The 72089-nt window shown below is 41.8% G+C and overlaps 1 protein-coding gene across 1 annotated transcript; it reads left to right on the forward strand.

Moving 5' to 3' along the window:
- The first annotated feature begins 13468 nt into the window (after window positions 1–13468).
- DYNLRB2 (dynein light chain roadblock-type 2) lies at window positions 13469–19607 on the forward strand. The gene is made up of 3 exons (XM_054199309.1): window positions 13469–13697; window positions 17454–17621; window positions 19564–19607. The coding sequence occupies exons 1-3, from the start codon at window positions 13469–13471 to the stop codon at window positions 19605–19607; spliced, it is 441 nt and encodes a 146-aa protein (XP_054055284.1).
- The last annotated feature ends 52482 nt before the right edge of the window (window positions 19608–72089 follow it).

Below are 72089 nucleotides of genomic sequence, written 5' to 3' on the forward strand. Positions count from 1 at the left end.
CTTTTCTGTAAGAATTACAAACAGCGGTATTCAAACAATACTTGTGGATCAGTATGCCAGCAGCCCTGAAGCTAAAACTGCATTGCATAAACCAGGCATTGAATAATTTGGAATAATGAACAAATTCATAAAGAGTCAGTGGCTGTTTGTCAGTAATCTGTGAACAGACAAAGTGGTAAATTCATTGAATAAAAAACTCCTGGCTGTGAATAGTTCACCCAACTTTACTGCTTTGCCTTTAAGGGACTGCCTAAAGGGCTTATAACTCCACAGCATTCTTGCCAGGTAATTTGCGCAGCATTTTTTAGCAACAGTTAAATTAAAAAGCCCTTATGGGAAAACTCAATGAATTTAATAGAGATGAAATCAATATGGTTCTGCAGAAATTACTCTAAAACCTTCAGTTAGATCCTCTCCCCCAGTCTCAGCCCCTTTGCAGTGCATAGTACGGTCAAAGCAGCATAAGAGAATCCTAAAGTGGTGATTACAGCTGCAGGGAAAATCTCCAGGGAAAGCACTTCTGAGACCCCACCAGAGCTTGTTTTGCACCTGGAAGAAGAGGACAGCATAAAACTGAGGAGTGAGGCAGTTCTTAGAACAACCCAAGGATGTTGATGCAGCTTAGCTAGGAACTAAATTATGCCAAGAACCTCTCCAGTAGCTTAGCACAAGGAAAGCTTAGATGCTTTTCAATTCAGCATTTGAGACGGTGTCCTTTCTCTGCAACAGTCAAGTAGCCCATAGACTTAATATGGGAATTCCATCTCAACTAGGGGAGATTTTTTACTCTTCAGTGAAATACTTTTTGCCACTCCCTTATGCCTACACCTTCTTCACTTAATAGGATGCTAAATACGGAGAAGTCAATAATATGGAAAGCAGGACAAAGCCAACTCTTTCCCAGATGAATAAACATGTCCTGAAAACCCCACATGATGGCCATGCAATGAAAGTTACCACAGGGGGTGCAGCCGCCATTGATGGAGCCTCATTAATACAGGGAGATCCTAACAGAATTCCCTGTAGGAAACAAAAGTCTCAAAATAAAGGTGTCTGGGGTGGTGAGAACAACATTAGTTGTAAATTTTACAGTACTTTTCACTGTTATTATTTCAGTTTACATGACAGTATACACCCACCACCACCCCCCATATTCAGTTTCCACAGGGCTGAAAGAAGGAGACAATTAGCCTAACAGATGGAAAGATGGTTCTGTATGTAAGAACTCCTGATTTTAGCTGTAACTCTGCTTTCCTCTCTTCCTGGGACACCATGTGGAAAAATACATTCAAGCCTGCAAGATATACTGGTTAGCACGGAAAGTATAGCAGCACCCTAGACACAGGGGTGGCAGACAAGATCAGAAGGCTCCATCCACAACAGTTATTTAACTTCAAGAGAAAGTATTTAATTGTTGTCCCTTTACTTTTACGCTTTCTCCTGATTAGCTCTCTAACACTTAGTTTTAGTGTCCAGGTTCACCTAAGAGGATGACCAAGGGAATAAAGCATAGCTGAAATCAACATGCTCTTAGAGCTGTTTAGATTTTGTAGCTTTGTTTAGTACTGAATACATTCATTAAAGTGCAGTTACCACAATAATAAAAGTAGATATCACTAATTACAATACTAGATTTTAAATGCAACTTGAGTGTCTGCAGTGGCTTTTAAAGTGGTGTAATACCACAGCCAATTCAAATTTAATTAAAACTATCAGTTTAATTTAGTTTACATTTACAGATAAAAAAACATTTAGAAATCCAAACTTTACAGCCATTCTACAACTCTATTCCAAATATTCATATTAGGTACAGGGAAAGTCTGAATATTTCTTTTGATAAGTAACTTTATTTATCTTTTTGCCCATCTATGCTTACATGTCTTCTTATTCTTTACTTAGCTCAGAGTGGAAAAATGCACACACTTCCCTTTCCTTTACTTAAGGGATGTACGTGCATTTTTTCCACTCAGTGCTTAAAGAATTGGACAAATAAATCCCACTGGTAATTACAACACGTAATCTTATCTGAGGTTCAATCTGTTGCACTAAAAATCTCCCTTGTGACATCTAAAAGGGTAGACAGATATAATGGAAGATTTCTGGAGTCTGTTCTGCTGTCCTACATCACTGAAGCCAACAGCAACAGGACTGGGCTCAGTAAATTGCCTTAAGCCTCTGAGCATAAAACTTTGACTTTTAAAGGAGTCCATGAAAACTGACTCGTTCTTCTGCCCTTTTGAAATTCCCAGCTCGCATCCCTATTTGTGAGAAGGATTATTTTTTACTTTTATACAGTGGTAGTATTTAGAGGCCCCAACAGAGATCAGGGCCCCATTGTACTAGACACTGAGCAAGCACGCAGCAGAGCCTGTGCTCTGGAAAACTGACAGAAGAGAGCAAGAGGGGAAGCAGAGGCACAAGGAAGTAGTTTGCTCAAGATCACACAACACATCGTTAACAGGCCAAGACCTTCTGGTTCTCTATGAGGTTAAGGAACTAAAGATCTCCAACATGAGGTGAACTCTTAGCACAGAAAAAATGATACTGTCTTTTTAACATTTATGTAGCAAAGTCTCCCTTTTTGCTACATATGCGCAAATATGTACATATACATATTTTGCTACAGATGCGTCCCCATTAAAATTATAGCGCTGCCATTGATTTGAGTGGAAAGAGAACCGAGACACTGGAAAGAAAGGAAGCTAGGATTTCAGCCCCCCGATACTATATGGCTTGACCGCCTCCAATGGCTATCCTCCTTTGCTCAGTATGGCATCAAAACCCAAAGAAAGCACAAAATTTGTTTTAAAGTAGAAGCAGGCTGAGGAGCTCCAAAGAAATGCTGTTCTCTAAAATTTGAGCAGGAAAAAAACCTGCAAGTGGCAGCAGTTGTACTTAATAATCTGCCAAGTTAATTATTACAGCTTTCCCTAAGAGATTTTGAGGTTCCAAACAATGTAGCAGTGGAGGATCTGCGCCAGATTGGCTCCAATCTGTAGCCTTGGTTGTCTTTTTGTTAAAGATCATTCAGTCCCAGCTGAGATTTAAAAACCTGCACAGGAAAGCCCAGATTGGCTTCAAAGCTCTTACCTTTACCAAAGAGTGGTCAACTAAGTAACATTTATGAATAGTTTACAATTCTAGTTCTTAAGTATGCTTTGTAGAAAACCTAGCATGTGGTTAAAGTTAAGATATTTATGCCTTAATGCAGTGTTTGTTCTAGCACAGAACTAGGCCAGAAATAGAGCTACATCATTGTGGCACAACTGGCTGATTAAATCCAACCTAAAAGGTACTTTTGACCAAAGATGAACATTAATCAAGTGTGTCATTCACGAAGTAGCAAGCATCCTAGAAGGTTCCCTTTCTAATACCCAACTGCAAGAACCACTGCCTGACTTAGTTCTTTCCCAGAAACCATAAAATTTCCAGTAAGAAGTGTTCAGGACGTTCTTAAGAGTAATGATTTTTCTCAGAACTATGTATCTGTTCTACCTTCATCATGTTATCAGTCAAGGAGTCAAGTGCACTGAAGGCATGAGAGGTGTGGTGGTAGTTGTGTCACAGAAAATCTACCAGGACTAAGTGTTACCCAGATGAGAGGGGTAAGGTACAAACTGACTTTAGAAATTACGCAGGAGGAAAAAAAATTTGATGAAGAGGGCAGAGTGCATGTACGTGCACACAAAGGGATCATAACAAGGAACTGACTGCTGGCACACACCCAGCACTGGGGGGCCAAACTACAACCTCACCTGCTTGCTTACCTTCTTTAGGTATGGAATTCAGGCTCACCTTCTCATGGCTCCACGTTATGTCAGTCTTCCTTGACCAATAAGTGCTATTTAAATATCATCACAAATGCATCAATGCCACAACTCAGCAGTTAAGGGGACATGCCATTGTCACACTTCTTAGTAATACGCTGCCATGGACAATGATTGCTGCATCACCATAAGCAGAGAAAGGAAAAGCCTCACAAGAAGACTCACAGTCAACGTACAGCATCAAACTTTTTAAACAACCCGAGTTACACAGATTTCAGCTGCCACTGGGCAGCCAAACAAGCACATGCCAGGATCAGTACCTGAGATGGTATTCCAGCATTCTCCTGGCAGCCCTTGAAGCCAATTCCCATCCCCCACCCACTCAAAGTTAGTGACGTCAGCACAGTTGAAACATCGTAAGACCAGCAATTGAAAAGAAAATAAAAGTTCTCTGGATTAAGACATAGGAGCAGATCAGAATAAGCATTAGAATAGCAGCTTGTCAGCTCAAAGAGTTAAAAGCTGACTTTCTAAAGTAAATTAAATCCATCCAATACAACTTAAAAACAAAACTATATTTGATTTTTTTTTTGTAAATTTCTATTTTTTAAAAACTATGCTAGTGGTGACTAACAGCTACATCCTACTTGCCTGAACTGCACGCCACCTGCACAGTGAGCATGCTGAAACCAAAATTTCACTTATGTCCAGCAAGCTTAGTCTGGTATCAGAAAAAAAATTTTATTGGAATTTGGATGTGAAAGAAAGACCTCTCAGGTATACTTTTAACATTTATTTGGCAACTATCACTGGCATTTTTTAAAGGGATGTTAAGTCTAGAACCCAGGCTGTTTATTATATTGACATGAGAATCTCCAAGCAGAGTTTATTCAGTATAAACCCTTGGGCTGCACAAGCTGAAAAGGCTTACATTCACTTGTCAGAGACGAGGAAGAAGACGCTATGACAATCGCTGTCAAACAACAGACTCATACCACAGCAGAGATTGTTTCTTTGATCAAGAGAATTGCAGCCTGAAAACCTGTAAATACCAGCACTCTGCACTGTCACTTACAAATTGCGATAACAGTTTAACACTGAATTGCTACTGAACTTATTTTCTTATAATAACTGCTGTACATAAGGAACCTGGCAAGTTCTGAGTTTTCATTCATGTGCAGTTTCAGTGGATGAGATGAGAAAACTTTTCTAAAAAAATACTTAAATATTTAATGGGTCAAAGTAAAACAGCAGCAAAAGCAGAGACTGGGAAAAAGCCACACAAAACATAGGGTGCAATACAAGTTTAAAACAACTGCTTGGAATACAGGAAACCTGCCTCAAATATAGAGAGGAGTTGAACCTGGATATTGCATAAAATCCAGGGAAGATACTAGGATGTTAGGAGAAAAGGAAGGACGTCACATTCTGGAGGTGCAGTTTCCCATTTCACTTTTTGCCCCTGAGCTCAAGGGGATATTGGGATATACTATCCCTGCCTGTGATCTATTCAGGCACTCCAATAATTGGCACCTTCCAAAAGCCCAATTTCTAATGGAGATGAGATCTTCCTAAAATAAACAAAATAACCCCCCCCCTACTCAGTAAGCTGTTGTGAACACTTACATTCAAGAAATGGGGCACTATTTTGAGAAAACATTAATAAGACATACAAAGGAGGGGCAAAGGAGCTGGATTAGACTGAAGAGTGCCTTCAACATTTGGCACTTGGCAGCAGGTCCTGCCCTCACATCACGGATCCCTGCTATTAATGATGCACTGAAGTGCCCACTTGAAAGAGAACACAGAATCCCACGAATCATGATTGATGGTGTAATGTAAGTTGTGTTTAGAGAGCATGTACCCATGTTTATATGTTGGTTACTTGGAAACCATGTGCCAATAGCTATTTTTTAATTTACGTGTACAACCTAACAGAAACATTTCCACCACATTAAAGATAGCGTACAGTATTTCACTGTGGCTTCTGGTTCCACTCTAATGATGTCAAAGTCATATACTTGCATTTACTTGAGAGCCTGCCAGTTCCAGGAGCACTACAAAAATTTGTCACAGGATGCTGCTTTGACGCCACTCCAGTGTACCTTTAAAACTATCGTTCTGTTGACTTTTTTCTAAGCTTTCTAGCTGTAGAAACACTGAACTGAATAATGCATTTTGCTGGTTAGCTGACGTGGAGCTAAAGAAGGCGACTAAAGGATTTAAAGGTTCACTAAGTTACAGTGACACACACAAGAAGAACGCAACTGGTGAGGGTGCAATGCCGGGTTATAAAACAACTCCATCTAGAACAAATTCTTACTCCTTCCAAAAAGCTTTAGAATGGCCACATACCACCTCTAAAAACTTTCTGGTTTCCTACTGAATTTATTTCTGGTTTTGGACCCAGATATGCAGTCTTGAGATGCCTACAAAGAAGGGCTAAAAACAATACAAGATTAACATCAATACCTAAAGAACAAGTTTCTAGTTGCGTTAATTCTGATTATTATAATAACTACAGAAACCCGTTTTCACACTGGACAGGAAGTTTACAGCAACTTGTGTTCTGTCAGACAAGTAATGGATGTGAATCTCAAAACAAGTGTATCTACCAAGAGCTCCCCTTCTCTTGGCTTTCAGGTAATCCAGTCTAGGAGGTTTTGGTAACAGCATTCTCCTGCCATGCACAAGGGGCAGCATTCAGGGAAAGAGACAGTGTCATCTACAAACATAGATGTTTTTCAAATAGATCAGTGATGTAAAATAAATTCTATAATTCCATGCGCTTTTCTTTAAAACCAGGAATTGTAATCTTTCCACAATAACTACAAATGCAAATTAAAATTGAATCTGCCTCATACTCCCTTCTGTTATAACTGCTTTCCTCATCATTTTATATGAGCAATGGTCCCAGTAACTCTGATAATTAACTTTGCAAACTTTCCTTATATTTACAAAAGCCTTTAGGAGAAACTCCTAATAGCAAAATTGCTCCAAGCAGTCTTACCCTAGTAAGTGAGCTGGTATCATTAGTGATGGAGAAGTCTCATGATATCTAATTATGCATGCATGGTTGCTGTGGCATTTTCAGATTTCTTTGGTTTACAAACATTGACTGTTTATAATATTTTGGAACTCTTACTTCTGCACCAAACTGAGATGAAGAAATAATAAATGAGAATATTGCATCATCAAACTACAGGTTGCATTTTTGGACAGTAGTTTAATTGGGACTTTCATCAAAGATCACCCAGAACACTCAAGTAATGGGAAACATAGCTCTTTTCTTGCCCAAAAAAAGTCAATAATAAATGTCACCCTACTTCTCTACTAGTTTCCCATCCTTTGGCAGTTATAGTCCAGGCTTTTGATGATTATATATAAAGACACAAATTACCAGGAGCCCAGTTGTATCCATTCTTTCGCCCAGCATGGCAACTGCAGCTAGCCAGGACAGTATAATACCATATCTCACATTTGAACACCACAGAGTGGGAAAAAGGCTGTTGTTGTTTAAGAGCCCCAAGCCCACCTTTTACTAGCACCTACAGCCTGCTGTGTCCCAAGGTTAGCCACTACACTGCAGACATGCAAGGTATTAAAATAGGCACCTTAACTGGTGGTTGGCAGGGAACCATCTAGTTCTGGTTATCTTTGTTGATCTTTTGAAAGTGCATATGCACACTTAGTACCCAAAACAGGTCACAGAAGGTTGCAGCTCTTGCAAACCAAAACATCTCAGCAGTATGAGAAATACACACACAGACTCTACAGATGCTACAATCATTCACTTATCTTCTGGAGCAAAGGACAGCTGCACTTTAAAGAGGGCAAATAACACTAAATAGACATCTCAGGAAGTAAAAATACTGACCTTTAGCTGCTGTCACTATTCACCTCAGAATCAGTATTGCAACATTTAATAGAAACCATAGCATAGCCGAACTTTAGAGAGACTCCTGCTACCCAAAATGAAATCTGGCCAGTAAGGAAACTCTCTACTCTATGAAGACTATTATAGATGTTTTAATAGTGTTTTAAGTGCAGAGGACACCACTATTTCATGTCATAAAACAGAAGTACAAAAAAGCACCTTAAATTATTTATTTGGAAAATGCTGACCAAATGTTGTCCAGCCTCGCAAAGAATCTAAAATGCAAGGTGTCAACTTACACCAGAAAGGATGCAATTATCCGAGTGAAATGAAGTTTTAAAACACTGTTCCATGGCTTGGGCTACTCCTTTGTTATTGTCAGAAAACACCTTTTACAGACAGATGTCTTGCAAAGATGGTCAATTTCTTTCTTATTCATGCAAAAGACACAGCCTATACCCTTGACCTGAACATAAGGCTCAGCTATAACAGAAACTGGACAGTTGGTCACCTTCTTGGGTTATGCCCCTCTGTTTTCACACTTCTATAGCCCAGTGTTTCCATACAAGTTAATCACAAACTCAACCCTCACTGTCAGCAACAGTACTAACCTCAATATAATTCAGCCATCAGTAGTCATTCTCTAAACTCTTACTGCATCAGCGGGTATTTCCTATCAAGACAGAACTGTGGAACATTAGCATATACAGCACAGCACCCTCTTCTGTGATGCACAACTCTCTTTACCGTATATTCACAGCAGGTCACACAAAGCATCATATTAGGTCAGTAAAAGCTCACAAATACTGCTGATAAGTTGATGTACCTGTTCTGACTAAATTTTACGCACTAAAACAACCAGGGTAGCAGAGGAGTGGCTACCTTAAGAACAGAGGTGATAAGGCAAATTTACTAGAGCAAATCCACACACCAGCCTGAAAGCCTCTGAGTGGATGGTTTAAAAGCCCAAGTAGCCATGTGCTCACAATTCAGATTTTGCTTAACTACTTCAGTACAAGAAAAGTTAGCAGAATATAAAAAATTAATTTTGATGATGTTCTACGTAAGCTTTCTGCAATTACCAAATAAAGTGCCTCTACAGCTTCTGCCTTACAACTGAACCAAGGTTATTATCAATTTCCTCTTAATATAAGAAAGTGATTTTCATGTACTTATTTCTGCTCTCAGAAGGAAGAGAAAATGGTTCATGAAGTTCCCATTAGCATACAAAAGCACCAACATCTGCTGGGAGTTTTAAAAGGCTTATTGCTGTCACTTAATCAGCAACGCCGGCTACAGTGGGCCACCTCCACCTTCACCAGCACTCAAGGTATGGCTTCAAGAGATGAGGGGATAATTTGACCACACAACAGTTCCTGCAAAACTTCTGTATCTATAAAAAAAAAACCCAACAACACTCTACTCTTGTGTGCTGAGAACAGGGAATCCATCTATGCTGATTTTTCCTTGCATAAACCTGTAAAGAGTATCGTAGCTGAAGTTATTAATCCTTTCATACGATACGTATCTTAAGTGAAGCAGCATTTTAACAAGACACAAAACCTAACGGTGAGTTCACTTCCATGTGCTGTAGCTGTAGCACCATCTAGAGGATTTGAGCTAGAAATTCCTCACACAACAGACAAAAAAACCTGGGAAACTGCTCTCAAAACCTGTGGGAAAAATACGCACACAAAAAATATTTTGAGCAAGTTTTCACACTAACATTTATCTACAGAGTAACTTTAAAATTGTTACACACATTCCTAAATAACATACGTTTTTTCTTAAAATACTGTCTTGGCTTATATTTGGATTCATGGAGGTAACAGAAGATTAGAACAAATCAAACTTTATCAACAGTCAGACTGGGAAAGATCTTGATCTCATCCACTCTAGGTCACACACTTGCTACAAGACCTTTTTCAGGCGGAGAAAGGCAGGACCTTCCCTACAGTTTTGTTCATAACCTTGCGAGGATGACTAATTTTACTCTGTTTTCCTTAATTTTCACCTTTTCAAAGGAAGTCTCTTAATAAAACCAAAGCCAAATTTCAGTCAAGGAAAGGGAAGAGGTTTTTAATTGAATAATAGAGATTATGTATTTTATTATATTTTACACATAGAAGGAGGTGCTGGCAACAACTGATTGTTCCTTGCAAAACTCTTAGAAGAGGAGGAGATAATCAGTAGGGCTCCAGGGTGGTACCTGTCTATTTTTTCCATCCACAGACACCCCAAACCTCTCTGACTATTTGCAGCTTGGCACCCTCTCCCCCATAACTTAACTCTGCTGCCACCAAAGGAACATTTTCGCTCTTGAAGCCTTCTTGGGATAGCAAAGTTCTATCCTTTTGTTACTCTACAAAACTTAGAGCCAGCTCCTCAGAGATTGACAGACCAAAAATTAATTGAGAATATTCACAATGTGATTGCTCCAAAGAGTTTGTGGGCAATAAATCCAAACCGTAGCTTCCATTCATTGGCTGATGTGTGACTGCCCAGCAGCAGGATTTATAGTACCACATCTGCATTAAAAATGCAAACTTTTGCACACCTGAGGGCAATTTGTATTTCTCTTTCTCTCAGTATTGTGTCAAAATAATCATGAAACACCAAACAACCAGCCATTTATTTTAGATATCTGTCAGGGCTGTTTGTTAAGAATGAACTCTAAGCTTTCACCTACTATGCCACGTTATCTGCTTCTACCAAATTCGCTTGGAGACTATTTGGCTAGCAATAAAAGCAGAGGAAAAAATGGAAAGAACTAACTGTATGGTCATCAACAGCACTGCTATTGCTCAACAGCTGGTCATGCATGAATTCATTCCACTTCATAAGCCAACAAAACTTCTGGAGATATCCTACAGCATGGGCAAGAGAGCTATCATAATAGCTGGCAGACCTTTACAGTTACTTGTAATCAACATTATTGGTTATAAAAAGTGAAGTTATTCCTGAATTTAATTGATTTATGCTATTTCATAATGGCTGGCAGCAAATCAAGATTGTTTACAGCACTTCAGTATAGCTCAAGTCCCTCACTGTCCCTCTAAACAACATGGCATTTCACTCCCTCCCTACCTCTTCCTGGGTCTCCAGGTTCAAGCAGCAAGGAAGGAATGAAATTCTTATGTACTTACCAGCAAAATCCTCTTCCTTCTTTCCATGTGGAGAATTACATCTTCTGTCATAGCTTAGAAAAAAAAAAAAAGAGAATAGTTTTAAGTTTTTTCCATCTTTCAGTTGACTGTTTTTTCCCCTTCAATCTTAACTATAAATGCAAAAATTAGTTCAAACACCAGACTACAGGTGCAAGCTTCCTGAAGTTTAAGCTTCCCACTTGCTACTTTTACCAGCAAACATTTAAACTTATTTACACAGTTAAGCACTTGCAAGATTCCATTCCTAGATTATTAGGAGTTTCTCAAGCAGTATCAGTCTGTTCCTAATACTGCATCCACTGCTGTACATCAAAAGAATAATTATTTTGCTTGGAATCTGAATTCTCAGTTAAATTTCAAGTAACCAAGAAAATATTTTCATTTGTTGTTATGTGTCTAAGTCTGAGACAAAGCCTATCTGAGTGTCTGTAAAAGTCTGCACGTAAAAGTCTCTCATGCTGGGCATAAATAATGCTTCCAAGAATAATCCTGCATCATGCTGGCTGTCATTTTGGCTCCAGTTCAGTATTTTTTTTGCAAAGCTGAGCTGATATTTTTATTGGTTTTAAAAAGACACATAGGCGTCTTGCATCCATGAAGGAAAACACTGGTCTTGAAAGAAGCCTCAAATATTAAAAAATAGCAACAGAGCAGCAGAGTAAGTAGAAAAACTCCTCCTTCTCATTTTTCTAAATTCCTGGAATTGCCAGTCCAGTTACTAGGGGTAGGATCATCACTGTCCCTTACAACATGTTATCCTACAGTGTGCCGACTTTAATTGGACGGTAATAGCAAGGATCACTCCTGTGACCAAGGCCAACAGTAGGACCAGGTTATATTGTATAATCTGTAAGTTTTCATTTAAAAGCATCTACTGGCTGCATTAAGACAAAATTGCCCAGCAGATGTTCCAGTCAGATTCAATAATCATGCACCAGTGCTTCCAATTGTTCAAAAAAATGAAAAAATATCTGTAAGGATACCTCATTTCCAAAAATTCAGAACACCATTCTTTTTATTGTAACAAAACCACACAGGTGCATCAATGCAAATTTCACTGCTGGCTAAACTGTTCACAGGTGAAGCAATTCACACAGCTGACGCAATCACTCATACCAACCAGTATCAGCTACAGGCACAGCTTTCTTGATTGCCTTCCATACCACATCATAGGATGTTGGGTTAACTCCTAAAATGTTAGCTTTTGAAATAAATATACTGGTGTTTCTGATGATTTCTCCCTTCCCTCATAAGCCAGATTTTTGATTCATCTGTACACTTATCTGAACATACAGTAACTTCAACACTTCTGATTTATGCCGGTCCCTGCCAGTCTGAAACTTAATAAATGCCTAGAATAATATTGTTGCAATAGATAAGGCAATCCCACACACTGAATTTATTTTCTCTCCAACACAGGGCCATAAACTGCGTTAAATTATGTGCTGATATACTGTTGCAGGTTTCAAATACAATTGGGTCCTTAAAGAGCTGAAGATTAATAACTAGCCTGTTAATTTGTTCTTAAGACCCGTTTAAAAAAAGAGGCTGCACACTTCCCAAAACACCAGACTTTGTAAACTTGCTAACTCTTTAGAGCAGGGCAGCTAGAAGTCACTCTAATGACAAGAGCCCACAAAGCTTCGTAAACAAGACAGAAGACTCAGTGAGACCACCCTTAAAAAGAGATGCGAGAGCCTTTTGAACATTCCAACACTATTTACTGCGTGCATGGAGAAAGATGGCTCTTCAAAGGTCTTGTGCATGAAGTTTGCTCCCTTACTATTTTGTTAAAGAAGAATAGAAACATAGATAACTTTTGCACTACAGCATTGTAAAAGTGGCCTACACCACTTTGAAAGGCGTAGTAAATTGCAGCAGCACACAACATTTGTTGTGAAGGTGATTTATTTATCTACACACAGCAATCATAGCACAGCTAGACTGGAAAGCTTCTGGTGAAAGCTATGCTCTGCACACCCACACAAGGTGTCGTATTTGTGGGAAAAGAGAGCAGACAAGGCAACACTTACACACAGGGAGAAGAAAAATACATATTTATAAGAACAGCAACTTAACTGATATCTTTGGGATTTGGTCAGTTTCAGCCTCAGCTTTAAAATAAACTACCACAAAACACCCTACATTACAATAACTAAAGCAACTTGAGTTCATTTCACCTCACCTCCCAGCCAGAGTGCACCAACAGAGCTCAGCCACACACCTATCCAAAGGAGAAGCAATACTAATGGCCGTAGGTGCTCTGAAAGCTCTAATAAGCCCTCACTGCCCTGACTAGCCCCACCTGGGGCTTGCCCTCACCTCCTGGGGCCTCCCCTGACGTCCTCTGGGCTCCATTTAAGCCCGGGTTTGGGCCCTTGCTGCCCCTAAGACAGGTACCCTTGTCCTTAGCCCTCTCACGGCGGCTGTCCTGGCCCCCCCTCAGGTGTGGGCTGTGTCGCAGGACAGAGGTGGCCCCGGCCCGCGGGGCTCAGCCAGGCGGCACCGATACCTTCTCCTCAGGGGCCGCGCTCGGCCCGCGCTGCCGCCCCCGGCGTCACTTCCGCCGCTCCATAGCAACGGCGGCAGCCAGGCCATGGTAATGGCGCTGCTCCCGCCCGGCGACGGGAGCGGAACGCGGCGGCCGGGGAGCCGCCATGGGTGGCGGGGGGCCGCGAGGGGACGGGGGCAGAGCTCCGGGGCCGCTTTGGGGCACGGCGGCCCCGCGGGCTCCTCAGAGGGGCCGGCGCTCGCCGTCGGGCCGAGGTGTGGTGGGTGCGGGGGTGCTGTGGTGTCCTCTCTCCTCACAGGCCGAAGTGGAGGAAACCCTCAAGAGGATCCAAGCCCACAAAGGGGTTATTGCAACTATGGTTATAAACGCCGAAGGTAAAACGCCCTTTGCTTTCTCCAAGAAACAATGGTAGCCGCAATGAGTGTAGTAACTCTTAAGCACAAAATTGCAAATCATGAGGTGTTAATGCAGTCTGCTTGTGATATCTTACCAAGGTGTCCCGACTCTCATTAACAAGCGTTTCATCTGAAGGCATAAGCATTTGGTTTGTGGCCATTTCTTGAACCTGTCCATATGATGTAGTTTTTCATTCAAGTTAATGGAAAGAAGAAAAATAGAAAGTGGAGCCTTGACATAAGTCTTCTCTGAACAAATAACCTAATTTAACTTAAGGAGTCCCATGTTGTTACCTATCCCCCTTGTTTAACTAACCTATATTTTTCAGAATCAAATCTTGAGTGTCTCTTGGTACGTTACAGAAAGGGAGAATGCATGGCACTAAGCTGTTGCTTTTGCAGGCATTTTTTAGTCTAGTCCAAAATTCTTCATATACGCAAGGAAATTCACTAGCATTTCACTCTTCCCCCTTCCTTTGAATAGTTACAATAGAACAAAAACTTCATGAGAAAAGCATCTGCTAAACAAAGTTGGTCTTCTATTGTGGGAGCCATTCCTTAGACCTGCTAAATATTCACAAGTTCTTTAAATTGTGTTATATGGTGTGTTGTCATGGGAGGAAGAGCAAGTTTCATGTCAGGCCAGCTTTGGCTGTGATCTTGAAGATTGCAAGCCCAAAGTTAAACTGGTCATAGAAATCACTTTCCAGAAGTTAGGCTTCTCAGGTTAATCTGTTTTAATCCTTCCTTTACAAAAAAGACAACTCACTCAATTTACCTTGCCCATAATTTAGCTGACTTCCTTTGCTTTCACAATCCCCCAAAAAATCTATTGCACTAGCAGCAGTTTAGCAAAAGGAGAAAAGAACACTACAAAGGAAGCCTAAATGTTATTCAGCCTTTAGAAAATATGGACAATTTAATTTGTGTGCCTGGACATGTTAAGTAAAGTGTGCATTTGTTCACAGAATAGGTGATACAGGTCAAGAGAAGTGCACAGCCTGGCAAATAGAAACTGAAAAACTGCTTTGCACCTGCACGCACTCATGTCTAGATATGGCAGGTCACTAAGCTGAAATGCAGCCTGGTTTGAGCACGTACTGTTTCAGGCATTCTATATTCTGTTCCAGTAAATAAAATGTGACTTGATCCAATAAGCACTTAGACTAAGCTGCAGATGAGAAGTGAAAAAAATCAAACGGATAACACAAATGATCCTTTTTGAGCTTACAGACTGTTACGTTTCTCAAGGCAAAAACACCAATGTAATCTAATAGAAATATATGTTCTGTTACTTGGAACAGTTGACTTCTTGGCACAATGTTGGTCAGGTATGATTTCCCACTCAGGTGTCCACCTCTACCTGTGGTTGTTTTACGGTATTGAGGGGCAGCTCAGCTATAGATGTGCAGTTAGGGCAAGAGCATGCTTTTTAAAAGGCTGGCTTGGATTCCAAAATCAAAATTCTGGCTGATGCCGGGCACCCTGGGTGGTGATGCACACGCGTGTGGATGTGTGGATTCCTTCGCTATCAATTTTGATTTGCAAAGGAGGAAGAACATTCCACTTCCTTTTTGCACATTAGCCTATTCACAGCAAGGTATAAAGTCCCCCTGTGTCCTCTTCAAACTTCCTCATCCTCACAAACCTGTAGAACACGTGGCCATTCTGAAGCTGATGGACAAGACTAGTGCAGGAATTTTGATAGTTTATCAATTAGAAATGTTTTGACGCCAGATGTGAATGCAAGAGAGTCTTGCTCTGTGAAGATGTGTTCAAGGTACCAAGAAGTTAGATACCACAAACTGAACCTCAAAGTAGGTGTGCAGTTGTGAGATTTTGTAACATATCCAAATATCCATAATTGGCACTGGACAATCTAATTACTTCAAGTCTTTCAGCAGAAAATTAAATTTAATTTCCCTCTATCCTGAAACATTTAAAACAAGTGCACAACTTAAATTAATCACAGCAAAAATATTTGAACCAGTGGTGCAGTAGTGAGGTTCCTTAGGCTTTTCAGGTTCCCTAAAAAGATTAAACCCTCTGTTTTCAGTAACATAAACCATTGTCTTTTACTAAGATTTTTGTAATAGTGTAGGTATGCTTAGGTGTAATAGTATGTAGGTGAAATAACCAATTAAAGATTCCCGATACAAACCTTGCCTGTCATTTATTTTAATGCTGAGAGTTGATTTGTTCATTGAAGCACTATGCTAAGCGTACATTGTTTATCTGGAAAATCTCATAAACTGTTGCTAGCCTTCACAGTTGAGAAGGATAACACTGCAGCATTTCTAATGAAGGATTTATTTGCCTTTCTCTAATTTGGGTGGCAGAGGCAAAGAGAATTTGTCCTAAAGTAAGCATAGCTCAGCTTTAATCTAAGGATGCCACTAGTGTCAACTCATTTTCATGTTATTATTAGACCTTGGAGGATCATTTAACATTTACCATTTTCATTACAAGTACTGTATTTGTTGAAGGAATCATTTAAATGCAAGGTCATATAAACTTGACACTAATTCATTGCTGCTTTTAAGTGACTTACTATTTAATGCTGTGATTATATAGATATTATCATGCTAATGCAGTGCTTGGGAACACCTGTTTGTTTCCATTAAAACATCAGTTTCAATCTCTGTGTAATAAACATTCGACACGAAGGATGTACTGGGTCATGCTGTACGCTTCCCTACGCTACACATCCTGGCAATGCAGAACTATTTCTTAAGTGACGACACAGACTTCAAGTGATTCACATAACGCTTTCCTAGGAAAATTATGGAATAGCTAATATCTGAGGTGGTTCTATTATTTCTTTTACTCCTTTGCCTCTAATTATTTACCTGACATTCACTATTTTTGCATGTTAATTCCTTCATAATCAAACTCTTAACTTAAGGCATATTACTCTGGTTTTGTATTCCTGTCCTGTCCGTCTGGAAGATGCAATACAAATGTATCCAAAGAGAAAACTGCCTTGCCAGCTTGTAATCTATTGTCTTTGTTAGTAGGTCAAATAAATTTTTTATTAGTGAAACAAGCTTATTAAAGCCTAACAGTTTTATACTTGCATGATTACGGTGAACCCTGGTTTTAGTTTCACCTGGTAGCCTATTAATATAAAAAGCATGATTTGACGAATCATTGATAAACAATGATTCGTTAAATCATCAAAAATTAATCTTGACTTCTGTAGTCATATTTTTAATAGTCGGGATCGATACACTGTGTACTACCAATCACCAATATTTTGCTGCTAATTGGAAGGGATTGTTCCAAGGGTGGTTTTGCTTGCCAAATGCAGCCATGCCGCTTCTGCCCTTTGATTGCTCTTGGTATTTCACTGGGAATGAGTAATTTCTCCCACTGCACATGCCAAATGCTGCAGTTCAAGTGTGGTCTAGATTCTTGCAGGCAAGATGCAAACTCAATGATGCTGTTTAAACTGATGAAGCACCAAAACTAGTTAAGTACTACAGAATGGTATTTAAGAGCCTTAAAAGGCAATTAGGCTCTTTCAAAAGTTTCATAAGGCAACTCAATGTTTAATTGACACTGATTAATATAAATTATACTTTTAAAAGTGTATAGATACCTGAAATCAACAGGACTCCTTTCTGCTACAAAACAGAAAAAACTATTAAATCCTTGTTTTTTCTCTTATGATCTGCTGTATATGAAGAATATGCAATTTAACTGAATGATTATTAGAAAATTATTTGTTTCCAGGAATTCCAATAAGAACAACTCTTGATAACTCTACAACAGTGCAGTATGCAGGTCTTCTTCATCAGCTCACCGTGAAAGCTAGGAGCACAGTGAGAGATATTGATCCTCAGAATGATCTAACCTTTCTTAGGATCAGATCAAAGAAACATGAAATTATGATAGCTCCAGGTAATCTTTCTATTAAAATAACAACAGAATTGTATGTCCTTTTAAGTTTCATTTAATTCTTCACAAATAAGGCTACTGTAGAAAATGCATTTTAAAAGTAAGTATATGAAAATATAACCATATATTCACCACGTAACCAGATGTGTTCGGATTTTAATGTACGGAGTTTATGGCACTTACAAACTTGCAGACAACCAAACAAGCCTAGATCTGATTAATGCCCTGGTTTCTGTGGGTTTTCACAAAGGAAAACTGGACAAATATATATATCAAGTAGCGCACGCACGCGTGTGTGTATGTATAGAATTAAAGGCAGCAAATACATTTTAGCTGCAAAAAGATGCAAACAATCTTTTTTTTCTAAAAATTATTTTTTACTTGGTATGTTATCATGATTTCCTAACCATAGGTGGGATTTGTGTCACGGACAGCACCACCAACATAGTAACTGTGATATAATTATTTTCCTTAAAATAACCAGGGGGATAGAGCAACCTGTTTCTCACATTAAATACAAATATATGTTAATTTGTTAGGTGTGTCTCTAAAACAGATAACAAGGCCAGACGAGCTGTGGTGAAGCTGTGGTCAATTACCAGTACAAGGTGAATCAGGCAAAGTGGAAGCCATTGGTTAGGGCTGAGATCCTAATGTGTGCACCAGCTAATTAGGAGACTAATGGTGTCCAGGATTTGACAGAAATCTCCAGTGAAGGCATGCAGAACAGAAGGGAAGCTTCTGGGATCTCCTCAGCATAGCCATGGGGAGGATGCGGGCTCTGAGCCCGTAGCGATGGACAGCCTTCACTGGGGTAGTCCTCTGGTGCCGATTTCATAGCAAATGCGGAGCAAAGGTACTGCACCAGGTATGCGTTACCTCGCCTCGCTGGCATTATTTATAATGCTGCTATGAAACCAGTACGTGTGAAAGAAATCTGGCACTGTCATTAAGTGTTAACATTAGTCATCAGCTGATACTAAGATTAAAATTTTAGTTTAGTTTCTATTTTGGAGTATAAACCTAATGCACTTTTTAAATCATGGGGTTTGCTCATTGATTTAAACTGATGCACTTGATTCTTATTTTGCATTTGCCCTTCACTTATTTTTTTAGAGGTGACTTTTTGACTAGTAACCATTAAAGCATGTTGACCTGAAAATAAGCGGTATAAAATGTGAAGCTTTTTTGCTAACAGGGAGATTAGTAGTTCAAAGGCTTCATTGTATTTTACTATAATAGAAGGTGGCAAATGAACCACCTGTGATTTATATTCAGTTGCTTTTTGGATGAAAGTGACAATGCAGGAGTGCAGCTTCTTAACTCTCCAAAGCAGATATGACCCTACTAAATTCACTGGACACTTTCAAAAATGTTTCATTTAAAATAGGTAATGTTAAATAGCTATCCAACTGAATTGTTTCCAAAACTTCCCCGGGCTTTTAGAATTAGTAGGCGAAGTCTGGCATGCTTAGAATTTATTCATAGTAGAAGTCTATTCAAATCTTTTCTGCTTTTTCTGTCTAAATGGGGTTCTCAATCTTGAATAAACTAGTTAGTGAACTGAAAGAAGTTCTCTGCACCTGCAGAAGAGGCTGCAGATGTCAAAAGTTTTTTATTATAACAAGTGCTAGCTTCCAGGTGCTTATCTTGTGACTTTTTTCATATTGTTTAAATATCTTTACAGCTTCTTGAAGGCAAATCTACTGCTTATTAAATGGTTTTAATATGGTATAGTTAAGCTTTATGACACAGATTCTTTTTTAGCTGTAATCTCAGATTTTTGAACAAAGTGCTTGCCTTTTTCTAAATGTTTTTTTATAAATGCCATTGCTTTTACTTATGTATTATAAACAAAAAGCTGGAGAGGACTAGATGAATAAAGAGTATTTATCAGGAAATAAGATAAAATATTTTAACTAAACATTTTTATATCTTTTTGCAGATAAGGAGTATCTCCTGATCGTTATTCAGAACCCATGTGAATAGTCCTACTATGGCAATACTTTCAGAGACAGTGATGTAGTTCTACTTGTTAACCTATATATTATTTGTTGATATTTAATAGCAAACATAGCACTAAGTAATTTTGCATAAAGTGTAACTGTCACGACTAAACTGTTGCCAATTTGAAGTTCTCAGTTTTAGCTGTATCAATTTGTGTTTCAGCAACTCATAATGCATATATCAAAATACTGTATGTTTATTTTGATACTCAGAAGAGCAATAATAAAGCAAAATGCTTAAAACTCTCTTTAATGGCTGTTCAAGCTATTCTTGCAATTAAATCATTCTCTTTACACTTCTAACATTATGTTGGAGGAGAAATCATACCTCGTGGGAAGTTGTAGATCATGCGTACACACACATCTATAAATCATACAATCACAGAATGGTTTGGGTTGGAAGGGACCTTAAAGATCATCCAGTTCCAACCCCCCTGGCCCTGGGCAGGGACACCTCCCACCAGACCAGGTTGCTCCAAGCCCCGTCCAGCCTGGCCTTGAACACCTCCAGGGATGGGGCATCCACAGCTTCTCTGGGCAGCCTGGGCCAGTGTCTCACCACCCTCACAGTAGAGAATCTCTTCCTAATATCTCATCTAAATCCACCCTCTTTCAGTTTAAAACCATTACCCCTCATTCTGCTGCTCCACTCCCTGATCAAGAGTCCCTCCACAGCTTTCCTGTAGCCCCTTTAGGTGCCGGAAGGGGCTCTAAGGTCTCCCTGGAGCCTCCTCTTCTCCAGGCTGAACAACCCGAACTCTCAGCCTGGCCTCACAGGAGAGGTGCTCCATCAGCTGCCCTGATAAAAGACCACTGTCAGGTTACGCTATGTACAGATCCATTCGCTTCGGAAGACATGTCAGTGCCTTGGGATGAGTCTGGTGGCTGATGTGACCGTCCGGCTGGGGGAGGGCAGGACAGAACTGGGTGCAGCCCCCCGGTTCTGCCCACACGGCGTGCCTTGGGTGTGGATAAGCACAGCTACAACCTTTCCTCCCTCGTGATCCCAAAGTCGTGCTGAGCTCTGCACTTGTGTATATGCCGAGACAGTGTGTGAGCGGAGTTTGAGCTGACCCTGTGCTTGAAAAAATACCCAGTCATACTTGTACCACAGATCATCTCAGGTTATGTAGTTTATATATAAATTTTATCAATTAATTATTTAAACTTTAAAACTTCAGATAGTCTTCAGTTGATCACAAGAAGGTTTTTTTCTAGAAACAGGAAGGAAGAGCAACAAATATGTGGGGTGGCTATGAGCATGAAAGGAAAAATGAATCTGTTGAATACTGCTTAGGGATTTTTGTAGTACATCACATGAATTGTGGTCGAGGTTATGAAACTGATAAATCACTGAATGTCTCGGTGGATATGGAGTCAGCAATTTGCTATTAGGGCTGTGTTCTGTATCATTCGAAACTTACACAAAGCCTAGTGGTATTTTTTTTCAAATCTGAGTGTTTGCTCTGACTTTGCTGAATAATAGACTGTATTTCACTGAAAAATCTGGGAGGGCTGGTGCTGCTCCTGCGAGCAGAAGGTATCTGCGCGTTGAGATCTCAAAGGCCAGCAAAGAGATTCCGCACCCGAGCAGTGGGGACCACGGGAGTTTCAGCGCCACTGCCTGTTGAGAGGAAGCGAACCCAAAGGCGCAGAGACCCCCAGCGTGATGGAAATTAAACACAGCAATCCAGCTGGGCAGGGCTACTCAAAATGTTAAGGATACGTAAATCAACTGGACACTATTGGTGGCACTTACTGTAGGCAGTGCCGTGCCAGAAGAATTTCCTTACCGCTGGAGGGTTTTTGAATTGTGCACTGGAAAACAACCATTTTAAGTTGTTTGTAATGAACAACAATTGACATGTGGCAATGCTTTACAAAAACTAAGTTTTTATTTGTTATCTTCCCTGCTTCTGTTGTGATAATTTTAAAAATCCAACCTATTTATTGCTATGCAATAGTGAACATTATTCTACCAACACCCTGGCATGTCAAACGCCTACCAATTCAAAGCCCATATTTTTAATTACAGCACATACCCAAAACTATTGCTGAATTCCAACTACTATTAATGTGTATTTGGTGCTAATAGTTTTGTTTCCGTAGTTTTCTCTAACAGCATTAAATTCTGTGGAGGTTTCACTGTGTAAGTCCAGAAAACTGCCAGAATTACAGTCCCTGAAACACTTTTCTATTGTCAAAAATAATATTGGTGTTGCAACTTCCAGCATCATTGAAGAATGTCCTTCAGCCCAAAGACAGTAGCACACTGAGAAGAGAAAAGCTGAGCGTCTGGCAACGTTCTTTCATTTTGTCTTTCTGATACATGCGTTAGTTCCCTTTACAGACTTTAATCCAATATTTATTAAGCAGCTGATGATTGCTGTAGCTTGATAAAGCACTCAAAGACACTTAAGCCAAATCATTAAAATTAAACACATGCTAAATCATTTTGCTGAAAAGTGTTTTTATGTGGAAAAATGGCTTTAAGCAGATGCGCATAGTTCTCCAAGGGTCAAATACTGCTCGCAAATTGGTTTCTTCCCCTGTTCCTGTGAGAGGCGTAGATGCAGATAAGAGGGCAAAGTTTGGTCCATTTATAACGATGCGCGTGGTAGCAAAGGCTGTGCAAACACACGGGCTGGGCTGGGCTGGGCTTCTGCCAGCTGCTCCTGGGGCAGCCTCTCATCGGGCTTCCTTGGGCTATTACACAATTTTGTCAACATCTTCACTGGGGAGCATAAACTGAAATACTCCATTTCACTCCCTAGTAATTTGTTTCTATTTTCCATTAGCAAAAGCGAGCTGAACGCGTGTAAACTTTTCATTTGGGTCCTTCAGTAGGAAACAGAAGTGACAATAGTCAAGTCTCCAACAGTCCGAGTGGAAAAGCCTCGTCAGCACATTGATCTGAACAAAGGTGGGCCATGGAAAAGGAATGGAATCGTCCAGACAAAATACAGGAAAATAAACGTTTAAGTTATTTGAGCACCACAAAAGCGTTACACCAAGTCACTTAAGCTGTTATTTATGTGAACCACCAGAGCTTTTACTAGTTAACAATTAACTGGGGGAGACTGAGGAAGAAGGAGCATGAAAGAGATTAATTTCATAGATGATCGTTTTGTCAAGGGAATGTTGAGAATGTCACGAATGGCTGTTGTTCATTCAAAGGCAGGGCTTGGGTCGAATTGTAACATGCTAGTTAGGCAATCAGCCAAGGAATAAATTATATCAGCATCAAGCATTTGAGGTTCTCAAAATAAACTAAAATAGGAAGTTCCTGGAGAGTCTCCCACTTTCAAGATAAAGTACCTTGGATTTTCCTTAACACGTAAATTTTCAAAATGCGCGGTTCCCCATGGGACAACAGCTTTTGCCAGCAGATTCAATCAAGGCAGTTGCTCATTTTGCTTATCTACCAATTAAATACTTTTAAATATTTCATTTAATGCACATTCAGTGCATTTGGTAGTCTGGCTTTCTGTGAAGTTACTTGGTTTTTTAGACATATAATTATCATTTATTCCACGTTGCATAATGCACATAGAAGTATCAAATGGTTTATTTTTCAGTTATACTTTCAGCTTAACTCAAGATGTATCTCAGTCTGTGGTCTTATGTTTGTACGTTGATTGAGTCTAACTACGGGATACAATGAGTGATTCACAAACTGCGCAAGTGATAAAGCGTTTGTAAGATAAAGAACTGCTAACTAATTGTCACTTGCGCAGACTTGCCGGAATTTATGTATTCGTATTTTGTCGGATCTGGTAAGGGCTTTCTTGTGACAGGATTCTTAGAAGGGAGCGTAACAGTGAGGAACGGGATTAAATATTAAGTCAGAATGGTCTGAAGTGGAGAATATTCATTAAGGATGTCCACAGTTCATCTAGGAAGCACTAAGATGTTAAATGTGAAATTCTCCTACTGCTAATGAATGAATGATCAGACTGGGTACTTTGTCATGTATTAATTGTAATTGCCAAGATAGTTTCAGTGAGAAGTTCCTCAGATTTACTGATGACACAAGGCTTTGTATACAGCAGTATTATATACATGATGGATATATCTATGTGTATATAACGCATGTAAATGTAATTACTGTTAACTTCCTGAGAGGTGTTTGTTGGACCACACTGGATTCCCTGAAGAAACTACCTGATTGTAAGTGTTCATAATAGCGAACCTGAAAAGGGCAGATTAGTAAGATATCACAATCATCTGAAAATGCAGTTAGGAATTAATATTCTTTTCAAGAGTTATTCAGTTAGTTTTGGAACTAAACAGTGACAGCAGGACTTTCAATAAGAGCGGGTTTCCCTAGCAGGGGAATCAATCCCAGCTCCACTGTCTCAACACAGCAGGACACAAGTTCTGGGGTGGACCCGCAGAAAAAGCCACAGTTTTCCTAAATAAACTGATGTCTTCCGTTTAATTATGTTTTCATTATTAAGCTAAAATCTAGAGCCAGCAAGATAATTCCCCTATTGATTTTTCAAATCTCAGGCAGCTAAATTAGAGTAGCCAGGAGAATTCCAAGTTTGTGTTCCCTTAGCCTGGCACCTGAACAAATTAAACCTCTCAGTTTGTAGAAAAATTAGGTCATAACCACAAGGTTCACGGCGGGACTTCACGGTATCCATGGGAGAAAGGAAGACTGATGCTTGGAGAGAAAGCCTAGAATGTCCTAAGTTAATTAAGCATACCAGCAGAGGTATGTCATCTATCTGTTCAGGTTGTGGCACTGATTTGAATCTCTCTGAATTTCAGGATATTCACATTTGGGGACACAGTGAGACCAGAAACAGACCCCTGTAAGAATGCAGCGATTAGCAGGAGGGCCACAGGGAGATCTGAACCGATTCCTTGCGCTTTGCAGACACTTTGAGAGAGAAAAGGTTAATTCTCCTTCAGGATGCAACCAAGCAGAAAATCAGCTAGTCCAAATATACGCAGCTTTCAGCCATCTCTGCAAATTGTCCTTAAATAATAATGAAAGCACTCCGAATTTTTTTCTGAAGAATCTTCAATAGTTACATCGAACAGGGTGCACTGTTTTTAAAAGCAACACTATCGGGGCTCTCAGCTCTGCAGATTGTTTTGGGGGGTGCTGCAGTACGGAATATTCTTCCTCTCTTCCAAAACTACCTAAGTCTGCCTTTGACCTGAGCACCCTTTTAGTTGCCCTGGCTCTGCACCATTGATTTCCGTGAAATTGCTTCTATCTAAAATAATAGTTAATATAATAGTTAAAATAATACTCAAAAGACACCATCACCTTGAGTCTATGCCAACTGGGCCAGAAAGAAATCTCCACGTGCTTTCACTGCTTTGTTTTTAAAGATACTGAGCAAGAAGCCAACTGCCCTAGGCCATTTTTTGGTGATGATGGACAGAAGTCAGTATTAGTTTCCAGCTGGCAATAGGTTTACAAAGTATTGTTCAAAGACCATGACTGCAAGGAGCAAAACAGCTAAATAGAGGTTCAGGCTAAGAAAGTTTGCTATAATATGGCTCATCACGAAAAAAAATTAGCACTCAACAGCACTTTGCATTTTCAAAGCCCTACAGGAACGCAGAGAAGAACGTTGTACCGCAGCACTTCAGGTGGCACAGAAGACTGAAGGAGATGCAAAGATTTGGTTTTGTTTGGTATTTATATATACAAACTCCACAATTAAACCAATGAAAATAGTTGCAAGTGTGACAACAAGGGATGCATTCATTAGCACTATTCAAACAATTTAAAGTGACTTTTCAAACATGGAAGGAGAACGCTAGGATCCGGTAAGTTATTCCTTCCCCCTCTTGCCCCTTGTCCGAAGGGGAGCACGCATTTGTCGGATGAAGGCCACCTCGGAATCTGGCCTCAGGAACAGCAACTGCTTCTTACACACCAAACCCCAGTGCCTACTGTACAGCTGTTGCTGCTGAACTAAGTACTTCAGCATATTCTTCTGCTAAAATCAGCTGGATTTCGGAGCCATGAGTGGCTCGCAGTATCCCACTATGGCTGGTTCAGGCTAAAACCCAGAAAGTACCGTCAAATAGAGATAATAAATAATGACAAGACACTTAAATTAGTAATGAAGCTGTAGCATTTCTGTAAGGAATTCTTACTGCCAGTTGTGAAAAGCTGCCCGTTTCCTTCTAATTTACTAATTAGTGATTTATAAGGGAGAGCGCCCATCGCTAGAATTACCCTTTTGTCTGCAAAAAAAAAATCACGTCTGCAAGTCTAGAACTCAATATTGGCCAACTGTGTGACTGCCAGCACGTGTCTCAGGATTGCAGAGGAGAAACCAGAAATGCTCTTATCCCCAAGCAAGGGAAAGAGTGGAGCTGGATGGAAAAGCGAGGAGTGTTCATGGTTAAGCAAAGATTTTATTTGCTGTAACGTTTTATGAAAGGGTTATATATTATAGCTAAACCATAATCCAGAAAAGAAGAAAAAGAGGCTGACTAACCCACAATCTGTATGATTCCAGGTTATTGTTAATTGTAGAATATTCTAAGAGGGCTTTCCCTGCGTATTGTTCGAGGAGCACTCACCATATACTCACCACGGTCTATCTCACATGACAAAGCCATCCTTGGCCTAAAGGGCAAACAGTCCGCAGGACCAGTTTTCTCCTTTCTACCAGTGTTTCAGCAGAATAACTTCACTGACTTAAATGAAGTTATTCTGCATTCATATAAGCTTACTTTCCCCTTGTGTACTCCACTTCGGAAGAATTTCGGAAATAAAAGACAGACTCATGGTTCAGCAAACCGCAAAACAGGAGAAGTTACAGTCAAGAAAATTGAGTACCCGCACAGTATCACTGCATTATTTTTTCAACCAATTTTATTCCTTTCCTTTCGGGAAACAGAGGAACCACAGACAATTTCTACTTATTTACCCTACTGCAATCCTTTAATAAGGCCACTGCAACTCTCCCTTGGCTACCAGCAGTATTAGTTTCCCTAATTTGTGGCAGAGGTGCCCGTGGTAATGCACTGGTACAACGCACTACTGCTTAGCTGTAGGTACGTTGTGAAGATCGGATATGAAATAGGTTGTGGTTTTTAGAAAGAGTAGCTATGAAGCTGCCAGGCTACAGAAAAGACTAGGCATTATCGATAGACCGATTATTTGCAAAATTTCATACGTTGCAACCTCAGTGAAGTCAGCACTATGGTAGGTAGCTAACATAGGTCTCTCTTCGCAAAATGGGGATATTTTACTGGATTTTCATGTATTTCACAGTATCTGACTTAAAGTAACACATTTAACCTTCTGCTTTGGGTTAGAACATCAAACAACACATTTTATAGACGTCAGATCTTGTTTTCAGCAACTCATATAGGTAAGTTTTTCACCCATTTTCCCTCCCCTGCTGATGTTCTATAAGATAAGGTATGAAATTTTTCCTATTGTCACAGTTTTATTACTCAGAAACTTATTTTTAAGTGTTCCATTGATCACCATTTCCTGTTGAAGGAGGTAATATCTACTTGCATCATTTCCATTCAAAACAAGTAGAGCTGCAAGGAGGGAGGAATGTATCCACACACCCTATTACTTCAGCCAGATACCATATTAGAAATTACTCTAATTTGTAGTATTTAGATAAAAAGTATCAACCCCCCCAAAAAATTTACAAGCTCCACGGAAAAGTAGAGGAGAAAGGAGATGCATATTTAGAAAGAGGAGTTCCATTTTACAGTGTCTTTTTTGACTTCTGCTGTAGCTCATACTCAAAGACAATATTTACTCAGTGCCTGTGGATCAGATAAGCATGGGGAATAATGGATATACAAATATTAAATGTGCACACTACAAGAAAAAAAAAAAAACTTACATGAAAATTTGGCAACTGAATGCTTAAATTAACATTAGCATATTCAAATCAGGGCTTTTGTGAGCAAGCCTGCTATCTTCAGCTCCTGTTTCACAAAGAATAATGAAAGTGGATATTTTCTTAGAGCAGAGGAAGGCATTTCAAATAACATTATGAAATTAAAAGGCATCTTTCCTAAACAAATGCACCAGCATAGGCAAGCGATGGTCCTTCCTTTACTACTTATAAGTATTAATGTTGCTCCAGGAGATAAAGGAATCTAGAAGGTGCTTCATAATTTCAGCTCTACTCAGACACCCTTAGTGACAGACGTTTCTAATATAGATAAGAAAGATGGAGCGGATATTAAAGCGGAACATCTCCCCATCTCTTCTTTGTTATTCTAGCAGAGATTTACCTCGAGCACTTTCTCCGTGCCATGGAACTGGTGTCAGTTATTGCAGATGCCACCGTGGTCTGCCCGAGAGGAAGAGGCACAGGTGTGTGTTAACACGCCCCGGCGCCGAGAGATCTTATACGTTGCACATTACGATAAAATAACAGGGAGGGTGCGTGTCAGTGGAGGGGAGAACTGGAGAAAAAGAAGGAAGAAGAGAATTATTCAGTCTCACAGTAAGTAAATACAGAAAAATTCAAAATGTCTCAAATTATTCATTTTCATTCATATACAGACTGATATTTGCTTTCAGATATGCAACGTTTAAAAACATTGCAGGCGAAGATGGGAATTCTTTTCTAGTTTTTAGCAGTTTTCTATGGAGGCATGACACCATTTTTTTAATGGTAACATAAGCCCCTGTGTAACACACTTAAACCTGTGAGCAAAAGCTTGCATTTCTTTTTATTTTGATGTATATTTAGCTCAAGAACCCCCAGCGGTTTGTAGCCCACAGGCCAAAACCAGGTTAGTTTGCTTTCTTCTCTGGCCATTAGATGGCAGACAACTGAACGACCATCGCTGTGCATTGTGTTCTTGAGTTTATGAAATAAGCAGGAAAATGCTGCCGCACTCTAAATTAGCTCGCTTCACATCCATTAACAATAAAGTACACAGCATCCCAAAGGCCTTCAAAGTCCCTTTCCTTCTTTTCACTCCCAAACCACACCTTGCAGCAACCCAAACCCTGTAATAAAAACATGTAACATTCCTTCCTCTTTCCCTGACAGTCAACTTGAAGCGGAAAAAGCATCATCCTAACCTCCGTTCCCTGCCATTTCTGCACTCCTGATTAATCTCTGCAATGAAGGAACTGATCTCATCTGAACTGCGACTGATTTCCCCATGGCAGGATTTCTCAACAGTATGAGAAAATGCCTGACGCTGCTCTCCGACTGAAGAGCTGTTTAAGCAAGGGAGTATAACCGCACACTCAGAGCCTCCTTTTTGAATGAGCACTGCAGTACTTGCAAGGGTATTCATCTACCTGTGCCAAACAGACTTTGTTTTTCACAACTCGGTGATAACATCTACACACACCTGCTGACATCGGGAGCACATCTGCAACGCACAAAACCAAATATAAGCATAGAAACACGTCTTAGAAAAGCAATTCATTTCTGTTCTTCAGATATACCCTTTGCGAAAACCCATTTCTTGGGGTAATTGCATTGTTAATCTTCAAAGAATGCCAAAAGATTAATGGAAAAATGCTCCCCTCCGTCACATCAACAATAGGAAATTTTCATCTATCGTAATTTGACTGAGGTGCGACCGGCAGTGCGACTTGCTCACTGGTGACAGACCTGTGAACATACGCACCAACAGCACAAGAGACCTTCACCAATATAAGCTGTGGAAATAGCGTTGCGTATACATCTGGATTACCTATGGCCCCTGTCCCATATAAATGGCATCCAATCAAAGCAAAAAAAAAGACAAAACCATTCTTGCACATTGCATTCCTGCACAGCCTTTCACTGAGAGTTCCTACATGGAAGTCCTGCACATGTGGAAGCTGCTGGAGGACAAAGAGGCATGAGGTTTGTGCGTGCTTTTTCAGCCGGCCAACTTCATGACGTGTTTGACTAATGTCGGTATGAAGCACAGCCAAGCGTAAGTTAATGGGAGTCTTTATCTGTGGGATACGTTCAGAGCGGGGATAATGCAAACACACATGCACCCGCACACCCTGCATCTCGTACAGTCCTATACGTCAGCACTGAAAGCCACGCCAGCTTTAGCAAGTACGGTCAGGGTAAAGTATCTAAAGGAGTAAATTTACAACAGAGGTAGGAGGCATTATAAAAGTCATAGTGATTTACAGAACCACAAAAATTATGTCAAAAGACATCAACATAATCTGTTAGTCATTCACAAGCTGTATCCCATCCAACAGCAAGCTTCCAAAAGATTTTCTTAAAAAGTCTGGGACAGTTTGCAATCATCCTGAATTCATCAAAAGAAATAAATGCTCGCGTGCTGTTACCTGAAGCATAGAGGGGCATGCTTCAAGCAACATAAAAGGCATAAAACCTGACTCTAAAATTGTAAGAGGAGAAGCCCAACATAATACTTTGCAAAAAACACTTCCTCCAGTTATGCTTCTGGACTCTAACTTCTTATAATTTGATTATTTGAAAAGGTGTTGGACTATAGACATCTATGTTGGCTCACCGTGCCCAGGTCAGACTCTGCAAGCACAAGCCTTCCCCCCTAAGGCCCCAGTAGGCGGCGATAAATTGAAAAGGGGCTGAGCATGTTAAGAAGTGAGAGGTGGGTAGACATCATACTGCCCCACTACGAGCTGGGAAAACTCATTTCGCCTTCCTCCACCCACTGCACCAATTGATCGGCAATTGATTTGCGAGGGTCACCCACCCCTGTGCCCTGCTCGGTTCCCACGCCAGCTGCGTCCTTGAGCACAGCTGAGTATTCAGAGAAGAGACACGGCCCCTGAGTCAACACGACGAGGGTCTGGATTTTAAGTTAACCAGCCAAAACCTCGTCCCTCACTCAACACGGACCCACGCGTCCAATCAGCCTTGCCCGCTTGCACACCCACTTCATCAATGAGCTGGGGAGTCAGTCATCTGCCGTAGAAACAATTATTTCTGCATATTAAACTCAAGAGCTGCGCGCTACATCATCTTGATCAGAAACTAATACTTTGGCAGGCTGGAATTTGAAAATCTGCCCCAGAAATGCAGGCCACCGCTGCTAGTGCCTAGTAATGTGCTACATGGTATTTCAGGATCTGTCTACGGTTCAAAGCTTCGTGCCCCATATTCTCCAGGCAGAGCACGATGTAGACCATGGCCAGCCTTCGCACACTCCGCCGTCAGCCTCTGCATACGGACTTTCATGTGCTGCCATTATGGAATCTGTCATTTCAACGTGGAGCTTATTTTTAAATTCTCCTTGTGGGAAATGAATAACACTATTTTATTTTATTTCATTAACAATGTTAGGAGATTAGGAGGTATTTTATGGCCTGTATTCCACATGCTCTGGAAATAATTTTAACAAATACTACATAAGAGTAAGTGTGGTTCCTGCACAATAGATATCACCTACTTATGCTATCCTTCAAGATACAGGGGGATAAATATGAAACCCACATGTGGAAAATTGTTAATATTATAGCACACAAGAAAGATTAGTAAATAGTCTCGTAATATATTATTCATTACACGTAGTGCTTGAAGACCTAGAGTTCCCACGACTACAGTATAAAACCAGTTTACTCATAGTACAAACCATGAGTTCAAAAGCCCATCCCAACCTAGCTAGCTACCCTTTAAGTCACCACAGAAAAGCGCAAGAACGCAGGTTATTGTTGGGTGCAGAATGACTAAACACGAGCAATACATATTGTAGATGCGATCATTTATAGCCATCACGCTTCACTTGTGTCTTTTGTCTCCTTGGGTCTTCCGTATCCCAGATTTCCAGACCTAACTCTTGCACCATGACACCACTACCTTATGAGACCCTTAGTTCATCCCATGCTTCCTTGGTCTGCAGGCACAGATCAGCTTTTGATACATCTTTATTTAGTAGCACTAGGAATTTTAACTAAGTTGAAATGCACATTGCATACGTTGCCGAATTGTACATGCTAACGCTAGTTCAATGCTGTACTACCCTGAAGACATTCATAATTTCATCCAGAGCTACAGTTTTCAAAAGTGCCTGCATGACTTCAAAGCCCAGGTGTTTGAATCAGTTTTGGTATTTTTCTCTGAGATTTTGAAAGCCTGACCAGATTTTGAACCTGCAATTTTATAGGCAAAAGTATTCCTGATTTAATTCTGCATCTGCAATTTAGCCCAGTTGGATGCCTTGAAACTTTTCTCTAGCATTAGTATGCACGTGCATGCGTTATCACTCCTGTTACAAAACTGCTTACATACCACCCTTTTCTGTGGCTCTAAAGATCTCAGCTGGATATTCATGTATAATTATTTTCACATAGTCATCCTCTGCCTGGGAGAATTTACATTGCCCTGTCACTGGAAATAGTTGCTATAAATTATTTTTGGCGGATGTTTTACACATACAACGAACAAATGCGCAAAGACCACATGATGGATAAATTCAATTAAAATCTTTTTAAAACCATTATTCTTATTTCTAGACTACGCACGACTGATTTAACAATGTTTTGATGATGGAGTGGGGGAGTCCCTGTGCACCCTCCAATTGCAGGGCATGTTTCCATCCATGTATCTGATTTATTAAATGAGTTATCACTGTTCTATGGTAAATGTTCACAGCTTCTCTTTCTACACTGTCTATACTGGTTGTTGTATTTCCTCTCCTACCATCATGCTTTTCTCGGATATTGCTGGGGTCGTCCACTTCATTTCTACCTTTATAACTTGCCTGGTTCTTCTCATTAATACATTCATGTTTTCTTGATAGATTATTTTGGTGCATTTAGTTCAGATTTTCCTTTCTGGCTTTTTTTTAGAGCATTTGGCTTTGGCTATTTACAGGTTTGGCCACACGGCGTAATGTGAGAAAAGGAAAAATGAAGAAAAAAATCTCCACGTGGGAAGACACAGTAAAAATAGAACAGGTAATCATCGCTACATCGACTAAACCCTTTTCAACAAATTCCTTTGACAAAGACCTGAAAAATAAAACCATTATTATCCACTAAGTATGTAACTTCTGTGCATGGCTCACTCCAGCAGGAAAAGCCCCTGCCTGTGACCCAGGGAGTCTACACGCAAACACCACCTTCTGCTCCATGGAGACGGGAGAGCGCAGGACATTCCCAGCCCTGCCGACACGCAGGCGTTAGTGCAGGACTTCTCCCAGCGCTCGCTTGCCTGTCTTCCTTGCTGCCTCTGTAACGTCAGCTCAAACCACCCGGCTCTGTAAAGGCAGACCAGAACCAGAGCGCCGGTACCAAAGGCTGTGCCCCCACAGCCGGGAGGGCAGCATCCCCTGTGCCATGCTGTTGATTGTCATGGAGAAAGTGTGGTTAAATACCTCTGAGCTGGGTGGCTGGTTCTCTCCCGCTTCCTTCCAACAGACCAATATTTTACTCTTCAAGCACCGACAATAAATAAGAGGTTATTTTCCTAAACACTGGGCAGCCTTCTGGATCTGCCGATTCACAGCGAAGCGACGGTCCCCCTGAAGCGCAGTCACCCCTATGATTACAGAGCTCGTACACAGGACGCGCGTTACGCAAAGCCAGGCGCGATGAGGGTGCCTGACCAGACTTTCAAAGTCTATGGAAAAGCACCATGTTTCAAATGTAACTGCTGTGCTTCCTCCTTCCCCACAGTTGTCCAAGCCACCAAAGGCAAGCCGCTGGCTTGCTGACCATCTTCTCATTAAACTCAAAGAAAATTTGGTCTCTGACTTCATTAGGAGCTGCCTCAAGCCTTAGTGGCTTGAAAAAACAGGCTTTTAACTGCCTGCTTTTTCCTTAAATTAAAACTTAAAAAGTATCTTGAACATTCAAGGATTTTTATTTTGAACTACTTTTAAAAAATGAAAAGGAACTCCCAGGAATATTAATTAGCATTACAGCTGAGGACTTGCAAGGCAATTTCAGCTTGCTATGGCTTGAAACGGCTGCTTTATAAACCCACGAGAAACAGTGGATAGTTCAAACTTACCGCTCTGTTGAGGCAAACAAACAAGGAGGACACAAAGATGTATTCTGCTGGGTTAATTGATATTATTCTGATAACTGTTTCCATGACCACCAGCTGTACACTTCTCCCTGGCTTCTGCTAGCCTTTAAGGCACTAAAATCCTCTCACTTCGGAGCAGGTAGAGCCCACCCAAAATTCTCTTTAGAAATTATTATCCCTTTAAAAAGAAAAAAACCAAACCTATGCAGTTTTGTCATACCAATCATGCCTTTGGATCATCTCAATGACTAATAGCACCTATTATGACTTTTAAACTTGACAGATGTCAGCTTAGCATCGTATTGAGAAGATAATCATGCGTAACTTATGCTGTAACTAAGTAAATTGCAGTAAACAAGCAGCAAAAGTCACTGTCAGTAAACAGAGCAGACGACAATTCTAAAACAAGGTCTGTGGTTTCCAAACTGTCTGCATTTCATTTTAATCTTTCAGAAGAAGTAACACAGAATAGACCTTTGTTAGCGTGCCTCACACTTACTCTTATGGATCATTAATTATAGTTCTAAAAAAGAAAAAATATAATTCTGAATAGAATTGGCTGAATAATTCATAACAGTTACACTCATCTGCGAGTGTTGTCTGCAAGTAGATCATGATCATCTTAGCTGTATTCGTTATTTAAAATTATTTGCCAAATACCTCCTACAGATAGCTCTTGATCTGTAGTTATTTGGGAGCTGCTAGTTGCAAATATTTAAAATTTATACGCCGGGCATCCGCAGCTTAAGAACTGGTTAAAAACGTACATCTAGTCATTTGCTTGTATACGCAATTACCATGCTTACAAAGTCACGCTGGCATTCCCACGTAAACATAGACCCGAATCAGTAAGAGTTAGTGCCACGAACCTTCAGCACTGACCAGTAAGTGTGTCCATCAGGGACAAGCCAAGTGTCTCCTCCTTGAGTCAAGACCCTTCTGCTCCGCAGAAACGCAAAACAAACAAAGGTCTTCTTGCCCGGAGAAGTGTCACACAGCAGAGACAGATGGCAGGGACAATATGGAAACAGCATCGCGATCCTCTGCCTGCAGGGACAATTGGTTTGGGGGCTAATTTTCAGAGCTGAGAAAAGGAGGTGAAGTGAAATGACTGAATCCCATCTTCTCATGCACGAGGCAGAAAACTAAGTGACTGAAATAGAGACAAACCGTCAGCTGAAATGCCAGTATGAAATCCCTCGGAAAGGGATTTAGCCAACTTGGCAAAAGCAGGTGCGTTCCACATGTGGATCTTTCAAAGACTCTTTGTTTATGCAGACAACGTCCAAATATTGCAGGAGTTTTAAGTATTTGATGAGCCAGAATCCGGTAACAGATGCTCCGTTATAAACCCATCTTCCACCACTGAAACCACTGGAATTACTCTGGATTTACTACAGCACAAGGGAGATGAGGATGTTTCTGAGTGAGAACTTCTGCTTCTTGATGATGTTTAAGAAACTAAAATTCCTTAGACAAATTTCTCCGAATTACTACAATTAAATTTATGATCAATGTGTCACGTGTATTTGCCTGCTCTCGTTCAGTCTGAAGCCTGTTCTCAGCGCAGCATCAGGAAGATAGGGTCTCGTGACTCTAACTCCCTGAAGCCAAGGTCTCAGAAGCCATAGGTAAGGGCGGGACTGAAGCATCAGATATAAGCAATTTGATAACGTCCTCTATTTCTCCTGTACAGAAAGAAGATGAAGGGGAAGGTGGTAACAGGAGCCTAAAAAGCAAAAGGATAGTGGAAAGGCAGCAGTGAAGAAATAGATTCCCCAGGCAAAAAAGGAGGCCAAATTCTCTTGACACACTCTGAATATAGACCACTGTAGAATACATAGAGCAGTGATTTTGGGGGGGATCAACAGATCACCCAGATAACCACTGCAGCTGATGCATTTTACTAAACACAGCAGTAAGCCTCTTCAAATAAGCCACAATTCTTTCTAGTGTTATGGTTGAAAGAAACGTCCCCTGTCCATTGTCAGGAATTTACACCATTTGTAACAGAAGATCCAAACCACCATTTTACATATATTCATCAGACCTTAGATTAAACTTAGAATGAGTCCCACCAGGAAAAATATTGATCTGTACAGATATTTTCTCAATGGTTTATTAGGTAGAGAATACTAAATGGGCTGTCATCCATGTAACTGCTTGTGCACCATTTGCCAGATGTTGTTTGTGTGTCCACAGCAATGTAGTCATATTAAAATGTATGAAACTGTGATTTTTGCCGGCTGCTCAGCAATACCACAGCCTTCGCTGAGCATCCTGCCCTGGTGCAGGCTTTCAGCAAGATCCAGTTAAGCAGACATTAGCTGCAGATTTCACTTCTTCATTGACCTACAGTACAAGTCAATTAGTGGCTTAATATTGCTCAGACATTCATTAAAGCTTGAAGTGGGCAGAATTTCATCTGTTTGATTCTTGCTGTTTAAGAGTGTCCAGGGAGAATATTTACAATTGGTGGGTTGTGACCACCTACTTCTGGAGGAAAACCGCAGATTTTCTCGGCAGTAAGCAGTATGTTATCCTGCTAAGAATTTGTACTCAGTCAAAACAGAGAGATATTCTCCATTATTAGAATTATTCAGTGGCCAAGTTTTGCTGTGGTCTTAGAGAGGTGCTGCTTCTGTTACCAGCCGCCTCCTTTAACGTATTACATTTTGACAACTCCTGGCTCTGTAGCATCCCTTTCTGTTGTCTGCCTCATTACCTGATGGTCTATTAACACCACTTAGGTAAGGAAACTGGGTTTAGTGGAAAGATAACACCAGTCAATAACTATGTTTCCTTTTAATAATTAAAATAGGAAACATTTCATTCTTTGATACTATTAAAATATTAGAAGTCTACATTGATTCAGTTGTGGCCATCCACAGTCACTAACATTTGTATTTCTGTAGCGTGTTAGTAGGATGCCTCCACACAACTCTCCTGATGTGATACGTGTCTGCAGATTCAAATTTGTCAGGAGCTTAAGAGAGTTCTCATCGGGGATTAGCCTAGGCGCCATCTGCAACAATTACAAATCATCCTGATAGGAAAAGCCTGGGAAGTGCATTTAGGAGCATGCAAAGTAAATCAGACTGGGCCAAACGCATCCCGTCTGCTCCTAAGCACCAACTCTCATCTCCACATCCACCACGGCTGCTCAGCCCCTTCGGCCCTGCCAACCCGGGCCCTGCTGCTTCTCTCTCCTTGCCGGGGAGGCGATAAGTATTGGGTTTTGGATACCTCTTAAGAAATGTGTGTGCTTTTATCTGCCCAGTCGCTGTGAATGCACACAGCTAATTAACTGCATAACAGATCTCATCTCTAGCTACCGCAGTTTGTATGTACAAATGGCATAATCCAAGGTTTCCGCATGCTGACCTCACTCCAGCTCACAGCCCCGGCACAGAAGGCACCTCACTCCTTTGGTCTCTTGCAGAGAAAATACAGTAACAGACGAAAAAGCGTGCAAACTCTCCTACAAACACATGGGGAAGAAAGAGAAAGATCCTCTACTGAAGTCAATAAAGCTATGATGATTTATACCCCCTACAAATCAGGTCCTTAATCTACAAAAGCAGGCTGTCAGAGGGAGGCCTGGGCGGCTGGAGCGAATGCAGCTGTGTAACAGCCACTCTGCTCCGCTCTCGCCTCAAGCATCGCTCGCAAAAGCAGCCGGCAACAACTCCAGTCCTCACCCCACTATTGATTGTGGTGGTCGCTGATGTATGAAGCGGAACACAAGTTAATTATCAGATTCCAGGTTAAGTTTGCCTGACTGGCAGTTAGAGGAAACCTTATCTTGATGTGTAAACTCAAAGAATATGTTAAGGAAGAGAGCTGAAGGAAAGTAAACATGGAGCGCAAAGACCGCAGCCAGTGGGTTTGCCTTCTTCCACAAGCAGCCCACAGTCTGCAACCTGTTCCCCGCAGACAGCTTTAACTCCACGGTTAAAACTAGCATATGGAAAAGATACTATAAAAAGCAACTGTATCGATGATTTATAGGTCTCTGGCTAACTGTTATCAAGCACGGAGGGTCTTATCTTCAGGTGATTTGTTCATGGCACTATCTTTACAGAACAGTAAAAAGTATGAAATATCTGTCATGATAGCACGCAAACGTCCCAGACTGTCCCCTCTTTATAATGGATGACTGCAGGCAAGTAGCAGTGGGTAAGGAAAATTAATGTCTCAAGAAGAAATTAAAAAGGCACTTTCATGAGCTGAGGAAACGACCAAGGATCCTTTCAGTTACACACACCCCAGCTAAAGGCCTGTATCTCCCACATCTTTAGCTACAGATTGAGGTTATTGCCCCATGGGCGCTAATGCCCTCACCTACGAGAATACAAAGGCTCCCTCATGCCAGGGGAAAGGCCAGCACAGCCCAGCGGGGCAATAATAATCTCTAACCCTTCCGATGCCTTTCCTTCATAAGGCTATTGGCCCCTAAAATTTAGCCTAGCACTTCCTTTCTCAGTTAAATTCCAACACTGTCCCCTCCAACATGGTCTATTTTAATAACTATACTAAGGTAAAGTGAGATGCAATTCCAAACTTCCACAGGCAAAGGAGGTACCCAAATACAAGGCCGACAGCCCAACTATGGCTCAGTCACTGGGCTCCTGCAAGAAAAGGGGCTATCCCTGCAATGCCTGTTCCCCCTCACCAAGCTTTAAAGAAAGCAACATTTACCAGAGTGTTTTGGGATGTAACTGATCGAATCAGGGCGATAAACGTCCCCAGAGAAAGTCATGGAGGTCAGACCTCTAGGTGATGTGGATGGAGAGGCACCTCATTGCAGATCAAGACCAGATGCTTGGTCTTATCAACGCATTGTGATGTCTTGGATTATCAAAGATTTTGGGTGGCATGCAAGAAGCATTTGTGTGTCTTGTACGGAACTTTACACAGAAAAAGGAGTTAATTCGAGAGGTAAGAGAACTAGTTACAGAGTTCATTCCAGCTGAGCAGGTGCTGGATGGTGCTGCTACCCAGGATGACAATTTTGGCCTGAGCCATTCCTGACTGTCGGAGCTGACAATGGGACCAGCTCCATTAATTCATCCTTTTCTTCAGCGTTTTAAAGGAGGGTGTATTTGCATACACTTGCCATCCCACAGCCAAACTCTGCACCTTCTTCTGTTACTCCCACCGCAGTGAAACCCTCCTGGGCCATACGGCGCACGCCACAGAGCAATCCTATCCGAGCTACGTAGAAGGGGACTGTAACAAAAACCTGTCCTCTGCCAGGCTGCAACACAAAAGGTTCCTCCGACGGCTGCCTGAGCCCACAGCCCTGCTCCCACCAATAATCCCCTCCTCCATAATTTAATAAGCTCCACCGTAGCGAGCTTCACCCTCCCCCACCAGGCGATTCCCTTTCCCATTCCCCAGACAAGCTATGACAGACGCAAAGAAGGAATATTCCCTTGTGCATTGTTAAAGGCCTACCTCCCCAAGCCAAAGACAGGCTCAGTTAACATTAAAGCCTTTTCCCTTGTGAGCAACCTGAGCTGAGATTAAGGAATGAGCCCACACTGTCAACCTTAACCCTGATATGAGGCTGGTAACTAGGGCAACAGCATCTCACAAATAAACCCTGCCATGCGATTTTGTCTTCTTACACTGCAACACAGAGTATGATAGGTAAGGGGATGGGTAAATAAAAACCAAACATCACCCACTCCTCCAGCTCGTATTTGAGTCCTGGAGCTTACTAAGAGCTATGAATGGTTATTTATTAATGCTGACATTAATGCAAAAAGATAATCTTTTTCACTCTGTATGCGTGGCGTACACCAGATGATAGCGCGCTCCTTTCTCGCTTGGACTCCAGTGTAATTATTTGCAGAAGGTAGCACGAAATGATCTTCCCAATATTAGACTCAAGCTGTTTGTCTGGTTTAGCTTGGTCTTTATTTATAGGCACTGAGTCCGGGCGGTTTGTGCGTGCGGAGCAGGACACAGTGACCTACTCGGGCTCCCTTATGCAATAGTTTCAAAGCAGACTTAGTGTAAATTGACCCTAATCTGATCTTGAATTGTAACACATTATAATTCCAAAAATAAATCAGCATTTATCTCACTCTATGCAATTCATTTATTTTCACAATTGGAAATAACCAAAGACTGACAAGTCTAAGCATTATTTAATAATTCCTTAAACTTTTTTTTAAAAAAATCCCTCATTAACTATGAACATTGCAATTGACTAATATGTCATTATACCATGCAGCTCGGGAAAGCTCTGTAACGTATTTAGCTCAGCTTTAGAGTCAAGTTTCCAAACGCAAATACTACATTCACAGAAAGCAAATTTAAAGAAAAAATTTCCATGTGGTTTTTGAAAGCATACCCTTAAAATTCACCCAGCCAAATTTGCAAGGAGACAGAAACCTGTGCCCAGCTTTAAGCACACAAGTAGGACTCCTTCCCCATCAGTATTTGAGCACGCACATTTACAACTCCATCCCCACAAGCACCTGAGTGTGCAAGCTCTTTCCACGGGCATCCTGATGGTACATTTCAATTGTAGTCACGGCAAGGGAATACAAGAGGTATAAACACGGCTCATAAAATTAATTTTCAAACCTGAATCAGTATTCACAGATATTTTTACAACATTTGCTTAACTTGCCGATGAAGAGTAGCAGTATGAAAACACAGAGACACATTTGGAGTGGTTTTTAACAACTTTGAACAATAACTCCCTGCCACACAACTGATATAAAAGGGTCTTGGTATCAACGGAAAACAGGTTGATCACATTCTTCCTTTATATCTGTATTAACTAATTAATAGGACAAACTGATTACGCATGCTATTCAAATTTGGCCTTTATAAAATGCCATAGCTTGGGTTCAAAGTGATTTCTTATATGGTAATACTTATATTAATTTATAGTGATTATTTGCATGGTACAAAAGGCTCCAGTCCCACAGACTGGCCCAGTACGAGCAGACCATTCTTTGCAGGCAGCTGCCGGCTGAAGTCCTCCTGCTCAGATCAGATTGTGCAGAGGGGAACTAACTGACATTCATCGTTACTATCAGTGAGTAACACACCGAGGGGTTTTGGCGTTGGGCAACGGCAGCAAGTGTGCACGCTTTCAAGTGCGGCTATTCAGGGCCATACTGATAGTCCTTGCGTTACACAGATTATAAAGCATGTACAGATGATTAGAAGCCACCTTCTGAGATACCTGTCCATTCCTCTAGCTATCAAGCTATTCATTCTCTATTTGTTGAGTAGACTGGAGCCTCCCGCTTACTCACAGTGTGTAGAATACTGCACTTTGGTGGGGGGGGGGGGGGAGGGGCAACAACTTTTCCTATTGCTGCTATCTCTTCCTGAAAACATAATTGTTTATTTTAAACTATGTTTGTTCGACAACTTTTGCAAATGAGCATTTGTGTATTTTTGTTTGTGCATCAGGTAGTTGATTATCGTGAAAAAACCCTCTGGATGCAAGGCCCTCAGAACAAGGACGGTGCTTATTTTCTGTGCAGATTTGTATGAATTAATGACGAAACGCTGCACCATTTGGAAGGGTATTCTCCTTCAGACTTCTTGGCAGCTTGGTTCTGGGCAAAAATACCTCTCTGGACACTGGCAGTATGTTATCCCATGGAGACGCAGCATCTGATCCCACTGTGATACCCACAGAGAGCTCCAAAACAAAGTTCCTTACAGGCCTTCCAAAGCATTACCTAACTTGCATTTTTCAGGGTACAGTCAGGGTAGGGCTTGTTTGTTTAGACAAGGTTTCAAGGACAACATACAGGGAAGAAAAAGGTCTTATTTTTGTCATTCTGGTTTTCACCATTCCCTTTGAGTCCTCCGTAGATGTCTCTCCCTTTCCCAGAGGGGGCGGAGGAAGAGATCTCACCAAGGGAAGGCTGGAGGTAAGAGGGAGACAGCTTCTCCCAAGGGAGGCCTCAGCCATGCTGCAGGCACCAGCTTTGTCCCCGCAGCTGCTCCCCTCCCTCTATTACAGCCCTAAAGCCACGTCCCAAATCCCACTTGATGCTGCAGGCACCAGTTATGGGATATTCAAACACCCTCTATCTCCTACTCCGGCCTTCCCATGCCACACAAAGGCTCTGGCATCATGATGATGGTCTTACCTTCACTCCTGACTCGAAGGAAACTCGGGGCGGGGGTAAATCCTTGCTGCAGTCCTCTGTTCCTACGCGTACGATCTGGGAGCGGAATAGATAGAAGTGAGGCTCCAGGCCAAAACGTTAAAACAAAATTAAGTCTTACTGCATCGGTTGCATCCCCGTTAATGTGTTTTAATAGGCACCAGTATTTCATTTTTTTTCTGCAGAAATAATCCTTCTAAAGACACTTGTGTTTGCAAGTAGACGTTATTGTTGGCACACTAAGTGTACCGTGGTGGAAAGACTCTATTGTATGCTGCTTTATCTGGGAGCGAGTAAAGGGCAGTAAGAATGAATTGCTCTAACTCCACAGGAGATTGCATTACGTATGGTCGGCATGGAAGGAAATAAAAGTGAAAATGGTGCGTATTTCTTTTGTGATTTTAAAAAATAAAAATTAACGCTTCTTTTAATTGATGTACCTTTGCTTTGAATAAATATTTTCATTCTTTAGCCATAATTGAAAATATCTAATTGAACATGTACTAATGAGCTTAAAATAGTTCATCTTGATACCGATTCTCCTTTTTATTTACTATCACCATGTAGCATTTTTAATTAAGACTTGAAGAAATTGAAAGAAAAAAAAAATATATACTCAATCACAAAATATACCTTCAAAGAGATTTTTCAAACTATACCAGAACGATACAAAGATAAATCAAGTGCAGAGGGAAAATAATACATGTGTGTGAATCCTCAGTAATAATTCTGTCTTGATAGCATCTTTGTTTTCAGAATGGTTAAGGAGCAATTATTACTCAAAGGCAGGTAACCAGGCTGTGAGAATATGGCAAAACACTCTGAGGTAAGGAAGAACAGTTTACTATTGCAGGCATTTACCAAGAAAACACAGAAAACCGGACAAGCAAAAACCCACACAAACAAATGGCAATAAACTTCAAATCCTACCAAAATAAATTAGATCATCACAGACTGCAGGACTCTATAGGAGGAATGAAGATTTCTAGAGGCACAATTACTGAAGGTGTTTGAAACAGCACCTTTTAAAGGTCAGGTTTTAAGGCTGTCTAAAACTGGACCCCTACTGAGTACTTACAACTCTATCTGAAATAAATTTTCCGATACAGATGGTTGGGGAGTTTCTGCACCGACTCTCCGGCTCCATGATAAAATGAAGGCTCTGAGATGAGCAATATGCCAAGAACATCTGTACCCATTTGAAGTTGTCTGTGATATTACGACTCTCAGAGATTGTGATGTCCCGAAGAGGTATTCTTGACTTAAAATACACTTTTAGTTCAAAACCAAAACTCAGGAGGCAAAAGCTATCTCTCCCCTCTTTCCTGATTATAAGGTTGGAAGTCATGGCTTACGCACTACCCATCTGAAGTTGAGAAACCAGCACCTCTGAGGAAACCAGAAAAGCCTCAATACACCGGGCATTTCAAAACTTTCTTCTAATGACACCACCTGGGTGGCTTCTTTATAGAAACCCACATATAGTTGGCAATTCAGTTCCAAAAGCACATTGCGCAGAGCATTTTCTCTCATCTTCCTAATGATGCCTGGATTATAAGCATCTCTGGGACAACGTTTACCTCCCACTTCATAGTTTTGCATGCCATTCAGGAAAAGCACACCAGGAGCTTCTGCTTGATTAAATCCCAGGGTACTGCTATAATTCAAACATTTATTAAAAAAAATATATCTGAAATCAGTAAGATTACATTGTATCTACCCCCCACAGTCTTGGAGTCTTCAGACAGCATACCTAGACCTACCTTCCCAAAGAGAGGAAGAGAACCCACAGAAGAACTCAACCAGATAGCAAAACAAACTCCGCTTCCAAGGGAAATCTCTTCATTTTAATTACCAACACGCTCCAAATCTCCAGTCTAAGTAAACTTTAGAATTCTTGAGAAGGTTCCCAGTCTGACCCTTCCAATCTGCAGAGCCTGCTCTGTGCACAGGTAGATTGGTTTACAGGCTGCAGGTGTCTCAAACGAGAAGCAGCTGTGGCCCCCTCACTCACCACGTGCGGCAGGAGATCAGGGGCCAGCCACCAGAGCAACACAGGCAAACTGGGCAAACCTCTGCTTCCCACCGCTTCTTCGGTGACCTGCCTGCTCGCTCGGAGCAGCGAGGCCCCTCTCCACCTCATCACCACTGCGGTCTCACCACCACTCCTCACAGGAGTAGGAGTTTTGACCTCGCCAGCCTCCCAACAAGTTCCTCTCGTTACCTTTAGGGGAACAAGATTAAATTAACTACACTTGAGCAGTCTTGTTCCACTCTGCCACTGCAGCTTTGCAATTCCCTACTTTCTCCTTCCCAGCATATCAGCTTCATAAAGGACTCATCTTCCTCCATACCGACCCCACAACAGAAGTGGTTATATTGCAGGTGCTCACTAACCGCCCCAATTACCTAAACAGCACTCGAAAATCAGGATAAGTGAAGAAACAAATGTAAACCAACAAACTACTTTTCTATAAAACCATATAGCAAATGAAAGGATGCCAAAATGTTGACTGACAATAGATGACCCTTTGTTTGTATTTTTAGTTACCTTTCACCTGGTGTTCTGAAATTTGTTTATCAAGAAAGTAATGCTAACATAATGCTTTTGAAGCATCATTATCATTTTTAGACTTACAGCTCTTCAAAAGAAATTTACTTTTCCATAATGGTAGCAATCACAACCCATAAATAGAACAGACTCAGGAAAAAATCCTTTCCTCAATAGAAGGCTCACTGTGAAGGCACCTTCAACTCATCATTTTCACATGAATATTACTACCTAATCTCCATCTAGATTAAAAACTACTCATATTTTTTAAAAAAAAATTCCCATTCCCTGGCCAGGTATCTGTGCCAAGACCACTCAGAAAGTCAGGAGTTCAGTGCCCGCTGCCCAGCCCCTGCCTCAGCGTGCAGGTAGCACAATAACGCACAGAGCCCATGAGCAAGATTCTTCCCACCTTCCCGAGAGAACAAGGACCCTCAGTTTGTCTCATCTTCATTAGGAGTTACTGTCTTAAATTATCCAGAATTTTTCAAACAAGGCACATTGACCGTGCAGCCAACAGCCACCACGTTCAAAGCACACCTGTGACAAGAAACCCCTCCGTGCAGCTCAGATGAGAAACGCCAAATGGATGTCTTAAAGACCCAAGAAGTGGGACCTTTGGCAGCTGCCTGTCCACACGACTTCAGCATGCTGAAAGCCAAGCTGAGTAGTAGTAACACGTTTGCGAACAACTCTACTTTCCTGCAGTCTGCCTTTGGCATGTATTTTTTCCCTGCAGGGCTTCATGTGGGAACCAATTCAGTTTTTCTGGGTAGATTTCAAATGTCATTTTCAGGAGAGAAAAATAATTTGTGTCATGCATTTTTTCAAGCTTCATAAGCATTACTAGCTCAGTATAACATTAGTCATATCCTTGGAGTCCAGCAGCGCTATAATCACTGCTTTACTATGCAAACACTATCACTCATGCTTAGACTTTAACTAACTCTTTTCTCAATGCACTCAGCCTGTTAGAAATCTTGCTTGACAGCTCTTTGATATCTACACAGTATATTTTCAAGCCCTCAGCAACAAAACTGAAGCGTATACAATCTCTCATGATGTTGAACCTTCTCCAATTGAAGGGTTGAGTTTAGACTTCAATAATTTATGAACTATTAGTTTCCTGAGCTAATCAAATCATTTCACCTAAATAGTAGAATAGCTTTTACCATGGAAGGCAGTGCAATACTTTATGATCCTTCTTCGCAATCTGCTGCCATAAGCAGGGACAAATTGCGGTGCACGTGCCATTCAGATTTGAAATTGATAATGGACAATCAGAAGATAAACATCAATCTTCCAGACATGTTATACCACACAGAAAACAAGCAGTGACAAAAATGTTTAGGCACAAGAAACAACTGGCTGCTTCAAAAGCAGTCTAAGGCAAATACAAAAAAGGGACGCTATTCTAAGAGAATAGTTTCTGTACAGGGAGCTATTGTAGAATAATCTATTGTGCAATGCTCACTGTCATCCCCTAAGAAAACGTACACATATATTTACTTGGGAGGACAACGTAACCCAGCACGCGAGTACAGCATCGCCAAGTACTATAAGAATCACAAACCAAGCCCCTCAAAATCATGAGACGAATTTAGAAATTTCAGGGGCGTCTCTCTTCAGCCTTGCCCCTCATTCTGCACCTGCCAGTCCCATCGGTTGGGTATTTCACAGGTATCTCCGTTTCCTCATCATCAGGTGGACTTTGCTCACCTGGGCTGGTTGCAGTGTACATTACCATCTCCACTTTCCTCTCCCTCACCTTGACTACAAATCACAGCCGACATTTAGATTCCCAACTCGCTACCACGCTCGGCTTCTCCACCTAGTAAAGATGGTTTGATCACAGCACCTGGACATAAGCATCGGGAATGAGTGACCGTATCCTGGTTTTGTTCGCCTAACAATAAGATTCTGATACGAATTAGTGAATTACCAAAAAGATATATGACTGGTCTGGTTTTGTTGTGTGGTTCTAGATTATTTTTATATAAACACTGGTCATATTTAAAGCTTTTTATATCCAGCCATAAACCTGTTTTCTGAAGTCAATGCTACAATTTTTATTTAAAGGATGAGCTTGTACAAACATCAGTATTTCATCATTCATGATAAAAGTGTGAAAGCTGGTAGTACTGTAAAGCCAAAGATAGAAGAATCTAGCCTAATTTTAACAACATGCAAAAATGGTTTTCACATTAAACCATTGATTTTTTTTTATTTATTCTTAACTTGGAGTTTTCCAAGTTTGCTTATCTGTTAGTTCACAGAAATGCTACCCTGAGCATGACAATTCACACTATCACCAACCCCTGTAAAGAATTTGTCTTTTTTCTTAGTAAGATATTTTTCCAGCCAGTTTATGCTGATAAAAGAAATATTTTCATAGACTGATAAGCTCAAATATTTGCCTTGATAAAGCATTAACTACCTTTTATGGTAGGAATAAGTATGGGTAATTATGGCCCCACTGTCAAATATATACAGCTGGTTTTGCACAAAACTCTCTACTTTCTTTCTGGAGCATTTAAGAGTTAATAAAAATACATATTCACAATATTAGATTTAAAAACCGCTGCAGTCAGTTGATAACAGTCCCTCAATATCATTGGATTCTGAAGTCTACTGCACGCTTCATCTGCAAAATTCTTGTCTCTTGACATACCTATCGTTACCTACCCATTCTGAGTCTGATGTGCAAAGGCCTAAGCATCCACCTGCTCGAGTCCTCATCCTACGTGAGCCCAGATGCATTCCTAAGGTCAGAAGATGAAAGAGCTTTGCGAGTCAAGCTCTAGTAGATTTAGGAGTGGCAGTTTAAAACATTAGTGTTTCTAAGTCTCTACCTCATTTTCTGCCAGAGGTTAATGTCAGCCAAATGGGATGTAGTTATGCTTGAGATGCTGCAGTTTATTGCCCAGTGTGTTGCTTTAACCCACCGCTGATGATACAGGGATACCTGAAGAGGGGTGGGTGGGCGGGCAACTGGAGCGACAGTTCTGTAAACCACTGTGGTTAATCCACCAGAGCTGTAAACTGCATCTCTATCCACCTCTGAAGTCAGCTATGCAGTTCGCGTTCATACTGATAAACCCAGTAAATGTAATTCATGAATGTAACTTAGCACTGACATTTTATTTTTATGCAATATAATTAAATTTCAAAGTACTACATTGTTCTTTACTTACAGGAACTTTTTAGCTCTAAGTTATTGTTTCATATTACTAAACTTCAACCCAATCCAAATGCCATTCCCCAGACCACTGCACTCAGCATACGTGTGAAGTTCTTCAGATATATTTAATGCCAGAATTATTGGTCTGGACTATGAAGTTACTCCATTAACAAAAAATCCATCTTGGGAAAATGAACATCTAAAAATGAGATGTAAAGCCTAAACGCAAGGATTTGGGTTACACGTTGGCACTCTGCTTCATAGTAAGAATCTATTTATACGCGCTATGCTATGTTCACCAGGGGAATATTGGAAACACATTCGCAAATTAAAGTCTGAGTCAGAACAGTCTCCTGCTCAAGTGAAAAACAAAAACAACAACAATGACACAGAGCCACAGTAAAATAGCTTAACTCGTGTCTATAGGGAATGTGTTTTTTCTCTAGCTTATACCTTTAGAGTCGGGCACATCAAACCTTCAGTTTATGGATGATTCATTTCAGACACAGTCATTGGTTATTTTCATGTATGTGGCGTTACACATGGCAGGTCACTACTTCTGCTTGCTGCTCCCTGGCTTCACGAGGCATTGAACACAGCCCTGTCTGCAGTCCCCAGCTACAGTTGCCATCTTGGTCAGAATCATAAAACATCTCAAGCGGGAAGAGACCCGTAAGGATCAAGATTGAGGCCTCCAACGCCGAAACTACCCATTTCCATAGACATCATCTTAAGATCTGTAAGAAACCAAGCTCCTCAGAGCATCAGAAACAACGGGAGAGTTTGCCAGCACAAGGGATGCAGCAAAGCAGGCTTCACTTTAAGAAAGCCCACCCTGTCCTGAGTGTATGTGGAGGCCAGAGGAGCCTCCTGAGAGGTCTTTGTCATCCGGTGGCAGCCGAGGACAACCTGCAATGCCACCACATTGGAAGGGCCTTCCCAAGAGCCAGCTTCTCTCCACTTCCAGTTGTGCTCAGGGAGATGGATACAAACGGCCATCTGTGGGCAACACCAGCACAACTCCCACGCACCGCTTGCGTCTCACTGGAAATAGTGACAATAGCGACCCATGTCTCTGCTGGGTGATAAATCCTCCGCTCAGAAGCTCACTACAGGATGCGAGCGTGATGCTGTTTAGGACCAACTGATTCCCTGCTTTCTCAGGTGCTTTTCTTGCCCATGGTATATTGCCCAAAAATGCGGGCATATCGAGCAACAGTGGAGGAGCTATAGGATATAATGTTGATATAGTATATTATATTAAGTCTTAGAATACAAAGCAATATGAAAAATTGTTTCTCAATTTAAAAGATACACAGAAATATTTTCCCTAAAGTGCTACTTGGCTGACTTTAAACTACACCTGACCCCTATTAACAAGAGATACGTGCATTTGTAACCAGTGACTGCAGCGGTATTGGCAGTGTTAGGAACGCGTAAGCCATGTTTTATCTACGGGGACTATTTAAGCCAACAGCATAGACATAACCACATCTGTGCAGATGGACCATGTTATATGCCCAACTCTCACAACAAACTCGAAATGATCTTCAGAGGGAGACATCCTTTTTTTATGTCCCCACATGTAAAACCACCGACCTTAGCGAATATCGAAGACTGGCAGACAGGATCTGGGCGGTCAGGCCCTGCAGGTCAGAGCCAGGCTAGAGCTGGGTTTGGAAGCAGGCACAGATACAGAGGGAGACCTATCTCTGCCCAAAACCAGAGAAGACAAAAAAAGAGTTTGGCTCAGCCAGGGGTTTAAACAGGAAGGCTTTGGGCCAAGAAACCCAAAACCACTGAGCCGAAGGGTAAGGAGAAAGCATGATGAGAAGCCAAGCAGAGGGTCAGGGAGCCAGGGCGCATGTAGGACAAGCAGGATTTGCAAAGGGGATCACAGACAGCCAGTGAAGCCTGGGCAGGCTCGTCGGGGGACGAATCAGAAGCAAAACAGAGACTTACAGCTTCATCCAAGGGACACATGGAACTGCCAAGATCAACCGGAGGTATTTCCACATCTGACTGCTGGGTGGGGCAAACCACCAAGGGCCCCATCAGCCGCTGCTGGGCTGGGAAGCTCCCTGGGCTCTGCACCCCAGGAGCCCGGCTGAAGCCCGCGGCAGAGCCTGGCTGTCCTGGCCCTGGGCAGAGCCGCTCTGGGATTGCACACAGATGGACTGCAGAGGGCTTTTAGCCATTTTGGGGAAAACCTTTCCCAAATTAAACACATCTCCACACGAGCATGAAGGAAACACTTCAGTGTATCAACAACACAAGGCGTTTTTCCCCACATGGGGTTTCCTGCTGCTTTTTTCATCTGCTGTTATTTTCTTTTTGAATTACACAAGAGCCACTCTTTCTAGTAATTGTTTTATTGCTTATAGTCTGTCAGGAAAGATCTGCTAGTGCCCTGCAAAATTTATCCTTAGCAAAAGAAATAACAAATACGTCAACCAAATCTGCCTCTCTTTCTAATGCTTTTATAATTATCCTTCTTTGGATATGGACCTACTTTCCATAAAAGGTGGTATAGTATATAGTAAAACTAATAATAAATAATCAGATTTTAACTTGCAGACGTGCTTATCAGCCAAGAAGATTGACCATTGCCCACATTATTGATTAAACATAACCATGCACATTGACTCTACGTTGCCAGTGGAACCCCTTAAAACTAATGACTTTCAATTACTCAGTGCAGCAGTGGCAGATGTGACAATTGCGTATTCAAATATTGATTCCAAAGATCGCATGAGTGATGCTGTTTGAATTTATGGAGCACCAAACTATGCCTTTCACATAGCAGATGCACCTTTTGATCACTGATAGAGTTTGTTTAGTTTTTAATCTCAGTCAATAATGGGGTGAATTTCACTGTTCCGAGTACTGACTTGTGGACATCTCCAAAGCAAACTCTCTAGGACCTACACCTAACGGCTGACAACATATTTGTCTACAAAATGAGCAAACTATCAAAGTCCGCAGTGTTGTGCAACTTCCTTAACAGGCTGGTAATTGCTTATTAATGGCAAAAGGTTTGCACATCATTAAAATGGTCTATAAAACCCTCTGATGACAAAAAACATAGTAGCCTATAACATTTTACTAGGCACTGAAATGTGAGCATTTTGTGGGTATTAACTGCCATTGCAGATTCCAAGAGTTTACATTTCTGTTCTCAACTGTCCCTTGCCTATTTTCTTCGAAGTGTGAAAAGAGGTGTGAGTAAATTAACCGAAGCATTATGTCTTCTTTTGTTAATTTATCCAGATCTTTGCACTCTTTATGTTCTCAGATCTTTTTTTTTTACAAGTTATTGTTGTACCGCGTCATATAGAAAAATACGTTAATGAAAGGGAAGAACTGATGTAATAAAAGGCTGTTATTGAATAACTCCTGCAGATATTCTAGAGGGATGACTATGTAACCTGGGGTATGCGTGCATGTACACATAAAAACACACATCCGCATACACATTCACATGGTGTACAAATGAATTACAAAACACTGATACGATATACTTGCTCATTTGCTTTAGCCATTTCAGGCTTACAGAATAACGTGGGTAGCTGCCTTATTCTTAAATGTTCCTAAAGTTGCTAAACTGCAATTAAACTTGATCTAAAGCGCCGCACTCGCAACCAATATACACTGGGGTTTGGATCCATGTGATTCTGAGCTTGATATGTCATCAAGAGAATTGACCCATGCCTGCATGTGCCTCATTAAGGCTGCCCAGATATGTCATTTCCAATTTTTCATGTTGACCCCCCTATCTTCCTTGCTTAGCTAAAGTGTTCAGCCAACTCCATCCTGCCAAAAAAATTCTACGCATACAGCTGATCCCGAGCTTTTCTCTTGACCCTTTGTAACGCTTAAAATAGTAGATGCTAAGAAATGCTTCAACAGCACTAGAATTAAACATTCCTTTTCATAACCTCCTTTAGTGTTTTGCCTTAAATGTTCAAGATGACAATGAATGTCCTTAATGAAATAAATAATGAATTTTTAGATGTCTGTGTGTGCATTTGTAAATATATCTTACTTTGGAAAATGTGCAACAACTGTGGGGTATTCTCAAATCTGTAATTTTTAGTTAATCAGCAATTCCTCAGTGTTTGACCCTGTGCTTTGCGCAGCCAAGTCCATGCACTCTCACTGCGTCCTTGCCCAGCTCGTAGGAGAGTGAGGAGATGCTAAAGACTCAAATACACCTTATGGACCCACTACTGCTTGGTGTGTTTTGCCGAGAATGGGGCAGTTCCAGAGAGTGCCTGGGAGGGGGAACGTGCCTCTTGCCCTGCCAGATTAGTTAGTCCCAAGCACAGAGCACGGGGCAGGAGGAGCAATCATTAACTGCCACTGCCGTACGGTGACAGGGCTAGAGGTGTGCATGCCAGGCTGAAATGCCAGTACTGCAGTGGGTCTCTACTCACTACGGAGCGCAGAGATGAGAAGGGTGATCAGCATGTCAGCCACACACCTCCATCCACGATACGGAGCACGTACCTATTCTTGACTGGCTGCCTCGGAAGCTGTTTCTGAGGGCTCCTCCTATAAATGGCATTTTCATTTAATACTATATTATCCGTAAACTACAGTCCACACGCCAAATTCTGCTCTCATTTGTCCTTGCAATGTCTGCAGTGCAAGAACAGTGTTACAGATTATGATAATCACCTTTTAAATTAATCGGGTGTAGCCTACTAGGGCTACTTCTTAAGGAGCCTTATGGAAAGGCGATGTCTTTCCATGTGAATATAACCAAATATAACGTCCAGCACAGGAAGCCTCTGCAGGACAAGACCTAGAGGTGTGACGGTGACTCGGTGAGTTGCATTAGCCACATCGCCCCTGAGGAAGACCCGAGCTCCTGCCATCGCTGTTCAGTATTACAGCTCCTCACTGCAACAAAAGCTCGTTTCTGCATCCATTGGCTGGCTCCTCAAGTGACAAATGAACCAGCTGTGGTGGGTTTTCCTAAATCATATTTCTGTAATAGCATTATTGTATGCCAAAGGCCTGATGCAGTTAGGTGGAAATGCACAGCCCTAGATGCTGCAGAGCATGGATGTACAAGAGCCGTTGATGTCAATGGGACCGTCCACAAATTTGCCTCCTAAGCACATGGTTAAGTGCTCTACAAGGCTAAAACAAGATTGCTCAGCATCTTTCACTGCTTTGACTCCAGCTGACGTTCAGATAAAAGGGAACATTTTTTCTTTCACTACGGTCCTCATGTGTTGCCGCAGAAGTGTACTTGGGAAATAAAACCCCTTCGGCTGCCTGTGAGAAAATTCCCCCAGCACAATCAGTGCATACCACACTTTTGCTGTAATAGACACAGGATCTCCTACAAACTTCAGAGTAGGAGGCAAAGGGTAGGAGGAAAAAATACTCCTCCCCAACATGCTGCTGAGGCAATTCATTGTGCTGCTTTATTCAGATTGGAATAGTCATCGCCCCAGTATCTGAGTGCCTAATTATTGTTCTTGAAAAGTAAAGCAAGCGCTAACAACATGAGATTTGTCCCCCGGTTCAAACTTTTGCTGGAGGGCACTCAATGCCTTTATCAGAAACAACTGGCAGTATGGTTTCACATCACATACCACAAGGGCTACTTTATAGATCTCTAAAGAAAACTGAAGGCTTTGGTGGAGATACTTTTAAGTCTGAGAGCATGAAGAGCTCCTTCCCTGCCAGCAAATGCCTCTTCTACAGATAATCAACAGCTTCCTCTACTCCTATTCAGGAGAGGGCTTTGCTTCAGAAAATACAGAGCTGTCAAAAGATACAGCCTACAGCTGCCATTGCTCCTGCAATGATGCAGTTTTCGAAATTAACGTTAAATAATGCAGGTAATGCATCCAGAGTGCATCCAGAGTGTTCTGCCTGAAGCAGCACGGAACTCAGCGTCAGCTAATTAGGCACGTGGTACTAAGTGTCTCCATAACTAGACTGTTATTCGTATATGAGCAACTAGTTAACATTAGTTCGGGTATTTTCCGTTACACTGCATTATAGCTCTATCCACGGTGTGATCTGAACAGAGCAGGTCTAAGCTATAATAGGAGAATTTTCGAGTAGATGTAAATTTTTATTCACCAAAGTCGACACTTGTGTCTTTTGCCACACTTCAGCTGCATTCCTTATTGCTACTCCCCATTTAAAATTCTTTGGAAGGGAGAGAAATTTGTGGTAAATGAAGATTTCCAGGTTGGGAGGGGAAGGGAATATGCGTCATTGAGAAGTACTGTGTTATTTTACTTACAACTTAGATGATTCTGGTCCACTTTCCTTCTTTTTTGTTGTAACAAACTCAGATGCATTTCTGGTTAAAAAAAGTAGTCCAAAGTCAAGACATTTTTGGCCTTGCAGCAGGAATGCTGTCATTCCCCGCACACATTTTACCCTTTTAGGAACAGATATTCGTAACTCTTTCTATATGGCTTGATGTTTATCCACAGGATAATGTGACTAAATCATAGACCTCTACCAAAAAAACTGTTGGTCCTGTAGGCAATGGAAGACAATATTTTGCCTTAATGTTTTCTTCCACTAATTATAAGTGATATGAAGTTCATGTCACTTAGTTGCAGGACTAAATCTCTCAGCAAAAGCCTGTGTGATAAGGCCAAGTATTTCTTCTGGTAAAAATGAAGTCAGGTACCAATCGGTAGGAAAGTCAGGTGTATGATAATACAGCACTGGATATTGCATTCTTAGCACTTCAATATAGGAGAAAATGCCAAAGAAAATCAGCAGCAAAAAGTTCTCAGTTCCTGTTTCTCATTTACAACAAAAGCACCTTTAAACTTCCAGTACTTTAAACGCATATTAAGTTAAGTTGGGCATAAACATAATGTAATACGCTATTCCTCCAAGGCCCCATCCCTGCCAGCATGGTATAAAGGTGCCTGGGCAGTCAAATCTGTTTGCTTATAACATTATGTCATGTTATATTCCATTTCAAACTAATGTTTAAACATAACACACCTGATTTGCCCTGAACTTCTAATTTGCAGCCCATTGTCCTTGTCCTCCACCAGCAACAACGAAAAAACGCTGTCAGCATCCCACTCCTAGATACAAGATAATCGTGTTAGGCAAGTGAAGAAGCCAATGACAGCCTGACCCCCAACCTGTACTTGCTCGAGAGTTGACTTCTGCTGCCTACACCCATGAATAGGGATCACTCTCATGAGTGCTGGCTGAGGAATGGGAGCTCGTCGGCATCTACTGCCTGCACGGCTTTAGCTCAATGATAAAAATAAATTTCTTTTTGAGCTATCAGCAACTCAATCCACACTTAAAACTACATTTTCAGCTGATGTGCATCCATGCAGTTACACGGATCCTCTCAGCGCAGTCTCCCACCCTTTGTGCCGCAATTTCGGCCCTCAGAGACTCCTCTGGGCATTGCTCTGTCAGTGGCGTCTGGAGGACCTCGTACAGAGTGCCAGAAAGAAGATTAAAAAGCTTGAGAAAGCATGCATCTTTCTAATAAATGACTCCTTTTCACTGCAAATTCCACAAAGGCTTGTTTATCTTTATAGTTTGTCATCACAGTACCATACGTCTCCTAGCTTCTGTCTCAGTTTATCGAATGCTCTGCATTTCATGAATGAAAGCAGTATTTCTGGACAGGCCAATCATCCCATTTATGGTTTTTAGAAGGGACTAGGCATCTTTCTGAAAACAGTTTTCAACACTCCAGGCTTTTCTACAGTAAATCAGATCAACAGGACCAAGTACTTTCGCATTTTAACATTCAGCATTTCACCAAGATACAAGTATTTATGAAAGAAAATTCAACTGTTCACACAAATTTTAAAACTACTTTTGCGTGGAGGGGGTGGTATGTCAACATTTTACTTTTCCAGCTAGCACTACTTCCCAGTCTTGCTTTCTCCCCTGATAATCGCACAGCCAACTCTTCTCATACACAGAGACGATGTGAGGAATTTCTCCATCAGCAGCAGCAGCGAGAACTCAAGTGCTACTTACATATACTCACGAACAACTGAAGAATCAGGTGCCTGACAAAACTAGCAGGAAGGTCCAGTGGTTCATCCTAAAGGGATGTGAGAATTTCTGAAACGCCACAAACTACCCCACTTCTCCCCTGCCTCTGTATCCGCATCAGGAGAAGCAAATTGCGACTTTCTAGGGACTACCTACCAATATTAGTAACTTGCTATACTGGTCTTAACCAAATTCATCAGTAGATAAGTTAAACTTTAGTCACTCTTACTAGCACAGTTGGACAGAGCTTCTCGGAGCATTTTTGGGTCAGCAGAATGAATTCATCTCAATCGGAATCAGTGCAGGGCACTTAAATCGGCACTACCAACTCTATGAAGAGAACCACTAAATCTTCAACAGCAGCGAACAGGTAAGTCTCTTTTTATGTCTCAGTGAAAAGACAGCCACCAGTGACAGCAGGACAATGGATATTTTGTCCTGTTCCTTTCGGCAGCCATTTCCCCTCATCCGCAGGCTGGCCTGTTGATTCAGCCATCACTCAAAGAAAAAGACCCTCCTGAACACGAGCACCACCTCCTGTGAGACGTGAGCCTTCCCAGCACGTCTCACTCAATTCTCCATCACACAACTGTACTTTTACTACACATGGAGATTCTCGATCACGTTCGCTCAGATTTATTGCTTCAGAGGTTGGAGCAATGCTAACTAATATTAATTCTGTTTATGCAGCCTTTACTGCAACTCAGTTTCCCAGTACATCGTGTGTCATTTGATCCTGTAATTTTGCAGTCTCTCCAGACTAAATCTGACCTTAACTGGTTTAACACAACCGGCTCTGAACCAAACCAAAATATTGACTTTGAGGTTGAATATGTGGTTGAGGGATCTTTTTTTTTTCCTTAATTGAGGCTAGAATTAAACCAGTGATATTCAGTTATAAGGTCATCGTAAATGCTAGAAACAAAATGGAGATTTTCTTCTTTCATTCTGATATATCAAATGGAGATGGAAAAATTCCTGAAATGTTTTGGCTTTGGCAGTATATCTAATTTGTCCTTAGATGAGCCTGCATGCATAATTTAATCTATAGCAGCAATACTGCTATTGAGGCTAATATTATACTTGCCTTCGAGATGGTCTGCAATAACAGGAGTGAGAGTATGAATTTACCATAGTGAATTATACAGACTGAATTACATACATGCAAACTATCATTGGATGAGAATTGTCACTAGCTGTGACACTTGGTATTGCAAACATCAGTATTTCTGAAGTAACCTATCCGAACCCACATACTTCTGGATGTTAAAGGAACAAACGCATCAAGGTCTTTCTCCTTGTCTCTCTACCTGGACAACACTGTCCAAACACAGCACAAGTTCCATCAACTTCGATAACATCAATACATCACCCTTGACCCCTCTATTCAGTGTGATGTTCATTAAAGTTCATTCCAATTTATTAAAAGGGACTCTAAATAAAAGAATGTGCAGTTGACTTCAGCCAGGCCTGAATCAGACACTACAATTTCTGAATTACTTTATTAACCACAGTCTACTAAATCAATAATATCTGGATCAAAACCATCTCTCTTTCAGCCTCGTAATTACAGAATAAGATTCTTCATTGTACTATTATTGTGGATTAAATTGATTCCACATACTTCTGGAGAATGGTATTTTCAAGGGCCCCATCTGTTCCGTTTTCCTTGTCATGTTCTCCTGTCAGCTAAATTGTCAACCTTTCACTCCTTACTTGGGCAACTTCTGAAAATGTGGGCTCATCAACTCAAGTGCATAACTAAGGCAGACATTTCCTATTGTCCCTTAAATGACCACAACGCATCAGTAGTACAACAATGTCGAGAGGAGATTTCAGCAAAGGAAGAAGTCAGATGAGAAAATAACATACCTTTCCTGACCCATAATCAAATATATTTGTTCATATTCAAAAAAATACAAAAACCTCCAAAAGTATTAAAAAAGGAAACTAAAAATCATGACCGCACATGTTGCTGATGCCCCGGGACATTTTAACTTGCTTGCCAAGATATGCTGGGTTTCGTGGAGCTATTGTGCTTATTCTTGTTGTTCAATAAAAAATAATTAGTTGCCATAGTAACTGCCACATCATATCATGCTTATGTTGTTTCTGGGATAAAGAGCACCTTCTTCAAAAAAAATGCTTTTGCTTTTTGTCATATCTATGAGAAACAGTTTCACTCTATTTTAAACTTCCTGTATGGAGATGACACCATATGGTCAGACAATGTTCTTTTCCCTTTCCATAGTGGAATAAGCTGTTTCTTTCTTCATTAAGGAATTAAAAACAGTCGTGATAACAGAGGATGTAAAATATTTGCAGTATCTTTTGGGATATTCCAGCTGCAGCTTTTTAATGCAATCAAAATAATAAAAAATTGCCTCAACGCACACCTTAGTAATGCATTTCATAGAATAAGGTGCATTGATTGAACTTGTATTAAGTGATAAGAAAAGGGAAGTATTAGGTTTTGAAGAAAGCAGTAACAGATTGTGCACAGATTTATGGCTGCTCCAGAGCATGCCAAAGCTTCATTAGTGATGCAGGTGAAAACAAGCAAGAAGACCTGTGAGGTCTGACTATGCCTGGTCCAGCATCACTGTAAAAGGTGCCATCCCCACATCTTCTCCAGCTCCCCTTTCACCATGCCAGGACAGGCTGATGTCTTCCAAGCTCATCTGGAACCCTCCAAGTCCACCTGGGGACTAGCCCACTAGCCCACTGAAGGCTAGCCGCTTGGAGTAAGTCAGATCATAGCTCAGGTTTCCCAGCAGCCACTACATTCCTCATCACTTTCTCTTCCTGTTACGATGGTGGCATAGGTAGTAGAGCCAAAAAATGTCATTCTCCATTCCCAGAAGCCTACCTCTTTGTGGGACTACCCACCACCATCCCACCTTTCCTACACTTAAAGTTACCTAAGCAGATTCTATGCAAGGTAAGGTCTTCACTTGACCTTTCACAATGTCTTTTTTTAAAAACTTCCTAAGAAATAATTCACAAACGTGTTCTATCAAAGAGACACTGTGGTCTAATCCAATTTTGCATTCTATTATCAACAAACAGGCCAACTGTATGAGGTTTAATAAGGCCAAGTGCCGGGTCCTGCATTTCAGTCACAACAACCCCAAGCAACGCTACAGGCTTGGGGAAGAGTGGCTGGAAAGCTGCCCGGCAGAAAAGGACCTGGGGGTGCTGGTGGACGGGCAGCTTCACATGAGCCAGCAGCGTGCCCAGGTGGCCAAGAAGGCCAACAGCATTGTGGCTTGTATCAGGAATAGCATGGCCAGCAGGAGCAGGGAAGTGATCGTGCCTCTGTACTCAGCACTGGTGAGGCCTCACCTCGAGTACTGTGTTCAGTTCTGGGCCCCTCTGTACAAGAGGGACATTGAGGTGCTGGAGCGTGTCCAGAGGAGAGCTACCAGGCTGGGGAGGGGTCTGGAGACCAGGTCATATGAGGAGAGGCTGAGGGAGCTGGGCATGTTTAGCTTGGAGAAGAGGAGGCTGAGGGGAGACCTCATTGCTCTCTACAACTCCCTGAAAGGATGCTGTAGAGAGGTGGGTGTTGGCCTCTTCTCCCAGGTGAATAATGACAGGACCAGGGGAAATGGTCTGAAGTTGCGGCAGGGGAGGTTTAGATTAGATATTAGGAAGAACTACTGAAAGAGTGGTCAGGCACTGGAACAGCCTGCCCAGGGAGGTGGTTGAGTCACCATCCCTGGAGGTATTTAAGAAAAGTCTAGATGTGGCACTTCAGGGCGTGCTCTAGTGGCAGAGATTGTAGGTTGTTTGTTTGTGGGGTGTTTGGGTTTTTTTGGTGTGTATGGTTGGACTCGATGATCTCAAAGGTCCTTCCCAACCATGAAGATTCTATGATTCTATGATTATTTTATTATTCAAAGCCCAGATTTCAAAATAAGTGATGTATATGTATCCCCTCAGCGCAAGCCTGGTTTGTGCACCCAAGCTTGCGATACGCAGTACCTTGGACACGCACAGACAAATAGAGTAGCTGGATGCTGCTATGTCTGAGTCATTCCGGTCATCTTTCAAGATGCTCATACCATGTGAGCTCAAACAACAGGAGCTTTACCAACCTTATTTTTGTCATTTGATTAGTTAGGGCTTATAAAATGTATTTCTTCTTCTATAAAAAGAAAATCTGGTATTCATTGAACAACTTACCAAATTTTACAAACAGATGGACCTACAGCAATGCTGCCCAAAAGTGATATTCAGCAGACAGGCCATTACAGATAAGGACAGGGAAGAGAAAACTGGGAAAAATTCTTACTAAGGAAGAACGATCAATAGCACGTGTCTTTCCAGACTTGTAATGAATTAACGTATCTTTAATATTAACAATAATTTGATGCAAGGTGCTGTGAAACACACCTCATCTAGGTGCAAGAACCCTGCTGAGGAACTGAATCTTCATTCGACCACTGTAGAATGCCTTAACACCCGTTTCCAGAAGTGACAAGTACAGAGCCACTAAATGCAACAAACACCAAAGCCTCAGCACCTGAGAGGTGAACGTAAACCACGAGCTTATTTATACGCATACAAAAAGCTACATTCAAATAATGCTATTTCTGTTCTATTTCAGACTTTCCAAATGTCACATTTACAGCTGCACAGGCAATCTTAATTTGTCTCCCTTGTGCATCCAGCCTGCGCGTCGTGGCAGGCAGGCTCTCGGAGGCAAAATGTGACCACGGAGTCCAACATCACAACACCTTCACGCAGGGAAATGAATAGAGCTCACATAATCACCCTAATACTGAAATTCTGCTAAATTCTGTGCGGATTTTTACCATCTCCCATATATTAATTACTAGACTGAATTTTTAAACACTCAGATTAAAGAAAAAATCTGTGGCGCGTACAACTTCTAACAGGTTGGGAATGAATACCAGGAGGAGGATTGACTCCTTGCTACTTAAAACAGGTTGCCATCACTGGGGAACAGGACAAGATACACATCAGCTCACAACAGGAGAAGGTTATTATCTTCAAAAGATTGCACTGCGTTTTTAGCACCAGGTGCTGGGTTCATACAGTGCTCCAGAAGCGGGGTTACAAAACAACACCCCCGGATCCTGAGTACGATGGCGGTGGGATGCTGGATGGGGAGGATGGCGGTACCTCGCTCTCCCCAGACCTCACCGGCACCCTCAGGACACCGCTCTGGCTCTGCTCCCGCGCTGCCGGCAGCGTGCGCTGGGCTCGGCAGAGGTCAGGGATTTTAGCAGACTGACTGGACTTCCCTGAGGATCTCCTGTGAGAGAAGGGAAATGGTGATTTTTAACATGTCACGGCTTTGTTACATCTGACAGGAATGGCATCGGACCAGTAAAGGCCAGTTTGTAACCTTGGCAGCTTGGTTTTCTGTTTTATTCTGGACTTGGTTTTCCTTGCTAAGTATATAAAGATTGCTGTAAGCTCTGGGGATGATAATGCTTCTCGAAGAAATGTTCGGACTTTTTATACTGGATACTATTAGGCAACTCGAGTGCAAGAGGTTGGCTCCCCTTCTTTTCAATTACAGCTGGTTTATACAGTAATACACAAAGCAAGACCTGCATATTTCTGGGGTCTTTTTCTTGGAGCAAGAGACTTGATCAAAAACCTAACAAAAGAAAGAAAACAACACCCAAAAAGAAAAAAAAAAGTTGTGATTACTGTAATTTTGGGGGAGGATTGTCCAAACTGTTCCTATGTTACTTTTAAAATGTATTGATGGAATTTACACTATGTTTTGGCTGAGATAGTTACTTAAACATATAATTGAATTTAAGTATCTTAACATTTTGATCGTGCTTATGAGAAAATTTGGAAATTATTACCAATCAGGAATAACTCCCAAAACAAAACAAAAATTTAAAATAAAAAATTGAGCTATTCTAAACACCTTGGAATGAAAATAATCTGGGAACTATAAGAATATTTCCATGTGTCTGCACTTTTTCAGTCATCAGACTAGAGGGGTTTTTTTAATAGCCCTACAACGATTTTTTAAAAAAAGACATTTTAGGACTTCTTTATGAACACGTGAATTTCACGTACCCCATGATTTTATAATCCATACTTTTGACCCATTTGCCATTAATTACATTTCCACCATAAAGCTGAGCAAACAAGGAGGGTATTTTCCTTTCCGTGGCTGCATCGCAGGGAGCTGCGCTGGGGTGCGCGGCCCTCGCAGGATGCCACTCCCTTTTCCCGAACCAGAAAACATGAGTCAGAGGATTTAGCACGAAGCAAGAGTTTGCCGGAGAAGCGTCTTATTGCAGCATGTTGTATACCGGCAGGCGGGAGGGGGCACGGTTTCGGTCAGATTTTTATTTATAGATTTGTTTAAAGGGTATGACTAATGGTCAACGTAAATTCGAAATGAAGTCCAAAGTAAAAGTGAAACCTTATTGTTTCATGGGAGGAAAAACAAATTATAGAGCCTGAAAGAGCGGAGCAGAATTCCGAGTTTGTCGCGAGCTATGATCACTGGCGCACTAAGAGGGAAGCCAGTGGCTGCCTCCGCAGTGTCCTCAGCAGCAGCGTAAGGACACACATGCCCCATGGCAAACTCTGTTTATGTCTATGTTTTAGAGGCTTATATCCTCTTTGAAACTTATCCTTAACCTCATTAAATTCTTTATGGGTTTGCCTGCTTATGCTGTCCCTACACAGAGTTTCTTCTGCAGGGGAGACAGTGGACGTGCCCCAACTACCCCGGCACACACCATCGCGGGGGCACAAGTGTAGGTGCAACGACAGCACTAAACCAAGACACATGAAGGAAGATTACAAGTCTTTCTCAACAGGGGAATCAGAAAACAATTGGGATATCTGATTTAATATAAAGCCTCAATAATAATCTTGGCAGAGAGACAGGCATGCACTGCGAGGAATACCCGCGCAGCGCAAACCTGCCCTGAGCTGCAGGCAAGGTCCTGAGCACGGTGTGAGCACTTTGTTTATGGCTTTTCCAGGTTTCTTTCCACTAAGTAGGTCTTGTCTGCAAGAAGCGTTGCACTGTAGGAGCTGGGCTGTTAGCGCAGCCCTTACCCGGCATCTCAGAGAGGTTTTGCAGCCCACACCAAGACGTGCTCCTGCTCCAGCTCCAGTCCAGGCAGAACCTGAAACACCTCACTCAACAACAGCTCAGTTCTGGGAGACCTGTCGGCGTGGTAGTGTCAACATACCCCTTGTCTTTCACACAGGGTTTACTCACCCTGTTTGCCCATTGAAATTCAGACAAAACTTACCTCCTTCTTAGTTCATTGATTTATTAGTGGGAAAAGACAGTCTTGCGGCAATAGCTTGCAAATTAGAATTCCCCATTTCTGACTTCTAAGGGTCTTCTAGATTCCTCCACCCGGTAAAAAGGTCGGGCCGCCTATAAGCTACCATACCATTTCACCCGTTAGCACCTCAGTCTGGGTCTGAGCAGGCTGCACCACAAAAAGCCCTGATTTCAATTGCAATCTCCATCCGGTACAGCCCTACGGATGCTGAGCAATAAATAGCACTCATAAGCCATCGGTTCAAACAACGGTCATGCGGAGGTCGCTGTTTGGACACTGTCCATAGCCGCGTCACCACCATCACCTCTTCTCCACCGGGGTACCGCAAGAGCCACAGGGAAAGCAAAGACGGTGCCAGTCACAAAAACGCTCCCTTCACTTCTGGCTGGAAAGCAAATAATTTTCTCCTTCCACTTTCATTTTTCAAATTACATTCCTCTAGTTCTTGTGCTGTCCTATTGAATGATACATGAATAAATGTTGCCTAAGAATTAAACATTTCTCTGAGAGACCCAATTTAGCCAATGGCCAGGGTGCAGTGTTTGGAGATAATTTCGCGGTGGGCACAAACAATGAAAATCATATGGAAACTGTCAAAAATTAAAATAATTTTTAGCCTAAAGCTGTATTTATAGAATGATGCTTAAGTCTCAAAAAGTGCGATCAGATTACCAGTTCAGTGTACTAAAAAGAAGCAATAACAAAAGCCTTACTTATGAAGGTGTGATGGAAAAGATTAATACAAACCTGAAATCAGTAATCTGAAAGCCTACTTTATCAGACTGTGTCTGAAAAACATTGGGGAAATATTGATTCATTGGTCATTCAGTGTTTGAAAACATCACACTTTTCATTACACACGTACCAAAAGAAAGGTCTTTCCGTTTTAGCTCTGCAGGGAAACCGTTATCACTGTGAATTATCTCAGCACTGTCTCAAAACCCAGAGAATGCAACAAGTTCCCTTCTTCACTAATGGCTTAAAAAAAGAAACGGACAGACTTCCAAAGGTCCTGAAAATCGACACGGCTTAAACACCTCGATGCTTAAGTAAATTCTGAATTAAGTTCCTGATTCTGCCTGCTTGCTTCGAAAACCTGAAAATAAATTTTCTACCCAAAATACTTCTGGGCATTGTCATTCCACTATTTTAACTCCAAGTTCCACACGTTATTTACGAAGTATGGACTACATCACGCTTAATGCATTAGCATTCGATTACGATGCAGTTTCCAATTATTCACATTAGCGATGTCCTTAACAAAAACACACAAATGGGAGAAGATTTAATAACTATTCTTTTTACATAAATTCACAGAAAGAAGTCAGGCAAATATTTCCGTATAAAAATAAAAGGCGGTCTGCTGAACTGCTCACTGGTTGAAACTAATTTCTTTTAATCACCAAGCAAATGAAATATTAAGAAGCTATACTTCCCACTTATTTCATAAATTTCTGTGCAAGTAGGAACAAAGATTTCCCACGTGGTCAAAATCCAAAGCGAGAACGAATTAAAACGCCAGATTTTCAGACTTAACCAAACCCTGTGGTCTCCACTGGAGAGACGTTTGTGTTTCAGTTATTTTCCTTTCCCACCTCCCGCCGCTGCAGAGCAGTACCGCAGGCGAGAGCTTGGCCTCGGCCACCAATGCTCCTCTGGAATAGTGTTTTTTCCTGTGCACAAACCCCTGAAAACTGACGGACCTGCAGTGGAGTGGAATAAAGGACAACTCTGACTGCCTTAATATTTCCTTACCTTCCCGCCCTGCCTTTGCTTTAAAAGATTCATCCCTCTTCCCACACTTACTTTTTCTTTCAAATTTCTCCTGTACAAGCACACGTGTCAATGGCTGACAAAGATTTCTCGGATTAAAATCTATGCATTTAAAGCAAGATTCTTACGCCAATTAGTGTTCATAGGAAACATATTTTGCTTAAATGTATATATACACCAAAATGTCACTTTACACTCAAACATTGATGGTTTGTATTCTGACAAAGCAAAGTAACAGTGTACATTGCATGAGTGAGTGTGGTGCTGGTAGGAGACAGCAGGCAAGCAAGGGCTATGAAAAGTTTAGCAGACATCGTTACGTATAACACACTTCTTATTTCTCAACAACGTGAACAAATTCTGGCCCCGCTATTCTTTCTGAATAACACTTGACCCCCCACGTGGACTGTTCACATCATCTTGAGAAAGGCCGGAGGAGTACGGACTCTGGTGAGCCCGGGATGAGCCGAGGAACGAAACGTCTGAGCACGGCAGCTCAGGTCAACCCTGCTCCACGGACAACTCTCATTTCTTCGAGAGCAAGAAGTTTGACGTTGTCAGGCAAAAGAAAACCTGCTCTTCCTGGAATCCTGCAATGCTCACGCTAGGTAAGAGCTCTCCCCAGCCACTTCAGTAAAGTAATATGACTGACAACCTGTTTAATGGAGAATTCAGGAAGGATATTGGCAATTCTGGGGCAAGCGGTCATCTCTTTTTGGCCTCATTTTATCTCATTGCTGCCTCCTAGCCTTTGCTGGTTGTGAAGATGCTTCTGGCTACAAGCTGTACTCCTACTGGGCTCTGCCATTGCCTACAGCAGACTAGGTAATTGTACCCCATCAGGCTTAAAGTACTGCTCACAACCGCTGCGCTCCCTCCTTCCAGAGATTAAAATTCAGAGCTTAACAGGTTTGTGGGTTCAGGAGCCAAAAGGGGTCTGCACGGGAGCCACTTTCCCTCTCCTGAAATCAATTCCAAATAATGAGGCAAGGAATAACATCTTCCTAACATGGTTAAGCGCCTGAGCCAGCCGCCCCTGCAGGCACGGAGCAGCCTGGGGTGGCTGTGGTTAGACACCCTCGGGGTGCCACCATGCCGAACGGCACCTGGGTGCTGCACCGGGTGCCGCGCTCCGGTAGCCTCCTCCGTGCCACTTCTGCGGTCCCCGGATCATGCCAGGGAGCTGAAAGTGAAGGTGCATCACTTTGTAGGAGAAGGCCTGGGGTGGTTCAGCTCTGTACGACGCAGCGCCGGCGGGGCACGGGAGCAGGGTACCAGGAAACATTGAGAGCATGGAGAAGCCAAGCCACAGCTGTAATTTCGGGAGTGGAAGTATGGTGTTAGGGGATGCTGTGCCTCTGCCAGCTCAGGCGGGCTGGGGGCCCCCTCTCCCCACCACCCCAACATCCTGCCAGCACAGCCGGCTGTGAGCGTGCGTAGGAAGCCCAGACAAAAACCCTAAGTGGGGTGGAAAGCTTTTAAACTCACTGGAAAAAGGACATCATTTTCCCTCTAGATCTGTTTCTCAGTCCAGCTTATGGTTCAGCCACACAAACGTTTGCCCCAGTGCAGAACTGGAGCCAGCGAACCGCGTGGCTCCACCACCGCTGAAAAACTCCTGGATAAACCACAGAGCCTTTGGGATGCTTCTCCCCCTTCCTTACCCAACACAGGAGGCTCCAGCACAAGACTTGCTCACCACCAACAACCATTTGCTGCTATTAAGTATGTCAGAAGCAGCAGGCATTACTTCGCTCCCGAGGTAGGGCCCCCAAGACATCACTGTCATCTTTTAAAACCCATTTAAGTTGCAGCCAAAAAGCCTGGGCACGAGCACGTTCCCCTGGGTGCTCCGACCAAGTCCTCCTCAGGGCAAGACTTCTTCAGGAGGGTTGGGAGGGGGGAAAACATGCTGTTCCCGTGCTATGGAAAATAGGTGTGGTGTTGTAAAACCAGCGATGCCATTTTTTGTTAGGGAGGGTTTTTTTCAAAGCCATTTCCATCGAATAAAAAAAAAAAAAAAGAATTTGTGCACATTTCTCCTCCACAGCGAGGTGTTTGCAAAGCCTGAAGCCTGCCTTCCCAGCTTGTTCTGTACACTGAGCTTCTGTCTGCCTGGTGTGTTTTGGCTGTTCTAATTTACATAGTATTTCCTCTCCCTGTGTAGATTTCAAGGTTACGCTAGGGTCAAGCTGTATCTTTTGCAAATCAGGATGTAAACAAGTCTGGATAACTCATGTGATACTGCTCTGCCCACCCCCTTTTCTCTTTGGGGTTTTTTTTTTTTGGATTTATATTAGCATCAAAAATTATCCGGGACCCTTTTAAAGATCCAATTTCATACTTTCCAGCATCCAGCAAATTGGCTACATAGCAGGGAAATGCCAAGTGCTCTGAAATAACCATCGCAGAGGAAGCTGTGATAAGAAGCCCAGTGCACCAAAAACTCACCGAAAGAGCAGTGTCCTGTCAACTAGAATTTGCTCATGTAGTAAAAAGAGCTTGAATTTTATGTTCAAACAAAAACAGCTCCATAAAGCACCTTCCCTCGCCAAAAAAAAAGAAAGAAAAAAGGTTTGATTAGGGATGATTAGGGAAGGAATAGGCTTAGAATAATTCGGGCTGGTGAATCCTTGCCAGCTCCACTCCTCCACACATTCCTGCCTGCATTCTGATCTCATTATGCGCCGGGCGAGAGCGCGAGCTTCACTGGAACAGTTCTCATCCATCTGCATCCTCTTCTTACTTCTCAAACTGAAGGAGGATGGATATTTATAACCCCCTTCGAGATGCTGTGCGGATCCACGGTGCAAAGGCAGTGCCTGGCGGTCGTATGCCGGGCAGCTCGAAGTCACGGGACGGCTTACGCAGAAGACACACGTGTATTTTCCTCTTCATCCCGGTCTATGAAGCTGAGGCTTCCCTTCAGATGGCTGCATGAACTGCCCTAATGCCTTGCTGTTTCCAAATTAAGACCGAAGCTTATGCTCAAACACCATTTTTTCCTCCCACAGGTATTGAGCGTATCTGGGTGTATCAAGCGAGGTCCCCTAAGGATCTGTCCTGAAGCCAGGTCGATTCAGTATTCTCACTAATGACTCGGCTCGTGGAAAGGACAGTGCAGAAGGTGCGGATGCTGGGGAAGGTTGCGAATGCTTTAAAAGACTCTTTCAGAATTCAGAGCAGTCTTGGTGAATTGAGGAAAGAGCCTTAAATCAAGCAAAGGCACTCAATAAAGGCAAGCGTGAAGTACTGCGTAAAGGAAGGAGAACTCAAATGAACAAATACAAAATAAGAAATAACGGGTTAAATAAGAGCACTGCGAAATGAGTGCTGGGAGCTATGGAGGACCCCAGGTGGAATATGACTCAACACCATGACACACTGCAACAAAAAAAGTAAAGCTCATTCAGCGATGTATTAATAAGACTGATGCATGTCAGACAGCGGAAGTAATTATGCCCTTTCATTAAGCATCAGTGAAACTTCTGGTAGGGTGCAATTTGGAACACCATGTTTTACCAAAAATGCAGACAAATTTGAGAGGAAAACATCCTCCTATACAGAAAGGCTGAATTTCTTCTCTATTTGTTTGGTCTGGAAAAGAAGAGACTCGGGAGAATACAATAGAAGCTTCCAACACAGTAAACAAGAATATGTGACCGATAATGTAAGAACTCATTTAATTCAGAGCAAGCAATACATAAGCTATATATTAGGAAAAGTTTTCTAAGAATTGTTAAGAGCCGCAGAAGGATATCTGCAGGGTATCTCTGTGTCTGCCTAATTATCCTTGCCTCTCAGCATGGCTGATTATCCCAGCCTGGCTACGCTGTTCCTGGCTGATAGTCTGTCCAATGTCAAAACCGGCTGCTCCGAGCTAGTTGTGTTCTCTCCGCTCCGTGCGATGTTTCGCAGTGCCACGCTGCATTCAAATGCCGTCGAGTTCCCCACAGGACCGCATCGCCGTGATTCAGTCTCAACAAAAACAAGGGTAGACAGTCTGAGATTTCTGGACTCACCTGCGCACGCCAGACAAGCGGAGGCAAGAGCTCCTCAAAGCAGGCTTCTGCCAAGGACGCAAAAACACAAAGGGAAGGCGAGCAGCACATTAGCTCAGCATGCATGGAAAAAATAAGGGACCTGTCTCCAAATCCCAGCAAGGCAGGTCACTCTGCTTGATGAGAGCCAAGGTGTCACCCGGCGGGTCCCCTGCAGCATCTTCTCTTCTTAAGGAAGTGCATCTCCCAACTCCTTGTCAGCGTTGAAGTTCACTGGCAACCTTTGTCTCATAGTGAAGCCAGATCCATCTAAGGCTATCATTACAGAAAAGAAGGGAGGACAGAAATGCTTCAGCTACTTATGACAGTAAAAACACTTTTCTTGTCGGAGCAGCATTGAGGGCTCCACGGTTCCTGCGCTCAGACTCTGCCCATATACTCTACCCCTTCTCGCTGGCACAGAAACATCACGGGACAGTTTTTTCCAAGTTCTCTCACAGTCAGTACAAGGGAGCCTTGCTGGAATATCCAAGGTATAGCAGCCGTTCTGGGATAAAGCAACATGGGCAAGCTGAGGATCATGCCCAAAATGGAAGGCTTCGAAGCAGAAGTATCACCAGACCTGCTGACTGGGAACCTGTCAATGACTCCTTCACGGATTACTGCCATGGGCATGTTTTCAGGGCTCTTCTTCAGGATGTGACAGCCTTTCTCAGAAGCCCAAAGGACCTCAATAATTCCGGAGAGGAACAAAAAATAAAACCCTCTTTGTCTCAGAGCTGGAATGCGACCCAATGTGTACATATGGGAAAAAATAATTGGAATAGACAAAGCCATGGGCAATTGGGCAGATGATGTGCCTGAGAACTATGAACATCTGTTGTGTGGTAAATATGCAACCATCAGCTTTTCTCCATAGTCTATAAACAAATTCAAGTAAAAGAACAGGATGATAGCTTTTATTTATATGTAACTGTCTATCATAGAAGTCCAAGAATTAACACACCATTGTAAAATGCTAACTAACAGACCAGCTCATTTGCAGACCCCTGTTAACACTCTACAGAGTGCGTTTCCCCCAAAACAACCTGGCTAAAATAGGGGATTCATGGGATCAACTCTCCTCTGCCCTCTCTTTCTCTCGGAATCCCGTTGCCATCTCCCCCTTCTCTTACGCACCTCCTCTCATTCCTGCATTGATCAGCTTCCTCCTTGGGTGTGCGGGTGTTGCTGGGTCGCACCACTCGCTAGAGCTTCAAACAAGCAAATTCAGGCTTTCTCCCACTTTGCAGGAGCTCCCGAACACTCCATAGCTCCATACTTCTCATTCAGCTTCCTCATACTTCTACTCTGCCTATAGAGACAACTGTTTGATTGCTTTGTGTGTTGAAGAATACTTTTGGGGGGTTTCCTTGCACCCTCTACCACTATCCTCTGTCATCCCCCTCCAGAACTTAGAGGACAGGCTTTCTGAAAGGACAACCTTTTTGTTCTGCGTATTTATAATGCCTGGCACAGCCCGGTCTCTTCCAAAACTGAGGCTTGCGGGTGCTGCAGTAATAAAAATAAATAAAGGCATCACCGTTAATTCACCTTCTTTTTCTCTACAGGAAATTGTGATTGGCAGGAAGAATTTGGGTCAGACATGCATTTTGTGCTATCTCATTGAAAGTAACAGAGCATTAGGAGACGTAACTGGTGATGTTTAAAGCTAGAAAGGACCCACAAAAACAGTCACCAAAGCTAAAAACACACCCCATTACAACGGTGGTGAATTACCAGCACTGAAGCAACACGTTTATAGTGTTAAAACAAGGTAAGCACACTTCATTTAATCCAGCTTAGTGGCATACTGTCAACCACAGAGATATTTTATTACTATTAAATTGTTGCTTTTCATGAATAGATTCTTGGCCAAAGGCTAAAGTAAAGCACCAGCAGAGGATCAGGAGCCTGCAGAGAGCTTAGCTGATAAGAGAATGGGTTAAAGAGAAACTATTCTTATTTGTGTGACAATCATCTTGTGAGAATATTTTCCGTCTGTGCTATTTTTGGTTCCCAGTGAGATCGTTCTTACCAGAATATGGAATTAGAATTTGAATACAGGCATAGTAAGAGCACTTTGCATGTGTGCCCACACACCCCTCCTCCCCCCACACCTCCATCGGGGAGCTTCACTGCTGAGCAAGGTCAAATTATATCAATAAGGCACTGCAGGAAAATCTTTTACATTCCCAGATTGGTTAGAGAAATTAAAACTCATCTCCTGGGATTTTCAAATCAAGGAATGTTGTTTATTTTAAGGATCACTGTAGCGTTATATTTGTGACTCATTAATCACCTTGGCTTGAAAATCTATGTCAAATGAGGAAACTATTACACTTCGAAGGTTTGCACAGAATGGCCAGATTCTGTCTGTCTTTAACCGCATGGTCTAATGGAATGAAAAGCCTTCCCTTCCTGCACAGAGAATTTGAAATTATGGACAAGTCCCTGCAATTATGGACTGAGTTACTTAACCTTTCTGACACTGGTTCTCTCGCACAGGTCTCTCTTGGGCAGGAGCAACTCTCCGTGTATGCTTGTGGCAGAAAGAGATTTACTGCAGCGGCTAAGGGAATTAATAACATTTGGTGCAGTATTCACCATCCTAGTACGGTTTTAGCCGTGCATTTGGCTCCAGCTTTTATAGAGCCCGGCACAACTTCACCACAGCTGAAGAGCAGTGCAGGGAAGCTCGTTTGCAACCTCCCAGAACCAGACCTCGATAACGGACCTTTGCAATGCCGGGCTCAGAGCAGAAGTGAGGTCCCTACTGCGCAGTCCCTTGCTTGAGACGAGAGCCAAAGCGTGATGACACAAACAGGCCATGGGTGAATTTAGGCGGCGGAGGTCAGATCTGTAAGAGGAGAGGTCGCAGCCTGGCGCTGGTTACGCAGACAGTCGTTCTGCAGCAGCTGACCCGACCCACAGGATGGGACCCTCAATTTCATTCAAGATTTTAAAAAGGCACTTGACTAACTCAGTTTTGTTTTCCATTGATGTAAGTTTTAAAAATTAACCTCCCAAGGGAACTAGAGGATACACTTGAAAGTCTGTTTATGTAAACAGCGAGAAAGGTCTGTTTGTTCTACTCCTGCTGAAAAATGTAACGCACTTCTTTATCTTCATGGTATTGAAAATACAAGGCATTGTTTGTGCTTTCAGCAGATGTAAAACCACCGCAATCAAGTCAAACCTCTAACGCTGGGAAAGAACTGGGCTGTAAGCTTTGCTTGTGGAGAAGTTATTAAAGCATTGCATCTCTCCAGTACACAGCCATTAAGGACAGGGTAGAACATTTCTGTTACAGGATTATAAACCACATACCAAGGAACAAAGCCTTTATATTTACTGACTTTTCTAACGGACTTTTAAAATGTATCCTTAATTTGTCAATGAACATTCATATAATAACATTAACATTGAATGCACAGTACTGATTAAGCATAATTGTGAAATTATTGCTTTAGGGTTTCAAATCTC

The sequence above is a fragment of the Rissa tridactyla genome, chromosome 4 (genome assembly GCF_028500815.1).
Source record: "Rissa tridactyla isolate bRisTri1 chromosome 4, bRisTri1.patW.cur.20221130, whole genome shotgun sequence".
NCBI lineage: Eukaryota > Metazoa > Chordata > Aves > Charadriiformes > Laridae > Rissa > Rissa tridactyla.

Excerpts from the sequence above, each read along its gene's own strand:
- DYNLRB2 (XM_054199309.1), top strand. The coding sequence starts at position 13,469 with ATGGGTGGCGGGGGGCCGCGAGGGGACGGGGGCAGAGCTCCGGGGCCG. Across the intron at positions 13,698-17,453 it reads TATGGTTATAAACGCCGAAG|GAATTCCAATAAGAACAACT; the intron begins GTAAAACGCCCT and ends ATTTGTTTCCAG. Across the intron at positions 17,622-19,563 it reads TGAAATTATGATAGCTCCAG|ATAAGGAGTATCTCCTGATC; the intron begins GTAATCTTTCTA and ends ATCTTTTTGCAG.